Source organism: Oreochromis aureus, linkage group 7 (genome assembly GCF_013358895.1).
Source record: "Oreochromis aureus strain Israel breed Guangdong linkage group 7, ZZ_aureus, whole genome shotgun sequence".
Taxonomy (NCBI): domain Eukaryota; kingdom Metazoa; phylum Chordata; class Actinopteri; order Cichliformes; family Cichlidae; genus Oreochromis; species Oreochromis aureus.
Genome location: NC_052948.1, coordinates 46,749,938 through 46,808,087, shown reverse-complemented (window position 1 = coordinate 46,808,087; position 58,150 = coordinate 46,749,938). Strand labels below are relative to the sequence as shown.

The window sequence follows — 58,150 nt, the reverse complement described above, 5'->3', positions numbered from 1 at the left end:
GATCTTGGGGTGAATTTGCTGTCTAACATCCAATCCCGGAAAGACTGGCGGCTATCATGTGGAAACAATAAGAGTGTACTTAGTTTCCACACATTGGTTCTACATTTAGCTTACTTTTAGTTGACCTGATTTAATATAACGTAATATAATGTAGTTGATCTGAGTTTGTATTTACCTATTAAAGACCAAATTACTTTTCATTATGTCCTGATACATAAAACCTCAGAAATTAAAGAGGGTAGACTTTTTTCTGCCATGACTCTAGCTGGGTAATTTTAATAGCAAATGTAATCTACTACTAATTTAAGCAGTAATTATTATATTGCAGAATACTCAACAATAAATTCAATGCATATTAGTTTATGGAGCCCAGCTGTTACATCCGCATCTCACATATTTAAATACAAAATGGGTCATTATGATTATGATTTAGCATGCTGCTAGTCTACTATTTACTTAAATGTATTTATTGACTAACAGCAGACAACAAATAGACCCATTTCTGACCTTGGATTAGTGATGCTGTGTGCAGTGACTGTGACTAATGTTTAGATAACCCCTTTTGTTTATTGGGTTTTAAACACTGGTTTTACCCTGAGCAAACATTTTATCTCCTTTTCCCTTAAGAGTTACATACAGAGTACTCTGAGAGAGGTCATGGCAAAATACCAAGCATGAGGAGTCACTGGTGAAAAAAAAAACCACACAGTGGACAAGACAATATAAAGAGAAGCCTAGACAGTATATAGAAGGCCCCACTGGGTAACGTCCTCATCATTATGCTGGTTTTTGAAACCCTATTTTGATTTTGTGATTTCACCTGTGGCTTTCCTTAACAAAGTTTTGCATTTAAGGCACACACACACACACACACACACATGGACACACACACCACACACCTAACTTTCATTTTGCACATGCACAGGTCATGCAGTCAAACTCATGTCATTTGAGCTGCGGTGATCTAAAGGAAACAGAAATTAGAACAACTAAACTGAGGCTGTACAGAAGTCAACTAAATTTGTGTGTGAGAGTTACAAACAGGAAGTTATGTACTGCAACCCTATGATGAATTTAACAGAAGCCTCTTGACTTTCATGTTTTCTGATGTGCAACAGCATAAAGCCCCAAGTTTGGCAGCGAGTTTAGTTTTATCCCCGGCGTAACATTCCTGTCCTCACTGTGAGGTTACACTCTCTGCTGATACCTAATGTTAGCAAGCCAGGTGACAATATACTAACTATAACCAGCTTCTAGCTAACCAGAGGCTTCCCTTCTATGGCCTGTGTGATAGTGGATACTAGGCTAACCTGACACTGATCTCATGTTGAGACAGCAAACATAATTGCATTAGCGAACATTATACATCACTGATGTTTAATATCACTGACATGAGCAGTCCAACCAGTTCTGAAAGAATAACATCTTCTGGCACACCTTGCTGCAACAAGTAGCGACAATACCACAAACCTCGAAATAAAGTGGCTGTCAAACAGTCTCAGGTCTAAGGAGTCACAAATTCTTCCACCTTGGACGATCGTTAAAACCGAATGAATAAATGTAACCTTTGATGATGATTTACTTTCCTTTTTTTTTGGCTTTTTGTTTTTGCTCAAAATTATTCTATAATCGCTTCTCACATGCTCCCTGCTCCTCCAGGCTCTCTGATGTCTGAGCAGCTGAAATACTTAACTTACAATGTGACATACTTTCTGTTTCTCATACACTCATACATGTTTACAGGCTCAGATGAATTAACACCCTCTAGTGCAACTGCTATCTTTTTCACACATTGGCCACATTTCCTCACTAGTAGATCACCTGAAACAACATGCAGTCGCAGTTGCATTTCCTGAAGGGGTTACGAGGTCAGAATTTCTTCTAGAAGTCTAAAAACTCCAGCAAATTAATTCAAACGTATGAACCGTATTTAGATGCATATAACAAACTTGTAAATAGATAACAACTCCTTTATGCTACTATCAAAACCAGGGAAAGCAGACAGGTTTCTTTTTTAAACCGCAGGTTTCTGCTGTAGTCATCCACATGCAAATGAAGTTTCAGCTATAGACTGTATATAAAAGATGGACACAGGCATTGTTGCAGAGTCCTGCTGTCAAGATTGGTGTTTTTGTGGCCTCCCACCTTATTGTTTTAAAAATAGGAATGAGAGGTGAGTTTGATTTAGAAATGGAGGGACACTGCACTTGTGACTTACAATAAAGCCCATCATTCTTTATGCTCCATTTTCACTGTAATTGTCATAATAATATATAAACTGTTATTGTATTCCTAAACACTTAAATCAGGTGACTGAGACCCTAAACCCATCAGGCAAGCATTGAGATCATAGAGCAGAGGGTCATTTTCCAGTAGACTTCTACACAATCTGACTCTCTCTCTCTCTATATAGATAAATTCAGTTCAATTTCATTTATATATAGTGCTATTTATATAGCACCAAATCACACAACAGTTGCCCCAAGATGCTTTATATTATAAGGTAAACAGCCTAAATTAATAAACAGATTCACCCTCTGATGGCCATTTGAAATAATCCTGGTTTATGGCACTACTGCCTCAAATATTCAATATTTCTAATGCATGATGCAACTTTCATGTTTCGCCACATCCTAAAGGTGCCCTATTGGATTGGGATCTGGTGACTATAGAGGTCATTTGAGTACAGTGAACACTTGTTAAAGAAACCAGTTAATGTGTCATCCTGCTGGAAGCAGCCATCAGAGAATGAGTGCACTGTTATCATAAAGGGATTGACATGGTCAGCAACAACACTCAGGTGGGCTGTGGTGTTGCAGTGAGTGGTTATTTGAGTTACTATGGCTTTACTAGCAGCTGGAAGCATTCTGGCCATTCCCCTTTAACATCTGGCATCAACTAAACATTTTCATCCAGAGAACTTCCCTGCGGTTGTCGGGGAAAATCCCAGTAGACGAGCCCATCTGGCACCAAAAACCATGCCACGTTCACTCACCTAAATCACCTTTCTAATGTTCAATCTTAACTTCCTTATCTATATAAATGCACTGAGGTGCTGCCATGTGATTGACACCTGTTTCATAGATGGCTGATTTTTCTTCCCACACAGCTCATCCCAGCCCTTCTCAACTAGGCTTAGGTCAGGTGATTGTGGAGGAGGCTCCCATAATCTGATGCAGCAAACCATCAGTCTCTTTCTTGGTGAAATAGGCCTTTCAGAGCCTGAGGGTCTGTTCTGGGCCATTGTCCTGTGCAAAGACAAATGGTGACAATATGCAGGTGAGAATGTGTGTCGCTGCAGAATATTATGGCAGCATTGTCTCGAATTTAAAATAAACTGCCAACAGTGCTACTAGCAAAGCCCCCAGACACTCACAGCTCCTCCTACACACTTCATGGTGGGACAAACACATGTAGATACCATCCGTTCGGAGCTGTGCGTTTGTTGTGTGTCATAGTTTTCACAAAGACAACAGAGTGAGAAAAGGCAGGGTTTCAGCCAGACAAAAAAAAATGTGGTTAATCTCAGTTAGTTTACGATCTAACAAGTGGGAGCAATTGCTTTTCACACCAGGCCATGAAGTTTTTTCCCCTTAATATATAATAATCGGTGGGAGAGGACTTCCTTCAGCAGTTAAAAGACCATTGAGGAAGTTTTTGTAGTTTCAGTTGTGCTCTGTTTTGCCACCAGTGCACAAAGTGGACATCTGAAGCAACTAGTAAAGAACCAGTATCCATTTCTTTGCGCCGTCTGTCAACTGCAGCACAGCACTGTGCCAATCCTGCATAAAGCTGAGCTGGACCTGATTCACGGCGTTTAATGTTTAAACGCTAGCTGTTTCCTCGAACCAATTCGACCATGAAGGCCAGGTTTGTGCTGTCTCATCAGAGAAGTTAATGATCACATCTCCAATTTGAACTCTGTGGCAGTTCTTAGGAGGGCAACTTCAACTATGGTGCATAAAAGTGAAAAAGATGTTGTACCAAATATCACAGTGGTGATGTAGTTCTTACAACATCATGTTACTGTTGCTCCGGGACCATTGGTGCACCTGGCCCATGTTGTTGTTGTGATTTTGGAGCACTGTGACTCTGGGAATGGGGACTTTTTGTTTTCAGGATCACTGGTAATGATTTTGTAAGAACTACATGGTAACCCTGCATGTTAAGCAGTTGGTTAAGCAGTTTCTGCCACTATGTAACAGCACTTTTATCGTGCTCTTTGCTATCTAGCACCAATGCAACATCTGCACAATATAATATATGTGAACACCCGTTGATTAAAAAACACTGTCAGGTAAAATACTGAATGAGCCATTATCAAGGAAGCTATCAAACAGGTGCTGCTTTGTTTACATTTTTATCTTAGAAGATAACTCCAGTCAGGCTGGTTCCTTGTTTCCAGTGCTGTTATTATACACACAGAAAACAAGTGCAAAAACCTCTTGAATGAACATCTGTCTGTGGACTTTTATATAATTAAACACATACATTCTGCTACTTATCAGTTATTCAGTGCTGGAAATTACATTATAAAGACTCATAGATGCCATTATGGTGTTTAGGGCCTGAACGCCAAACAGATAAGGTTTAAACAAAGAATTACCTTTGTGTGTTTTTTGTGTGTGTTATTGCTATTACTATAACTACTTCACGTGGGAACTAAAACATTTCCCCTCTTTTTTGCTGGGCATTAGTCTTCATCACACTTCAGTGTATCAGCTTAACACCACTGACCTTCTCCTAGTTAATGACCCTTGTTATCACAGCGGCGTCACATCAGAACTTTACACAAGGGTGACAGTACAAACAGCAGCTCTGGTTGACCGGCCCTCAATCACTGCCCCATAATGGCGGTTACCTTGGTACGGCGATATCTGTCATCATCACCTGGCGTTAATTTGTCATAAGGGATAAAGAGTTAGAAGCTTTAGGGGGACAAAAGAGAGCGCTGCAGTGACAGGGGCTCCCTCTGGTGTGATGACAAAAACACAGGGAGCTCCGTGCTGTGGTGGACAAAATAATGTGCATGCCACAGATGTAAAGGATTACATCCGGAGAAACTGAGGAGGGCTTCAAAAAAGACTTTGTCAGCGTGGCCATAAATGTGTTGGCACTTGGAAAGATATTTCTATTTGTTTTTCTTTCTGTCTTCACATGTATCTCTGTAGTTTCAGGTTTCTGCAGAACACATCTGCTCAGCAGGAGTGGTGCAAAAGCTGTGCAGAATATTAAAAAAAAGCAATCTGGATTGTATCTACAAATGAAGACACTATAGTCAGGGCCTTAGTGTTTCAGGACACATTTCAGAGTATAAAGTGAAGTGCTGTTAGAACAAAAAAAAAAAAGATAGCCATGTTGACTAGAGTTAATCATATTTAGGTTTATAAGCAGCAGCAGATGGATTGGCATCTAAGCTGGATTTCCTCAGTTAATCTAATAAATAAAGTTTTAAAAAGCAACTAACCAAAGAACATTTAGACTTTTGATTTGATGAAGCCTGTTTGATTGCGGTGGTGGGCGATACACAAAAACCCCTCGCTTTTCGGCACAGTTAGTAAAGCCGTGTTGCAGCCATGGATTTCTGGAATCTCCAATGTGAAGAAAAAGTCCAACTGAATAGGACAAAATCCAAATAAAGCAAAACTTTGAACGCACTGCCGAAGCTTTTCACTGCAGCATTTGGAAAACAGGCTTCAGTTTGCAGTAAGTAGCGTGTTAACAGTTACACAAGTGGGTTTGCAGACAGTTACAGAGGGGGGGTGTGGGTGGGGGGTGGCTGTGAAGAGGAGGCTCTGTCTCTCACAGGAAGAGTTTCAGAGCAGATGGTTGCCTGGGTGTGCAGGCTCTGTGGTGATGTCTCCTGCCCTTTTTTGTCACCCTGGCATCATGCAGCTCCTTCGTGGAGGGCAGCTGACAGCCATTCACCCACTCATCAGTGCACACATCATGTAGGAGCTTGTCCTTGGTGTAGGAGGAGGGAGATTAGAACCAGATTGTGGTGGAGGATTTGAGGATGTTTTCAGTCCCTGATTTACAAAAAAAAAAAAAAATGGAACAGGACTGTTCAGGGATAATGTTGGACTTTCACTCGTGCGCTGTGATACTTATTTGTTTTTTTACATTTCTTTTCACTTGGCAACAGAATTTGCTTAGGGTTTGGGAGGCCTGTCATCTAATAAGAATATAGATCAAATAATTTTACAAAAGCTTTCTGCGGTGTGGAGACTACATCAGGATTGAAATGTGGTATATAGCTTTGTCATAGATATAGGTACAGATGGGGTCACACAACTGCACACATTCACAAACACTTTAAGGTTTAGGACGTAAAAGCATTAAAAGAAGTCAGCATCAACTTCCTTTACTTAATATCATTATTTACAGTAAGTTTAAATAGATAGTTGCTCCCTAGGGTGTCAAACATGTAATTAACATTAGAGGATAGCCAGGATTACAGTTGATACATTATTATTTGCAGGTCTGTGAATGCAAGAAAAAGCTTCACTTCTGCTGTGCTACATGCAAAAAACATACCCTGCAAGGATAGATTTGTGAGATCCAAAGTTCTCCAATACTGCATTTTTATAGAGTATGGAGGAGAGAAACAAGGGCTGAATCTTAACAAGAAAACTGAAAATCAATTGAGGCCATTCATCTTCCTCAGGGTTCAGTAAATGAAGAGTCAGGTGGAGAAGCCCAGACTGCTGGATTGAGAAGATAATACTATAGTAATTTAAGTCATGTTGATACTGGAAGCATAATTCCTCAGAGCCCGATCTCCACGTGTTGATCATCCTCCATCACATGGCGCTGCCACCTGTTTCCCGTCCTCTCCAGGCATTTCCTCCACTGTCATGAGGTACTTCCTCTTCCTGTTCTCAAAAATCTAATCCTCATTCTTCATCGCTGTCCATTTCCTCCCTCAGCAAATCTCTTCCCTTTGAAGACACGCATGCTAGTTTACAATCAGCTCGGCCTATGCTGCAATTACAGAGCTCATCCTGAATGGCTTTGTAAAAAGCATTAGCTCAGCCAGTATTTGCTGATGTTTGCTGTTACTACATGAAAAGCACTGGCTCTCTGTACTTCTGCCTCACTCAGTTTTTCCTTTTCTCTTTCTGCCTTCTGATTTATTCTACCCCTTTGGTGGCCTCTAGCCAGCCTCACTCTTATGTTCCTTAACAATGGAGAGGGAGGAGGTCACTTGATGCCTCTCCTGAGCTCGACTCGGCTCTCTTTTGCTCTCCTCATATTCCCTAATATGCTGTGTTCCAATGTCTCCTTTCTTCTGCTTTCCTTTCCATTTTTTTTGGTTTACTCCCCTCCCCAGCCCTCTGGGTGATGTTGTCCTCTCTCTCTCTCTCTCTCAGGAGAAAAGAAAGAGCTGATATGAAGCACATAGCAGCAGGCAGGTTCTGCTGAGGACGATGTGATTCATGAACACGCTGAAAGACTTCCATATTGTGCTGTAAATTATTGACGTCAGGCTGATGTTTCAAATATCGACAGATAATATGCAAGAACGCCCAAAACTACACTACACTGCCAAAAGAGATTTGAGATCTCATTTTAGCTCCATGACGAGCTTGTCATGGAGATGATACGGAAATACAATGGTAAGTGAAAGTTTGTGAATCTACTTTTGTATTTCTGCTCAAAGTATAATCAGATTTTAGGTCAAGACAACCTAATTAACAATTAAGACCAAAATATTTATTATGGAAACAAATCAGTATTGCATATCTGTGATGGGCAAAATTATGTAAACTTTTTAGAAAGCTTTTGGTAACTCGTGTGACCCTGTGTGCAGCGAAAAGTGCAATTAAATATTTCTGATAACTGTTATCTTGCATACTTTTCATTCACTGGGATCTGGGAGACATTGCTCCCTGTAGGACTTTCAGTTTATCAGGTCAGGACTTTGAACTGGCCACATTATTACAAATATCCATCCATTTCCCTACGGTTCTCCAGTCCAAGGTCATCTGCAAGCTGGAGCGTATCTCAGCTGCCACATAAACACAGGGAGATGTGCAAACTGCTCACAGAAAGGCCCGGTCCAGATGGTGGAATCGAACCCAGGACCTTCTTGCTGTGCTAACCACCCTATCACAAATATCTTTCTGTCTTACTGCGATACAGTGTCTCTTGGGAGTCAGGTGAAGGACAGATGTCTTGACATTTACCTTTAAAATTCAGAAATCATTGTTTAATCAGTGAATTATTGCAAGTTGTCCTCTCCCCAATAAAGCAAATAGATCAAAACCATGATACTACCGCCGCCATGTTTCACCTACAGAATAGGGTATGTCAAAATGTAGGGGTTTTTTTTAAAGCTTCTTGTGTTGACCAAATAATTGTATTTTGCTCTAATCTGTCAATAAAATATTATTCTGAGAATCTTCTAGCTTGTTCATATGAGCTTGAACAACCTGCAGTTTCAAAAATAGACATGTTTTTTTTTTTAATTAACATTGAGTCTAGAGTCAAAAACAAAATGAACTTTTCTGTTATTTGATATGTAAAAAGTAGATTTTACAGTTTATCTACAGTAAATAAAAAATGTTTTGTTAATATTATTCCTAAAGCAATACAAATGTTTACTTTTAGGCTAACTACAGCGATAAGAAATAATATTTAAATGTATACTGTGTGATAGAAACAGATTAATTTAATATCAACTGGTAGATCTTTTACAATTTAGTAAGCAAACTGAACTGAAACACCTGCCACGTACACCAGTGTTGCTCTTGGATTGGACTTGGATTTTGGGAATTTTGGATGTGGATTCATCTTTTCAGACCCATAAGCATTTCCAGCACTTTAAAGATGTTCTTTTTCCATGCAATGACACACTTTCATAAGCACATTGTGATGGTCAGATGTCAATTGATCCATGTAATAAAATAAAAATAAAAAAACTCAAAAAACACTTATTTAACCAAAATGCTAATCATAATGGTTCAATAAGTAAATAACTAAGTTTAGCTTAGTTAATTAAACTTAGCTACACAGTAACCAATCTGATCCAATCTCATATTTATGTAGAAATGTAGAAAAGGATTGACAAACTTTCAAGCATTACTGTAGCCTCTGGTCAGATGTGATGACTTGCAATCGACCTACAGTCAGAGTTTCATTGGTGAGTTGATGTCAGGTGATAATTTAGATTTTTAAAGCCTGGATTGTTCCCATTCATCATAAAAATGTTAAAGGAGATTAAGGTTTCAGGCTCTGTGCATGCCACTCCAGTTACACAGTCTAAAGAGAGTAGTAATAGGGGCTCGAAAGAAAGATCATACTTCTCCCATTTTTGCTTCGGTTCATTTGCTCCTTTAATTTTAAAATTGAATTAAAATCCTTTGCTTCAGATAGGAAGTCTTGAGGTCTTAATCAGGCCCTGTCACATCTCAGAGACCTCGTAGTGCCTTATTATTCTAATAGAGTTACTCTCAGATTGTATGCTTGTTTGTGGTTGAGCTTTTAGCTATCAGGTCTCTCTCCCCTACAACCAGCTCCTAGTTTGGATTCAGGAGACATTTCTATTTTTAAAATTAGACTCAAAACTTTCCTTTTTGATAAAGCTTATATTTAGGCTTACATCAGTCGAAACTTTCCTTAGTTATCCTGCTATAGGCTCAGTTGACTGAGGGGGGCGTTCCATTATGCTCGAAGCATTTCTTCTACACTTCTGTCTTTTCATCCCCCATGTGTTTGGGTTTTTTGTGCCATTTTCTCTTCTCTCTTCCATAGTTTGCCTTTTGTCCTGGTCTCTCTTTCCTGTCCTTTTTTCCTTTTCTTTTTCCCATCATCCTCTCACTGGTCACTGCCGGAGCCTGCTTCAGCTGGAGGTCGTCAGAGGTCTTCCCGTCTCTCTTCATCAAGGGTTTGCTCATTTGCAGATTGTCTCTTTGTTGTTTTTTCCTCAAATATGGTTTTCACCTTACCCAAAGCACCTTGAGGCAACTGTTGCTGTGAATTGGCGCTAAAAAAACTGAAGTTAAAATTCTAATATTCCTGTAAATCATTGCTCATATTGAATATTTATGCGATGACTTACATCCCCTGCAAAGGTTTTAGTGCCAAATAAGGACGCAGTACGACCTCAGAATAGCAAGATGAAAAGTGTGTGCTGGTCTGGATGATGGATGAGCATCTGATCCATTTAAATTTCATGCAGGAGATCAGAAATTAATTTTCCTAAATTTCCTCAAGGCTACTGGTGCCTGATCCTCATCATCAGAGGTGGAATTAGCTAATTTCCCAAGATTGAAATATTTTATTTTAGTAATTATTAATTAGATTTTTTTTCTATAAATCAAGAGTATGTCTGCACAGTGGTAAGTCGAAAAACATTTACCTTTGCTCATAAAACCGGGGGGGAAAAATGCTCAAATACCAAAAGCTATGAAAAAAAACAACCTCAATCTTGGATTCAGCTTCCTTCTTTATCACTGAACCATCCAGAGCTGCTGCATTCAGGAGCCATCAGTTATTGCTACCATCCTCAAAGGCTGCATGTAGAGTCAGCAGATGAACTTGCCATCAGGTCCTCCCTTCAACCCCCCGCCCACCCCACCGACCCTCCATCCCAGTCCTGGACCGTGCTGGCGGCCATGATGAATGATTCATTCCTCCAGCAAGAAAACAGCTGACTCATCGCTGCATTCCAGCTCCATATTTCCAAAGCGTGCAGAAGCTAAATGGCTTTACCAATAGCCCCGTCCTCTCACCGGCTATAGCTGCCGTCTGCTGTTCCATATGCAAAATTAGGAAAATGAGTATCGAAATGCATCGCTACACTGTGTGAGAAGAAGCTGTACTGGCAGAGTCATCTCTTTACGCTGCAGTTAATTCTGTCCAAGCAGCCTGACCCGATCGTTTATTAAAATGTCATCTTAAAAGCTCCGGCCGCTAAAATGGTCAAAAATCTGACAGTAGTGAAGGTCTGTGTCTTTGAAGATACAGTTTTTGAGGCCTCGGTGAAGCACAAATATTCGCATACTCACAGTCACAGTGTGACATTCTGAAATGAAGGACATTTTAGTTCTGCTCTGCTGCAGTGGGCTAATGGTCAATAACACATTTATTTTCATCACAGTACGTGTGTGTGCGTGTGTGTCTGTGTGTCTACGTCCCTCACTTCCTTCTCCGGCAGTTATTATGGACATTTGAAATTCTGTGCCAGCTTCTAGATTGAGCGGGGGGATTACTCATCTGCCTCAGATATTGTGCTCCTTGGTGGTGCTTGGCTTTGCCGCTGACTTAATGAGAGTGGAAGGCTTTGTTGTTGTGAATTTCTCTTTTCATCCAAAAAGAGGAGGAAAAGGTGCTCCGCTGAGGAGAAAAGGGGGGGAGAAAAATAAGGTAGCTACTCTCAGCTCCTTTTCCTGGTGAAAAGGAATGACAACTAATACCTGAGGGCACTTCCTTATCTGCACCCTGTCAACACAGACAGGCCGTATCATTCACCGGGAGCTTTACTCGGTGGGAGAAAGCCATCCACCAATGGGAATAAGCCCTTTCTTGAAAAACAGTGATGCTCTATCTCTTACTGTGACTCTGTAACCTTTATCATACAGTGTTTATGGAAGAATGGTTCCTCACTCTGCCAAATACTGAGACTTTCTTTCATTTCCTGATTTCAAAGCAAGCCTGAGATGTTCTCGGCTTAAAGGAAACAGGATGAGGTGAAGAGGCAGGAAGAGTATTGTGGGACAAAGATGAGATTATGGGGTGAGAAGAGAAAATCGGGCTCAAAATCAAAAGATGTGCTGACCGCAGGTGGTGTTATTAAGGAGCGCGCGTGTGCATCTCTATTTGTGAGAAGGTTGCTCTGGCAGACATTTTTTTCTGAAGCCATCGCCGAAGAATCCTAGTTTGAATTGTGATGCAAAGGAAAGCACTGCTCTTCTTTGCTGGGACGCAGACAAAACAGGGCGTGAAAAATGCAAACTAGACTTCCCTAAGTAAAAGTTTTCATTTATCTATTAAAGTAGAAGTCAGAGTATTTGCATACCCAAGCCGTATCTGCAAACATGCCCACTGGCCTGAAACGCGCTCTGCCTTTTCCAAGCACTTGTACACCTGTCTGCCACCTGCACTATCACCTTTGAAAATTAAACAAATGTCTGCTAGAGCTACGTACAGCCATGTTTACACAGCCTGGGAAGGGGTGTAAAATGCAAACAAAAAACAAAAAACAAAAAGAGACCAGTGATTTGCAAATAATTTCAACGTCAAATATTTAATTGGCATTAGAACACAATAAATCAAATACTGAAACCGATAAAGACAAAGAAAAGGGCATTTTAATATCCACACCCAGCAGCCACTTCATTAGTTACACCTTTCAGGGCTGGCACCCTTTTTGCCTTCAGACCTGCTTCAATTCTTTGTGATATAGATTCAAAAAGGTGCTGAAGACATTCCTCAGAGATTTTGATCCATATTGACATGACAGCATCGCACAGTTGCTGCAGATTCGTCAGCTGCACACCTATGATGTGAATCTCCCGTTCTACCACATCCCAAGGGTGCTCTATTGGATTGAGATCTGCTGACTATGGAAGCTATCTGAGTACAATGGGCTCACTGTCATGTTCAAAAAAACAGTGAGATGAACAGTGCATTATCCTGCTGGATCATAAAGGGTCAGCAACAACAGTCAGGTAAGCCTAATAAAGTGACCCATGAGTGTACTGTATACATGCAGCACCTGTCAGCATTTCTGAACGCATCATACTTATTTGTATAGTGCTTCATATATATCAAAATAATTTACTGAAGACATAATCTGACAACTGCATCAACAACAAGTACAGTAAACACATTAAACTGAAAAGGCTGTATAATATAGATGTTTCAGAGTAGCTTTGCTCACTCTTCATTCTGTCAAGCAGCTTGAGGTCATTCCCTGGAATGCTCTCCTTGAGGCAGTTCCCGGCACTTGTTGGCTGCTTTTCCTTCACTCTGCAGTATAAGTCATTCCAAACCATCTCAACTGGATATAGGTCTTTAGTGACTGCGGAGGCCAGGTTATCTGATGCAGCACTTCATTACTCTGCTTCTTGGTCATACAGCCCTTCCACAGCCCGGAGGTGTGTTTTAAATGGTGCTTCAAACCTCTTGAATTGCTAACAAAACTAGCTGGTTTACAGCCAAAATGCCAAAATCATAGCTCCATAATGTACCTCACAGCATATATATGAGTTCAGTCATGACCTTATTAATCCTCTCTCCACCAAGCAGTTGCAGAGAAGGTGAACAATACCAGATAAAACTTAAATTGCCTCATCATTAGCTAATTTAGAAAAGAAAATAACAACCAAATCATGATTTTCACTGGGGAAGGCATGCAAAGCTTTGCGTTTAGAGAAAGAAATCTGAAAGTCAAAAAGAAATTCTTTGCATTCTGTCCCTAAACACAGCCACCAAACCACATCCTGTAGGTACCCACAGAAACCATATCCGTTTAAGCAAAGTGTAGTAGTTCTTTACGTCTTGGGTATCCTCATACATAGAAAACACGCGCAAAATAGCAGCATTATGTTGTCCACCTGTAAGAGAAAAAAACAAAAAACAGCACTGCACACTGCTGCACCCTGGCAATTTCCTGATGAAACTGTGTGCCCCCACCCCCACATAGATACACACATACACACTCACTCAAGAACTATTTCCCAAGAAGAAATCAATGACCTTCTGTGGGAGGTGGAGATATGCCACAATCCACTTCACAGCCCACTAAATAAGGAGCCACTGGCAGATGATGTTAAACGAGGTAGGGAGGAGATATAACATTTGCTCTGGTCCCACGATAATGCAGGAAATGTTTCAAAGACACGAGGTCAAGAGCCAAAGAAGTGTTTTTTCACTAGTAGACAGAACTATGTTCAAAATAAAAGGTGGATTAGTACAGCTGAACTGTCCTGTGGCAATGTGCAAAGTTATAAATCACAAGAAGACATGTCAAAATGCTGAAACAGACATGCAAATAGAATAAATAAATAGATCCATCACATTAAAAACAAATTCAATGGGATACACTGAATCTCCTAAATCTCAATAGGAAAAAAAGTCATGCAGCATATCTACACTGATATGAACTGGGTAAATTCATATGGAATGAAAGGATGCCACGTCGTTTGATGGAAATGAAGATTATCAACCTAAGGAAGGCTGAATTCAAAGAGACCCTGAAAATCAAAGTGAAAAAATGATCTGGATGGTCCCAGCGGACCTCCTCCCAGATCTGGACCAAGGCATTACTGAGCACCTGGACAGTCTCAGGTGCAAGCTCTCAGATGGACTGAATCATCCCAGAGGATTCAGGTCAGGTGAGCGTGGAGGCCAGTCAATGCAGGAATTCCCTCCATACTCTCGCCACATGAGGCTGTACATAGTTGGATTATTGTGCACCAGGAACAACCCTGGACCCCCAACAGAGGGTCTGACAGTGGGTCCAAGGATTTAATCCCCAAACTTAATGTTGCCACAGCCTAGCGTGTAGAGGTCTGTACATCCCTCCATGGATATGCCTCCCCGTATCACCATATCATCCCTGACCTACCACCAAACCAGTCATGCTGAATGATGTTACAGACAGTATAACCTTTTCCACAACTTTTCCAGACCTTTTCACATCTGTCACATGTGCTCAGGGTGAACCTGCTTTCATCTGTGAAAAGCACAGGGTGCCAGTGGTGGACCTGACAAATCTGGTATGCCATGGGCTTCGTGGTGTCAGGCAATGAGCACAGACCCACTAGAGGACGTCAGGCCCTCAGGTCAGAGGCATTCACACCAGTGGTCTGCAGGAGGTCTTACTGTAGGACTCTGTCAGCGTTCATCCTGTTCCTCCTTACACAAAGGACAAGCAATCTGGCAGTGACGCATATTGATGTGCCAACCTAGAGCAGTCGGACTACCGTTGCAACCTCTTTAGAGTCCAGGTATCGCCTCAGTATCCACCTCCTTCAGACCACTGACCCAGTTACACTGACCGTAGCCAAACACAAAACCAGTAAAAATAGTCAAAAAAGTTGAGCAGGGAAAATAATGCACATGTAAAACCATTCCTAATTTGGGGGGAGGTTGTCATATTGTTGCTCTTGTAGTGCACCTGTTAACAAAGCACCTAAAACTGATTAACAACGCCTTCTGCTACTTAACTGACCAGACACTATACTCTGATTAAAAAGTGTTTCTTAATTTAATTTAACTTATTTTAATTTAATCAAATATTTTATTGTATTTCATTTTATTGTACTTTATTTTATTTTAGTCTTATTTTATTTTATTTTTTGAGCAGTGTAGTTGGCTGAAATTGCAGGATTAACCGGTCCTGAACAAACTGTCAACAGGATGCAGCATCCGCTGTGCTGTCAGTGTTCAAGGGGGCCACAGAGGATAGCAAAATAAGAAGAGTTTTGAAACCTTCGAGCAGGATGTCAGTCAGCCTCTTTGTTTGTCAGCTTCTTTTTTCTAATTTCCCTAAGCTATGTGACCCCAGCCAAGCAGCCAGAGCCTGATCTTCAACAGGTAGCAAAAATAGTCTCCATTTCTACCCTTCCTTTTTTCTGAAGTAGGATTCTTTTGGCAGTTGTTGTGAAGTGCTCCTTGGGCTGTGGGCTTTCTGTTAAACACTCAGAAGGAAGACGTTGCGTGTGTCCTCATAAGGATCTGTCTCAGTGTGTGGAATTGTAGCATAAATCATGGGACAGTCCACCTCAGCTTATGTGTAATACTTTCCTCTTTCTGAATAAAAACACCAGCAGTGATTTATATATTATCTAATATTTGTCACAGATATTTCATTAAAAATAGTGTCACGAGTAACATAAATCAAGAGATGATCAAAACCAGTATGAGGCTTATAAGAGTAGATAAAAAATATCAATCCTTCCACACCAACACAGCTTCACTGCTGTCATAATATAAAGGGAAAATGAAGAAATATTTGACTTTTCTTTCAGGTCTCATGGTGGATAATTAATGCAGCACTACAATGCAGGATCCACGTGACTGCTGATGATAGCATCAATATAATAATAATAATAATTCAAATGAAGACGTAATGTGAAGAAACCCCTTTTTTTCTCCTCTAATACTTTAAGCGTCAGTTCTACCCAGTAACACCGAGTGTTGAAGTCTATGTCTGATAATGACAGTGATGATAAAGTATTAAAGGCCCACAGTCTCAAGAGTTCTGAATGGCTCACATCCACTTCCATCACTCTCTAATATGATTGGTCGCTGAGTTAATTGTGGAGGTCACAGATGGATGGGGAATTGAACTTCTTCCTTGGAGACCTCAAAAACTAGATCACTGAAAAGGAGACTGTATTGTCTGAAATAAAATATTGCTGTAATAATAAGGATTGATGGTGACCATGTCTTCGTCCTTTGTAGAAGATCATGTGGTGATTTGCAAATTGGGATTAAATGAATGAGTTCCATTATTGCAAATGTAAGACGAGCAAGCAACTAACAGAGATGAGCAGTTATTCCTAGTATACATAATATACGGTTGTTACCTTACAATCGTAATTAACATGACAGCTGTGAAAAGGTCCAATATAATTACATCAGTTTGAATTAATTTAACCAATTTTCTTTAAATGAGGCTTTTCAATTAAACTTATTTTTATCCTTTTCTAATTTGGAAATGTACAACTGTAATATTTACTTATATCTTATATCTGATTGTTTGAAATATGTATTTAATTATTGCGTATTGTGGGCTTGTCACCTGATCAGCAGTTTTTTCAACATTTTTGCAATATGGACCAGAAAATTAACGCACCCACATAGAAATGGAAGGAATTCTGTGTTCCCTCTCAAACGAATCTAGCGGGTGGGAAAGGGATCGCTTAAAAATTCCACAGTAACAAAATTATCAGATTCTATCAAGGCTTTATTTTTATAAAACCTCTACCCCAGTTGACAACAACATTTAGTAAAAATAAAATTCCTGTCGTTTATATCTTTACAGTGATATTTTTTTTATTTCATGTGACCTTTGAAGCACACCTTTCAATTAACATTTTATGCATCAGAATATAATTTAAAAAACGTTAAATATTGTTATTTATTTAAGACCTGGCGAGGTCTTAAATAAATAACACATAACATATTGTGTTGCACTGTGTCGTTATTTATTTAGCAAAAACTGAGCCAAAATGCAGAAGAAGTGAAAATTTAGTGCACTCTTACTGTTTCCACAGGACTTATGAGTGTATGTAACAGCTAAGTGCTGGCAAGTAAATACAATTGATTATTCCTAATTGAACAATTGTGACCATCTCTGTTAAAGTAGACGTTTTGGCAGTTTGCTGTCCAAGGGTGTTCAGCTGTGTGTTAACACAATGCCAAAGATGAAAGACATGAGCAGTGATCTTAAAAAAGCAAAACAAAAAAAACAAAACGTTGCTGCCCATCAATCTGGGAAGCTTTAAATGGCCATTTCCAAACAATTTGTAGTCCATCTTTGTACAGTATTGCCAATCTTCCAAGGAGCGGATGTCCTAGCAAATTCACACCAAGGCCAGACCGTGCATTGCTCACAGAACCAGCAAAAACCCAAGAGCTACAGATTCTACAGGCCTCAGTTAACATGTATAACACATGAAAACACGTGACAGTCCAATTGCACAAAACCAGTCCAATCAGCACAAACACATCATACCAACTGTCAAACACAGTGGTGGAGGGGTAATGATTTTGGACTTGATTTGGAGCCAGGAGACCTGGCAACCTGGCAGTGATTAGGCTGACCATCAACTCCTCTGTAAACCAAAGCATACTGGATTCAAATGTGAGGCCATCTGTCTGGCAGCCAAACGTGGGCTTAACCAGCAGAATGGTGATAACAAAGAGTCAACGTGTTGCAATGACCCAGTCAAAGTCCGGACCAACAACCTTCAGAAAAATCCTTTTGTTTTTCTCTGCTTGTTTTCCCCATGATGGATTTCCAACCTATGTGGATTAGAATTAACATTTAGGTTGAAATAAAGTTTCTATTCTCTTGTGTTTTATTATTATGTTCATCAGAGGTTGTATTTAAATCATTTTAAATAAAACCATAGAGTAAAAAAGGGTGTACTTCTTTTTCATTTTTCACAGCCAGTGGCATTTTGACTTTTAGTTGAACAGATCACAATTTTTCAGATCATTTCTTTTCAAGAACTCTTGTTTATTTTTCCCTACATAGGAAACTGAACTGAAGACGGATATATGCCTGCTACAACACTACATTAGACAACATATTTTATTTAATAAAATTCAGAATTATAAAAAGAAATAAACACAATTCTGACAGATAATTCTGATTGATAAAGCTGATTTAAAATTATATTTCACTAAAATGAAAGATGTCCATGTAAACTCATTCTGTCTTGTGAGATACTACTGGGTATGCTTTTTTCTTAAAGCGTGTAATCATCATCATTTTTACTTGATCTTATTCAGATCAAGTTGGTATTTACATGCATAAGCTGTCTGGCTCTATATTGATACTGGGGAGAGCAACAAAATGAAGTGACTCATGAGCAAAAATCTGTTCCCAAGATAGTCAGGATTAATGATTGAAAACAAGTGGGAGAAAGTGAGAAATATACCACTGGGAAATACACGACTATAAATACAGGAGCTTGGAAGAACTGAAATCACGCTGGAGTTTCTGCGCTCTAACATTACCACTCATCTTCTTTGAAGTTAAAAGAAAAGTGAAGGTTTTTTGTGCCGCTTTAAGAATATTAATGTAAGTCATCCTTGAGGTGAAATTAAAGGGTTACAGCACTTGACATTTGTCTAGGTAGTAACTTTTAATTCAAGGCACATCAGATATTTATTGAGTGCTTAATGACTTAAAAAGAAGCGCTGACCTCTATTCCTTTATGGGCATGGCAAGGAGACACTGCAGATCCATTTGGCAGTCACAACACTAGTTATAACTAGCAGTTCATCTTTTTTTGAAAAGGAAGCTCTTCTTCTTTAGACTTACAAAGACGTAGAATGGAGCAGTCACATTAAATTTAGTCTTTTCAGTATTTTCTGTTTATTTGGATGTAAAACTTTGTCCTGTTTCCACATCCAAGCACCTACTGCACTGACTGGGGCAATTGTCTTTTTAACCTGTTCTAATACTTCTCTCTTGTTTTATTTAATAAAAACAAGTGTTTCCTACAAGTTTCCCTCTAAAAATAAATAGTTTGATTACATTCTCACATTGTGTGAGTTTATTTGCTAAGGGGTGGGATCTTTTTGGACTTTCTCTTGAAGTTTGATCTGTTTTGAGATGGCGTTTGTCTTTTCCCATCATAGAGTCTCAACATGAACTTTTTAGGAACAATTTTGTTTTTATTCTATACCTTCCCTATGCTAATGTGTTTATATTAGACTAACCATAGCTCGATAGCTAGCCATTAGAGAGCAAACCATTATATGTCATCAATCCCAAATTTAGTAACCCTCCAAACATCATTGCTGTTCAGTTTTCTGTGGCAGCAGAGCTGTATATTTTAGTATTTTTGAAATAGTTAAGACAGAACTTGGTACATCATCTTTAGTTGGAAGCTAGCACGATAAAGTTCTTTATAATACTGCTAAACATTGTAAATTCTCTTTTTTATGGATGCCTGGATGTTAAACTTTATTTTAATACCTGGGACACCTGGAAAGTATTAATAGTATCAGACTTAAGAAGCAGATTAAGATTCACAAAAGACAAGTACCTTAAGTGTATGAGGATTTTATTTGGTAAAAAATAGGGGCCCAATCATTATTAGCATCTAGATGTTATCACCATTTTTTCCAAGCAATAAGAGTATAGGCCTTTGGTAGATTTCTCAAGAAGAAGAAGAAGAAGAAGAAGAAGAAGAAGCTGTCATACTATCTTTATTCTCGACAATCTTTATTAGTAAGCACAAGCCGCTCAAGAGAGTCTGTGGTGTTGATGCCACATAGGGGTCATATCTAGTACTAATGCAGCAGCTGCATGCTTGAGCACCAAAGACATGTTGCTTATTAGCACCTTCTTATGCACTTTTCATTGAGACATAGCATGTGGGTGTAGTACTTTATCACAAGTTCATGAAACTAAGAGGTGTCAAAATAATTTTCTTATTAGCATCAGATGTGTGCACGTTGGTTGATGCTGCTGTTCTCAAAACTTCTTCCAGCCATAGAGGAACTCTCTTTAACATTATAAAACTAGGGCCACAAAATGTAACAAAAACTTCTCTTTCAGTGTCACCAGCCTGTTTTCATTCCAAAATACTAAAACAAATGACCCGAGAGAGGCATCTGGCCCTGAGCTGATTCATCTGTTTGCCAAAGTGTCGACAGAAATGGTCTCAGTGGAAGGGTGGTTGTCAAGAAGATATTCCTAAGGAAAAACAAACTGCGGGAAAAGGCCGAGATATACCAAACCACAGACGATCTGAACTGAACATGAGTGGCAACAGGTCCTATGGAGTGATGAATCTTTATCAGTAAAAACAAGCCGTTCAGAGAGTGTGATGTCTTGATGCCACATTGGGCCCATATCTACTAGCTCTGGAGCTTAAGCATCCAGCAGCTGCAGACCAAAAGCCCTTTATGCAGGAAACACATGTGGCTTATTAGCACCTTATTATGCACTTTTCATCGTAACATAGCATGTTTTTGTGATGCCAAATAATACAAATTCCTTTTGTCAATGCTGTTGCTCAATGATTGAAAAAAACAGCAAAATTGCAAAAAAGGAAAAAGCCTCCATCTTCAGTAAAATGATAAAACTTTCAGAGGGAAAATATTTTAGTACAGATACAGACTGTTCTTCCTCTGAAGCACTTATGTTCTAACATGTTCTGTGAAAATGCTTGAAGAACAAAAAAAATTTAAAAAAGAAAGTTATCTTTGTTAATTCATACATAAAAGAATACTCCCACATCGTGCTGCGCTTTTTTTTGTTGCTCCAGCCGTTCTCATGGTTGGACTTCTACATTCCTTTCCAGAGGCAGGTTGGTCTCGGTGCCAGCGTAAGCTGGAGTAACAGATGGTTGCTGGAGCAAGTCTGGCCTTTCCCCGTCTCTCTTGCTCTCTCTCTCTCTCTTTCACTTCCTCCTTCTCTCTCTCTCTTCACAATAACCCCACTGCTGTTCTCATGGTAACACTATCTGCCAAGTCTGAAGGATTGGATTTTTACAGGACACATGAGCTCAGCACTGTACCAATGGTGGACACTCTGCTCCCACTATTTCTCTCCTTTCCTCCTGCACCTTCATCTTTCTTTCTGCCTCTATTGAATGTTTCATTGCTTTCTCCTCGCTGGCCCAGGATCCCTTTGTCTCCTTTATCTGGCTCCTCCTCTCCTCAGCTCATCTGTCAGCACTGCTTGTTGAGTCAACAGTCCCTTCTCTTCCTCCGCCTAGTTTTGTTCTATCATCCGGAAATCCCAACCATGACTGGGTTTTATCAGTTAGCATGTATAAATCTAACTTCAATCTAATCTCCTGCATCTGCTGTTGTATTGTTCCTCTCTGCTCTGTTTCACTGTATCTTCACTGGCTGGCCTTTCTTCAATCATATTCTCAAGGCTGTGCTGATAGTCTTATCACATGACTTGCAGCTTCAACTGTGAATATGAACTTTCACCTTTAAAAAAAAGGTGACAGCCTGTTTGGGTGTAAGGCCACTCAGTGTGGCTGAGTTGGCCACTGGTGCTTTTTTCTGAGCACACACACACGCACACAGGGACTCATACAAACACACTTATTAAGGATATTAGATTTAAAGAGGCACAGCATGGTGTAGGATAGAAAGCCAGCTGTTCTTTGGACCAACTTAGATTTCTGAAACTGTGACCATCTGCGGCACACCGATCGAGGGGGTGACCCATTCTGAATTCAAAACATTCATGAATCAAATGCAAGACCACACACACACACACACTGCCACATTTGTCCAGCCCCTTCCCCATCAAAGAGGAAATTCAAATCGCGAGAGTTGAGTAGGGACACTGGCTGACTGTGTGTCTTGCCATCTTTCCATCCACAAGGTGAGCATGCCTATAGCCTTTCTACCTCCTCTTTCCCTCTTTCTTCCACTGACGGCATTGTAAATGGAATGAGTCTGGTTGCATTGCTGTATTACGGTGGGATAAAGTATCAGTCCTGGTAATCTTCCGTGGATTAATGGCTTCTTCTTTATCTGCTGCGGCTGCTCTGCTCAGATGTCTGGCCGGGCCAGGAGCCTCCTGCTGGAATACTAATGACAGACAGACAGACAGCTCCAGCTCTCCCTGTCCCCAGCCCCAACACAGCCCAGCCCACAGGAGATGTGTGCGTCCATGTGCGTGTGCTGGTGTGTGTGAAAGTGTAAGTGAAAGAAAAGGAGCTCATATGTGTGAAGTGCATATGCATGTAGACCTAGAGCGAGCAAAGTAGAGACAGAGAAGGAGAATGCACACGTTAGGAGTGTGCATGGGTGTGTATTTTTGCCCCCAAGACCCTGTCGCCTTCTTTGTGAGGTAGTCGCTGTCCTCCTTGTCCTGGTTGACACCTGCTTTGCATACAGGAGGGACCAAATGGTGAGCAGGGGAGGGGCAATGATGTTGAAATGAGGATCCCCCAGGATGTGAGAGAGGGGTTGAGGGAGAGAGAAGATGGGAAGGAGGGAGGAGGACTAACAGCAGATTAGAAGAAGAAAATAATACACAATGTTGAAGCAAAAGGAGAAACCAGAGAAATGTTTGGGGTTTGTTTGTTTTAATATAAAGGAACAATGGGAGACATGAACATATCCCGTTATCCTTTTCTTGTGAGGTGACACTCTTATGGAGATCTGTGCTGCAGTAACAAAAACAAAAAACACTGCTCCAGGTTGTACTTGTCCAATGGTAACTCTAATTTCATTTTCTTAGCAAGGTCACGTTTACCCCACACAGACCCTGAGCTAAGAATATCTAGTAGGTCCTTTATGAAAGGGAAAATAACCAACAGTAAACGCCATCTGCTTCCTCGGTGAAAGAAGAAAAGAAGAGGAGGAGGTAAGACAGAGGAGGGGGAGTGACTGAAGCACACCATGTACCAACTACTGGCCGTGCTTATGTGAACAGAAATACAGAGGAGAACAAAAGAAGACTGTATACCCCGAGCTCACCTCGTTGCCAAACAGGAACAGGAACCAATATGGGAGCAAAGGCTCCAACAGAACAACCAAGTTGGAAATGAAATACCAGTCAGAGCAGGTACTTTAACTTCACATCAAACTGTCCTCCAGAACATGGCCATACTCCTTTATCACAAGTTCATTAAACAAAGTTGGCACAAGCCAAAATAATTTTCTCAGAAGCATCATATGTGTGCACATTGGTTGGTGCGGCTGTAAAAGTCCTACTTTTCTCAAAACTTCTTCCAGCCATAGAGGAACTCTCTTTAACATTATAAAACTAGGGCCACAAAATGTAACAAAAACTTCTCTTTCAGTGTCACCAGTCTGTTTCCATTCCAAAATACTAAAACAAATGACCCGAGAGAAGCATCTGGCCCTGAGTTGATCCATCTGTTTGCCAAAGTGTCGACAGAAATGGTCTCAGTGGAAGGGCGGCTGTCAAGAAGATATTCCTGAGGAAAAAACAAGCAGGGAGAAAAGGCAGAGATATGACAACAGGTCTTATGGAGCGATGAATGCTAATGATAATTTAAATCTTTTTGTTCAAAGTGCCATCAACATGTATGGAGGAAGTCAGGAGAGAGGCACAACAGTGAGTGTCTGGAGTTATGTGTAAAACACAGTGGAGACTGTCATGGTTTGGGTCTGCATGTCGGCCACTGGAGTTAAATGTCTTGTCAGACTTGAGTTAACTATGAATGAAGAAAAGTAGAGTCAGATTTTGATCCATGATGCAATAGCATTTGGAAAGCATCTAACTGGCAATAGCTTCATTTTTCAGCGTGACAGTGATCCCAAACACACTGCCAATCCAGCACACCTGGACATAAAAACACACATTTAAACACTATCAGTCATGTACTTGCCTATCCAGAGCCCAGACCTTAATGTTATTTTAGCAGTGTTGGATTATCTTGACAAAGCAGCCAACATCCAAAGAAAAGCTTCTGTCCTTCAAGAAGCCTGGAGAGCTACTCCTGAAGAATATTTAAAGAAATTACAAGAAAGCTTGCCTCAGAGTTCAAACTGTGATGAAAAATAAAGGTGGTCACACCAAATATTACCAACTATACCAATTATATAAAGCACAAAATCTGGAGTCTTGAGAATATGCTTTGGACTATGCATCAATATTCTATAGAAAAAATGTTAATACTGTTTGTTGATGTTCATTGGAATAAATTGAAATGCTAAAACAGAAGGGGGCAAATGAGGTTAGTGCAGCACAAATAGGATGTAAACTTTAAACTAAAATGCTAATCTCATCATTGCTTTCATCTTACTTATATACCAAAAATAAACGATCAGCTTAATAAAGTAACCCTGTCTCAGATATTTCTCTTTTTCACTGTGTTACACACAAACACACGCACAGAAAGAGAGAGAGGGAGACAGCATGCTAGTCACATTACAGTAGCTTCATTTTTTGGCATTCTCCTTGCAGCTGTTCTTTACAAGTCAGATCTTGAATAGCTGTAGACATAGGCCGTTTGGCGTTCATTGAGAGCGCCATGAAGAGACTTCTCTGTTTGCTTGTGAGTGTGTCCGTGTGAGAGAGGGAGACCAGAAAAAAAAGGAGATCTCATGATGTGACGCCTCATTTCTATACAGTCCACACATCTTCCTCCTTCTTTACTTCAGCTATGTCCCTCTCTGTTCATTTTATTTATTTATTTCTTGCCTTCTATATGCCTTTCTCTTTCCTTCCCTAACTGAGTCTTTTCCTGTGTGGTCCCAAGCACTTCTCTCACTACTTTCATCTCATCTCATCTGAAGAGATAATGAGTTTGATTGCATCACCCGCCGAGTAATTTGTCTTTAAAACTTTGGTTTTAAGAACTCTGACTTTGATTGCTTAAGAAGGAAAATCCCAAGAGAAAGAAGATGTCAGTGAAAACTAATTAATGTCTTTGCTGCTATGAAGCACCTATATAAATGCACGAACACAATCATATCAGTACGAGACTGAGAGGCCAAACAATCTGCAGCGTGTAACAACAGATTAAGGCACCACTGAGTCGGAGCAGGTGCACAGCCATAAGCCAAAAGGCTGGCACAAGTTTAGCACTTTCACACCTATTTTCATGGAGTATAGAATGTGGTAGGGCACAATACCCATTAATTGCTATGTCAGCAAATCTAGAACACCTCTTAACCTATTAAATTGTTTAACTGTCAAATCACCCAATGACTTAAACCAAACAAACAAAAGAAAACCTCCAGTTCTGCAGAAGGAAATACTTGTTTGATGAGAGGAGTCACAGGAGAATGGCCGGCGCTAACAGCTAACAGAAAGCCTCTAGATAACTACTTTTTTGAACTCTGGTGAACAGGACAGCGGCGCAGCTGCAACAGCAAAAGACAAGACTGGGTTCCTCTGCGGTCAGCCAAAAACAGAAATCTGAGGCTGCAGTGGGAATAAGCTCAACCTTACTGGACAGTTAAAGATGAAAAAAATAAAAAAAAGGTAGCTTGGGCTGAGGAATCTTTCTACTCAGGCATGTAGATGGTAGCCTAAGAATTTGACATGAACAACATAAATCCATGGACCCAGCGAACCTTGTGTCAATAGTCCAGGCTGGTATGTTTTCTCTGCATACTTTGGACCACCCAGTGATCAAATGCTACAGGCTAACATTGTTGCTGACTGTGGTATGGCCTGCAGTTCTGGTTACTTCCACTGTGAAAATGCACCGAATGCAAAGCAAGTCTCAGTTTAATGAGCACAACAACGCATTCAGTGTGCTTCAGGAACTTCTCCACTCACCAGATCTGAATCCAATAGCACACCTGTGGAATGTGCAGGAACAGGAGATTCATTGCATGAACATGCAGCCAACCAATCTGCAGGAACTCTGTCATGCTTTCGTTTTAGTGTGGGTGACTGTCTCTTTGGAATACATGCCATGAAGAGATGTTTGAGAGCTAAAGAAGGCCCTGCCCAGTATTTAGGCCCTATAACAAAGTGACTAAAATTTGGACTATGCACTTGCACTGACAGCAGAGTTGTGAATGTGTATGTGTGTCTATGGGTTATGTTATTTTCTGTGGAGAAAGAAAGAAAAACAAAGCATCCTGGACATTGGAGGGGTTTGGTAAGTGTGTGTTTCTGTGTGGGTGGGTGCTTGTGTGTGTGTGTTTTTAGGTATGCACGTGTGTGTGTGTGTGTGTGTGTGTGTGTGTGTGTGTGTGTGTGTGTGTGTGTGTGTTTGTGCCCTAAAGCTCTTTGTGCCTGTTTTTTTGATGGACTCAGCCTTTGTTGCCACTCCACATGTCACACTCACCAGCACACACACACACACACGCTGTGAATGCAAGTCAGCTGGTTTGTTACACATGAGAGGACATTTCTCTGAAAATCTCATTTGACCTTAAAAACACCGAGAAAATAAATCTGAAGACTTGGGTCATCCAACAGACGATGTCTTTGGATTCAGTGTTTCTGTCAATCCACAATGTCCCCAGCATACAAAATGTCCCCAAAAGATTAGTGAACCATCTACTCACGTTCCTCACAAGCACGGCTAAACCAGACCACACACCCTCACATGCAAGCAGCCACCATTGGCTCTGCAAAGAGGGTTCCCTCCTGTCCCTATCCTTTCTTGCCTGCAGCTGCTGGCCAACCTGTCAGTTCCCAGGCATCAAGCCATCAGAGATGACGCCTCCTCACGCCACCAAGTGTTCACTACCTCGTCCTGCACCTTTCATCCACAAGGCTGTAATGTAATGTTGAGTGCTTATAAAGCCACCATGGGGGTTGGAGACACGTGCTACAAATAAAAAGGTCATTATAATGTTAATTACAGTTGTACCATTACACTTTTTATAAATCCACTATTGTGTGAGTAACTATAAGTTAGGATGGAGGTTAGATCCATAAAAAAAGAAAAAAGCAAAGAATAAATTCTAAAGAGGGGAGTCCAGCAAATACAAGAGTGAAGAGTTATTTAAAGGTGCCAAGTAACCTAAAAACTAAAAATCTCAGCATGCTATATGTTTTATATCAAAATGAAATAATAGAAAGACATTTAGGTGTTTATATGTGCCCCGTGGCCTTGGACTGTCCCTCAAAATCAAATGTGTATAGGAATGTTTGGGCTCACAGTATCCTCGCATTGGGTCTTGTTACATAATTGTGTTTCTGTAGCAAATTTAGAAAGAGAATATTCCGAGGTATAGTGCGCTGAATCCTTATCGCATTCAGGTTCAAAGTCATGAAGGTGAATGTGTGCACAATGGCAGTGTGTGTGTATTTGGAAGACAGCCTTTGGGAAACCATTTAAGGATTAATTTCCTGCACCTGACACATTAAATACAGGCAGAATGGAGGCAGGTGGAGAGCACGGTGCGAAGGGTCGTGGAGAAATAAGTCGGGGCTCGGGAGTAGAGGAGGGCCTGCTCAGTTCAGTGAGTAAATGTGGTGGGTGGGGGGAGGGTCATACAGGTTTGGACCTCATTAAGAGAATTGTCTGGGACCATTCAGGCTCTGAGCTGTTGCCGTGTCACCTGCCTTCTTACCATAACAGCCATCACAGGGAATAACAGCGGCTTATTAACATGTCTTTCCATTTTCCAGGTCACGCAGTTCACCATTAGAGTCAGAAAGCAACACAAAGCAGTTTTTTTGCAGCAAACACCGCAAGCTACGAGCCCGTAATTGACACGCACACGTCTGACATCTGTGGACTTGAGGCGTTTTTTTAAAGGCAGGTACATCATCTCAACCAGTATCGCTTTTGATCGCCTTTGAACAGCTTCTCTTTTCTCTTTGACACCCACCCTCTGTTTTTAATTTGTATTCACAGGGGGGTTCTTCGCTGTCTGAGGTTACATAGATGAGAACTTTGGGAGGCGGGGGGAGGAGGGGATTTCGGAGGGTGGGGATCTCTCTCCAGCAGCTTTTTAAAGAGGCTGAGGTATCAATCAGGTGCTGATGATAAACTGATGCAATCTTTCAGCCTATAGTGGAGGTTACTTCTAGACGTTGCGCTGCTTTGTATCAACTTACAAGAAGCTAAAAGTAGTCATTAATTTTTTTTTCCTTTGACACATGAAGCTGAACAAATGTAGCTAAGAGAGCTGCATTAATAAGGAGAAGATTCTTTCAAGGATAGACGCATTTTAAAATTTAACTACTGATATGTTTGGCAATTTAAACCCAAGTGCACTCATGTTCACTGAGCAGTACAATAACACCATAGGCAGGAAATCACATGCATTCAAACCTGTTTATTCTCATGCTTTCAATCATCATTCAAAGCATTCGCCAGAGTGACTGAATAAGACTGTGCTCCATTTCAAAATGTTACACATTCAAGAGTGAAATCATTATGTATAAATAAAATAAAATCTCTGGATGTCATAGAATAGAATTTCTTTTTTTTTTCTTAAAAAATGTAACCACTTCAGAGTAAGAAATTTAGCATTTACACAAAGCAGAATATATACAGAGAGGAATGAAGTACATTCGTAGATCAGCAGGTGCACAGCACTGGTCCCCAAAACCCCTGAAATTGATTGTTCCCATTATAAATATATATTTCAAAAATTAAGCTACAGCCCAGAGATAGTTTGATCTTCATATCCAACAGCAGGAAAAGCATTAAAGTACTTTAAGGATGTGGTGATTATCCCAGAATATAAGGTGCAGGGCTTTGCTGGAGTTGGCTTTTATTGAAATTCCTTTTCAGCAGCCAGCTTGAAATCGCTTTCTAAGAAATGCAAAAGAAATCTTTTGGAGAAAAAAAAAACATGGCCTTTTAGCCTGTAGAACAATAAGCGTGTCCCTGCACAAAAGACAAAATGGAAAAATAAAGTTAAAGTGAACTCCTGACTTGAAATGTGTGAATCATAAATGACTCCAGCCCTGCTTAGAGGTGAAAAGGCGCTACAGGGTGAAGGCTGACTAGTTGGTCTTTTTGCAGTTTGTTGCCGCTGCGTTCGGTGACTCCTCTTTGGCTTCGAGCGAGCTGCTCTGTCCCGTGGCTGGAGAAGCTGGGGTTTGCTGCCCCGGTGATCCATTCTCACTGGACTCTTTGGTGGTGGTTGTCTTGTTCATGCTGCTATTATCGATACAAGCGCTCTTCACCTCACTGGTGAGGGCGGCATAAGGCGAGTAGCCGGCGAAGAGGGTCTTATAGAGGGCTGACTCAATGGTGGCGAAGGGTGAGGTGGAAGAGCCCGTCAGCATCATCCTTGACTACAGAGCAAAACATACATGCGTCAATATTTTTCTGAAAAATTTAGGATGACATTTAATGACATTTGGGAGAGAATAAATTGTCCTTCAACAGAGCAGACGTCCTGAAAGCAGCTATAATGAACATTTTTAAAAATAACGAATGGATCACATGGCTACTTCTATCACTTTCCTTGAAACCTTGCTCATATTGTTACCTCAGCCACAGCAGGCACCTCTATGCTCCCCGGCTAGCTTGGTACTTTCAGTTGCCTCCTGTATTTTCAGAGGTTGCCATAACGGATGGTTTGGCATATTCAGAGTTGCACAGGTTTTTCCCATCATTACGCAAACCTCCTATTTACAAATGCTTCCCCGTTACTGTCATGTGTCTCCACCTTGGTCTCAAATCAGGAAAGTGTTCATTTCTGCACCAACCAACAGGCACATGGTGTTACTAGTTGGCAAATATGGAGGTTAAAGGCCCACATGTATACACATTTGTAAACATATGAATGAATATTGATTTCTTTTGCTGTCAGAGACTGACTGCAAGTAGTAGCGGTGAGCAAAGCCTCTTTTCCACTAGTACCTACTTGGCTTAACTCAGTTTTTAGGGTTTTCCATTAGGTAGTAGTGCCTGGTACCAGGTACTTTTTTAATATCTACTCGGCCTGGTGTCCAAGTGACCTGACAACGAGGGAAATGCCCACACACAAACCAACATCGTGGTCCAATTAGACCGTACATTTACCATCGGTTTCGCAGTAGGTATACCATTGCCTTGATGCTCATTGTTGTCTTGTGTTTGTATCATACAAATAACGTCACAGGAAATTTGGGCTACCTTGTTCTAACAACTCCACCCACATTGAGGTGGCACTCAATTGTAATTGAAAACCATGTTGAGCCAAGCCGAGTGGGTGTTAGTGGGAAAGGTGGGAAACTTCTGAGTGATCAATTTTCAATGGCAAGCTGATTGCACATGTCTTCAAACTGTAGTCTGACTCATAGTGACTGCAATCACTCTCAGACAAGGTTTGCAAACAGCTGCCGTCTAATTTAGAAACGCAGAAATATTGCCACCATGTTGCAGTCAAGCTGAGTTAGTCCAGTTACGCTCAGCAGCACCGATGAGCATAACCTGTCTATGACCTGTCAACTCATTGCCAGCTGGTTATATTCATATATAAAACCAATGTTGCAGAGCACGTATATCATCATTTATGAAGGTGTTTTAACTTCTGTTTCAAAATTATGAGGTCTAGTAGTTAAGTATTTCAGATTTGCAATTTTCACACGTAATAGAGCGACTCCGCCATCTTGCCGCACCAAAGCCACTTTGAAGATGGCAACTGACTGCAAGTGGTCGCAGCAGAACTGATCCCCATCTTCAAAGTAACCATTTCAAAAGATAACAAGCTAGCAAGTTCATCACACAGTCACAACAATGCTGGTGTGGCCTCTTACCACTGTTTGTGACTGTAGCGTTACACCAATGAGGTCAAATCAAAAAGCAAATAAGATGACACAGAAAACATTTCAGCTTATTACAGACAACAAATTATCACTTTTCATAGAAAGCTGAACAACTGTAGTCCATCTCAAACAAATTTAATTTAAATGTATGAGCATTTACTTTTCATTTGGGAAAAAGAGCGAACATCCGCAACACCGAGAACCCAAAATAACAAACAGCAGGCCTGGACACAGCTCTTAAATGTGATGAAACTGTTTGCTGTTAATTTGACAGATCAGAGTCAGAGGGAGCTAACAGAATGAGAGTTGAAAGAAGACGTCTTAGATTTATCTGTGTCTCAGTCAAGAGCACAAGTTTCCCAGAGTAGAGAAAAGTGGATGATGCAAGCTGATGAAAATGATGCAAAAGCCCCAGCCCTACGGGTAATACCGTACTAATGTGAGTCACCACCGCGAAAACTTCAAAAAAGCAGAGCGAGAAAGGTCATTTAGAAGACACGATAGCACCGATTTGGGAGGAAGCTGTGGCACTAAAACCTTTGCTATACCAAAGTTTTAACTTAATAACAAGAGTGGCATTTATTCATTTCTTTTGCTGCAAGTAGTTAAGCTAAACTGATCAAAAATAGACCACCTTTTTAGAATTTTCCAAATTACTACAATTTTGAGTTATAGCCTGCTCATAGGTTCAGGTTTGGAGTCCAGATTTGGCATCAGACTGACCTTGTTGACAACAATAAAGACGGTGTAAATGAACATCAGGTGGTGCTTCTGGAGAGGCAGGTAGTGTGTCTGCTGCAGAGCGAACAGCACCGCCCCGATCAGGGTAATCTTTGTGGGACTAAAGAGAAAAGCAAAGAAAAAAGATAAATCCTAACAAAAACTGAAAAATAGAAGATAAACATATACATACAACTGAAATAAATCACATCTTGTATGCACAAATAAACCAGGGCATGTTGTTAACTCTAGATGTGTCAGGCTTCCAGTTGCATAAACTGCATCCTCAGCGTGGTTGAATAGTGTGGAAAGTTTGGAAAATACCCTCATCTTTATGTTATTACTGCGGGTAAAGTGAAAGGATTGATGCCACTTTAATTTCTGTATGACTTGTTGAAAAGCTACAACCAGGGACCATGAAAAAAATAGCTTGCCTGGTATATAGTATATCATTAATATAACAAATTACAGTCAAGATAGGACAATATACTTAATGTGCATTAAAAATTACATTTTATGACCACAAAAATATCATAAAATCAATATTAGAGAGTCCTGTGTGAGGCTTACTAAGACATTTTGAGGAGCTCATTTGTCTCTGGTTTCCACACTCCTCGAACAAGCTGCTCAAAATTACTTATCAGACCACCTCCAGCACCTGGTAGGGAGAGTAGGGAGATATATGGTTGCTACGCATTAATATGTAAAATATGTGTGTTAAATATTCAAATATTTTATGGTTACTTGAAAGCCCTAACATGCAAAAAAAACAAAAAAACAACAAAACCCTGTCACACTCATACCTACTGACCTCTAGCCCATCCGATGGCAATCATAACAAGAAGGCCGTCCTTGTATTTGCTGTGAGCCTGAGTCACCCCTCCAAGGACCTTCCACGTCCTCGTCACTTCCTTCATCCCTGACAGCACCAGTCTGAGGGGCAGCGGCGACGCACATGCGTACACCAGGTCCATGGGGCAGTAAAACACCAGGTACCTAATAGAGACACACAAGGCTCATTTAACACGTGGACACATGCACGTTTCAATGACATGGCCACTAAACAAGGCTCAAGGTGATTTTGACAGCATTACCCTCAGGTCTTTGTCAAGTACCTACATTCACCAGCAGGGGGTGTTGTAAATTATTTGTGAGACAGGTGTAATAATATAAGCCACCAGCAGAGGGGGCCATGGACTTATTTAGATACAGACACTCTTTGAAAACATCTCTATTTCTTCCACGTTTGGAAAACTTGGATAATTACTTTATTTATCTATTATTCACTAATTGAATCTACACACCTTATTTTTCAGCCTCAGATATTTCAACCATCAAATATTTACCATATGACTGAAGCAAGGAGAACACCGGTGCTGTTGGACAAAGGAGCGACTGGTGGCTCTGCCAGCATGATCCCCGACAGCACTGCTCCCCCAAAACAGAAGAGCATGGAGCTGAACCAGCAGGCTAAGGGGCTGACTCTGGACACCTCGAGAGCTCCTGCACAACAGCAAAAATGGATAATGAAGAACAATAAACATAAATGATCACTATTATTGGGCAGGTCCCTAGAATAAAGAGACTAGAGAGACTAGTTCTGTGAATGAGTAAGATGTCGTTTACACTCGGCTTAACTTGATACATAAACCAGTTCAATTTGAAGATAACAGATAACTGGAACATAATGGAGTTTGATACTTTGGCCTCTTTTCTATCTGAGGCACCTCCCTACTCTTTCATAGACATTGTTTGAGGTTCACAGATAGCTCCTTTTCTTTGTTCAGTCTATTTGTCAATCACAGCTGCAGTATGAGTGACTGGACTTGTGGTAAAAAAAACCCTGTTTATAGGAAAACTGCATTTCTTTTCCACTGAAACCATTTACACAATATCTACATGACAGGACGGGCCAAGACTCAAAGACAAAATGGGCTGTTGAGCATGAATTAGCAAGGAAGCTGCTTTCTATTAAGACCTTCAGGTTTAGATGTTGTTAGGCCTCTGTATACCAGTGGATTTTAAAATCAAACAATCAATATGATTCAAGTGCAGGATTTCAGCTTTAATTCAAGGGGTAGTGGCCTTGAGATGTGCCCGGCCTTTACTGCAGAGGCCTGTAGTTGCTGCTTGTTTGTGGTTCAATTATTAAATTTTGTATTTAATAATTGAAAAGCTGCTCTATTAGGCTGAGGTCAGGTGACTGGCTTGGCCTTGAAGAATCACATGTCTTTGCCTTGAAAAACTCTTGGGCTTCTTTTGCGGTATGCTTTGCCTCATTATCCATTTGCACTGTGAAGAGCTGATATTTGCAGCATTTGGCTAAATGTGAGCGGCGAGTATAGCCCTGTAGACTTCAGAATTTATCCTGCTATTTCTATCAGCCGTCATATCATCAACCACTGGTTGAAATACATGCCATAACTTTGACAGATGATGTGTATGCTTCGGATCAAGGGCTGTTTCTCCCCTTCTCCATCTTTTTCCTCCTCCTATCATTCTGGTACAAGTTCATCTTGGTTTCTGTCAAAACAATTCTTTGAGACATGTACAGCCTCTTTTAGATGTTTTCTAGCTAAGTCTAGAAAGCATCTAAAAGAACTTCCTGTTTCACGTTCTGTGCCAACCACAGTAACCAGTGTTTGGCATCTTGTTGTAAACCTTCTCCATTTACATTCATGAGGGCGTCTCTATACTGTAGAGTTAAATAACACTGATACGCCTGCTTCCTCGAGACTGCTATGGACTTGTCTAGATGCTGTGTGGGGAATCTTTTTAACTGAGGAAAGGAGGAGTCACAGATTACTGATTTGGCCACTCCTAATGTTATCTCTCTAATAGGTTTATTTTGGTCTTTCAGTCTAATAATGGGCTCCTTCACTTGTGTCACCATTTCTTGGGACCTATTATTGAGAGTTTCAGTGAAGCAATACCAAATGCAAGTTGAATACTTGGAATCCATTCGACTTCATTTATTACCTTAATTTGACATGAAATAATAAAGTGAACAGGCCTCACCTGGCCATGAAACGACTTTTCAGTCAACTGTCAAATTACTTTTGAGTTTCTGAAAATGGGAGGCTGTATAAAAAGGCTGTAATTCCTAAACAGTTAATACACTACTTTTGTTAAAACCCTTTGAATTAAAGCTGCAAGTCTGTACTTCAATCATATCTTGACTGTTTGTTTGTTTGTTTTTTTGTTTGTTTTAAATCCACTGTTGTGGCATGGAGAGCTTAGTGTAGTAATCAGTGTAGCTACTGATATCATTAGATCTCTCTTTAAAAAGGTGGACTTCATCATGGGTGGCCTGAGATACACATGCATTTCATGCAGTACTTTTTCTGACATACTCGAATATAATCTTGCATGCCTTGTCTGCCTCAACCAAAATTAATGCTTCCAACGTACACAAGGATATACATCTGTCTTGAACCTAAGACAGTTAGCTCTTAGTCAATCCCTGTGTTACCTGCCCTGAGTCAGTGACCACACACAGGACCAAAATGGTAATCTGAGGATTACGGAAAGATTAAAGACTCCTGGAGTGAGATTGGTAAACCAGGAGGATTTAAAACTGCTTCCTATGTAGCCTCCCTCGGCCTCACGTCTGAGTTGTTCACTGTTTAACTTTCTATAGAGTGGCAGTTCCTTAGAAAACATCTTTAAAATGAGTTCAAAGTTTCTACATGAGACCATTTGCAGTGGAGGAAAATGTGAAAGCTGATATGTCTGGTAGCAGACACTTGAACCTGTGAGTAAATGCAGGATAGCATCTCACTAATTGCTTGCAAGAGTCACGGGTAAACTCAACACTGAATACAGTAAGTTTTAAATTTCACCTGGACTTCCTCCTGCACTGAGATATCATATATACAAATGGAAATGCACCTGGCATAAAGATACAACAGGTAAGCAGCCAGTACTAAAGGAGCTTATTCATTGATATGCCTTTGTATAAAGCTGAAATTATACTCTGTTGCGGACACAGACCAGACAGCCGAGTGATCAATCCTATTATACTTATTTGAGGTCCGCTGCCTGGGCGCATGCATAGTTGGTGGATTGTCTCCTGTCACAAAAAACAAGCAGGTACACAGATGTATGACTTTAATGAATGACTTCATTTAAAATGGTTGTTTTCCTTGGCACAGACCCAGCTTTTTAGTATGGAAGGCCATTCAAGAATCTTTATGGACCATTTCTAAAAACCTACAGATTGCAGGATGGTCATCAGGTCGCTCAGATGCGTCACCAGTTTGCCAAGGTCTGAAAGAAGACCCAAACTGTCAGCCTCAGATGGGAGGAAATTAGTTAGGATGCTCGGGAACGATACATGAACACAGAGGCTCAAGCCTGCCATGAACTGGAAACTGCTGGAACACCAGCATCACTGCGAAGTGAGTTTTACATCACCATAAACTGAGAGGATGCTGATCAAGAAAGAAGCCCTGGCAACAAAACTGAAATCTTTAAGCTTGACTGAAATTTGCAGCTGCCCACATTGACAAGCCAAATGTGTTCTGGAGAAAGATTGAGCTTTTTGGCCACAATGACAAGATGTATGATTGGAGAAATAATTGTGAGTGAAAAGAACAATGTACCAGCTGTCAAGCATGGTGATAGTAGCATCATACTCTGGGCTGTGGTACTGGTAGTCAAGTGGTACTGGTACATTTCATAAAGTGGTTGGAATAATGAAACAGAAGGATAACCTTCACATTCTTGAACTTGTAACTTTGACACAATTGGGTGTTCCAACACAACAACGATTCGTGCCCACAATGAGTGGATGTAAACTTTTGACCACAGTTGTAATCTTATGCTTAAAGATGTTAAAGTCACATGCATTAGAAAACAAATGGAAAAAGGTATAACTTCGCTTTTCCTCACAACTAAGTGTGGGTTCCAGCATGCCACAGACAAATAAACAAACAGAGTGAGGAATACACTATAAAGTGGCTCCAGCTCAGTGTCAGCAGATTTCAGCCATCACTGTGTAATACTATGATTTTTTTCCATGACTGTGCTCAAGAAGTCTGATGTAACACACCTCATGTGGTTAAAACGATGCTGGGGAGGGTAAAAAAAAATTTCAGTGGGGAACAGCAATTTAAAAAATGTCTGACATCGTGACAGTTATTTACATCCTGTTCTCTGTGATAGCCCCCAGCCTAAACCCTCGACACTGCTTTTTGTTGTTGTGGTCGTTGTAGCGCAGAGTTTACCAATGCACCACACTGCTTACACAGTAAACACTGTTGCACTGTCATCACCTTTAGCTCCACAGCAAAGCAAACTGCTGTAGTCAGTGTGGGTTCCCGATGGGTCGCACAGAGATTAAAGATGGAGGGAGATCAATTCATAAAACATGATTACATCTACAAGTCGGTGAAGAAGCAAACAACAGAAGAAAAAAAATTACACTGTTTACCATTTCCGCTGAAATATAAAAGCACTGCTTAGAGTGCTCTGACATGCAAAATCCCTTCTTCTGGTTTTGCATGGGAAGGAAGTGGATTTACAAGTCAAATTTGAGAAATGCAGGTCAACTACACTGCAGATGTCTTCCTTCCTTCTTTTCTCTCTTGCAGTTCACCTGTTCCACAGCAGCAGTCTAACTAAAGTCTTTCCGTTTTAACCAGGATAACATCTAACAAATATACAGACCAAACACAGCATTATCTAACACGGAAACTCTGCCGTTTTTTTCATTCCTCCTAGTGTGCACATCTACAAGTCTTCTCTTCCTCCCACTAGCACTTTCTTCTTCTTCCTCTTCCTCCCTCTGTGGACAGCATAATTATAGCCAGCATTAAATATCCCCCCCCCCCCCCCCCCAAAAAAAAAAGACACCTCTGGTTATCTCTGGCTTAAAGAGAGGCCCACTGATTGACATATAACCACTGCTCTCCTTCCTTGTCCCCGTCCTTCCGTTTTCCACACACTCCACTCTCAGCAGTGTTTATAAATGTGCTTAAAATAACTCCGTAATGGCATAAACACAGGGGGTAGAACAGACAAGTGCCTTTAAAATACTCGTTTGTACAGTATGTGTGTCTAACGTGCAATTAAGCCTAACTGAAACTTGTTTTTCTTCTCGCTAACATTTGAGAACGTCTGGAGCCGCCCCACCGCTGCACAGCACGGAGGTGGATTTGACACAGAGGAAAGAGAAAAGAGGAAAGAGACTAGCGAAGGAGGGTTGAATGGTTTATGGCATTCCTTTCCTTTTTTGGGGGCTTCCTGAGTGTTTTGTGCCTTGACAGAGTTTACAGTTTCTTTTTAAACGACCCAGAGATTTAAATCTGCCCTCGGCCATTCTCTCAGTGGCCTTTTGTTTGTTTGTTAAGCAAGTCACTGATCTTCACCAAACTTGCTTAACATGAAGTGAGCGAACAAGCAACGACCAACATGAGAATTTTGCAAACGGTGTTGTCAACACTGTCGCTCCCTGTGATTCTTTCGTCCAGCCAGAGACAAACAGACCGGAGTAGAGGACACAGGGTTAAAAAGGTCACAGCAGCTCAGATGCTTTGCAAGGCAAGTTCAAAAATAGCCCATAGACTTACAGCAGGGGGACTACAATGGACTGTCCACGTGCTTGAGTCAACTCCCTGTGCAGTTAAAGTCCACCTGTCTCCATAGCTACTATCTTGGTGACATAACATGGCTCAGTGCACAACTTTGGTCTGAGCTCGTGCAATAGGCTCTAACACAGCTAAAGCATTGGGCTTTTAAACTTTTGTGACGATGATCTCCAACTACTGCTACAACGAAAGACTGCAGACAACAGAACTAAAAGGTTTATACTGAGGCTGTGGGGAGAGCTTAATTGCTTTTGCTTTCCTGAGATAAACAAGTAATGACTCATGAGGCTCCACCAAAATTGAGTTGCTACTTTTGCAAGTTCCTCAAAAAAAAATACCACACAGTATCAAAACAAGCCATTCACACCATCAAACAGAGTTGTTCTCACGGTGCAGAAGGTAATAAATAATTATGAATATAAAGGTGTCAAGGGTTAAATAAAAAGTACCATGGTGCACTGCAATAAATGTTTGATTTACAGCCGTGATTGTACTAGGATAAAAACTGTTCTGCCATTTGTTTACCCTTGTTTTGATGGCTCTGTAGTGTCTACCAGAGGGCAACGGGTCAAACAGCAAGGGTCCAGGGTGAAAAAGTGTCCTTATTCATTTTTAAGGCTTCTTGAAAGGTATCTCGCTTTTGCAATCTCTTTCAGGGAGGGAAAAGGAAAGCCAGTAATGTTTTGTGCTGTGTTTAAAATTCTCTGGATATGTACTGCAAAGCATCCAGTGTGCCACACTGACACAGAGCACACCAGTATGCTCTCTATGGTGAAGTGAGAGGTAACCAGCAGGTAAAGGGGTGGACGTACTTTGAAATTCTGAGTTGATACCAATATTTTTTATTGTTGATTTTTGACAGAGAAACTAAGAAATCTTCATTACCCAGAAAAACAAGTGTACTCATTAAAGCAAGTAGCTGAAAATCAATGAAAAGCTGATGTGACGCAGCATATAAACAGGCCTCTATTAGTGAACATTAGCTTTGTGCTGATAGGCTGATATTTGCCAGAAAGACTGATAATGGCTGTTGCTGATGTTCAGTCAGCATATGGGTCCATAGATTAAAAGACCACACAATATGAAGTAGCTCCACCCTTACTAACAGCAACAGCCACTGACAGTAAAGCTAGCTGATTGGACAGTCCCTTTGAATGCAGGACCTTGTTTATTTGAGTGGAATTCATCCATTAGTATTACTACTTAAACTTAACAGATCTGAATACTTAAACTGAACAAAGCTCTTCACATGCCTAACTCACACTGTTCTGAGTTTGATGATGCTTCTAGCTATAGTTTGCTTGAATTCATTAATCTGTGCATTTTCTGAACAAAATATCAGAATATGCTTCAAACTCATCACCTGGTCTGGCCCAAAACATTCACTCTATGTAAATAAGATGATAGTAAGGTCCAGTAATTCAGTCATGGCAACTTTTTAATGTATTTACTGCATAATTTATCAATTTAATGGGTTGCAGTGCACTTCTATATGTGGCAGCACTATTTATATGCAAACTTATCCAATTAAGGTTCAGACTATGCTGCGTGCCAATTAACCCACAAATTAACAGCTGTTATGTTTTACAATACTTATTAATAATTTATAATCTGTAAAAACGCTTGCAACTTTGCAGAAGCAAAGTGGATGCCTACAGCGTGTCTGATTTTGCATAACAAAATAATATGTAGTTTAAAGTGAAATATTACCAATAAAAACAGCAAAGGAGCACTTTAATTATTTTTTGACTAAGTGGCTCAGATCTCAAACCAGTGGCATATTAAGAACCACTTCAGCTAGGAAATATGCAAATAAGCACATGAAATCATAAATATTTTATGAGTCTTATGAAACGAGGCTATATAAACACATTTAAGCAGCACGTGCGGGCTATTTATGCGTTGTTTTCAATGTGAAGCAGCTGGAAAACTTTTCCTTTTTCTAAACAGCCCCATTCCCCACCGACGTGCCACGCAGTCAGGTAAACTTTCAACAGAATGGCTGGAGGTCTGATATTACAAACTTCAGCCAAACAAAGTTAACAGAAAGAAAAAAGCCGCTTCACAGTGTAAACTTAGCACGAACTATAATCCTCAACGTCTCGTAAAACACTCACCTGGCTGCTCCCTCAGAGCCATGACAGACACGATATAATGCGCCATGTCAAAGTAAGGAAACATGGACAAGTTTGCCAGTCCATGAGACAGTTCGTCGAAATGCAGCACACTGAGAAGATCCATCTTTCTAAAACAATTCGGCAGGAATGAGCTTCCAGACGAGGACTTGAAGCGGAGTAAAGGCACCGGTCCAGCTCAGAGCATCAGGGCACAAACTTGGCTTCATCCGCAGTCTTGTCAAGTCTGACAGAGAGGCTGCTGCTGCCGAGCCGATCGCACCAGGTTAGCTGACCCTTAGGGTAACTGGGGTTTTATGTTGCTGGGCAACAGACCTGTACTATCGTACAACAGTCATTACCGCTGTTATCTCTTCAGCGACGCTGTCATCGTCGCATAGGCGGAATTCCTGCTCTACGTGCCGCCATGCTAGTGATGTGGCGGGCGGAGCCAGAGAGGCTCGGTGATTGGCGGAAAGAGTGCACCGCGAGCCAATCGCTTGTCAGAGTGTGGCTTTCTGAGGTGATCGACCAGGGATGGGTAAAAGTAAACAAACCGCTTTACGTACCTTTTGTTTGCCTGTGCCTTTAATAGGTGGAGCTTACAGGTAGTCAGGACACATGCTGTAGTCAGTTTCAAATATATTCAACCACTGATATTGTTTTAATCAGTATATATTAACTTTAACTCTTTGTTGTCATTGTACAGTCATACTTACACAATAGTACAACGAAAGTGGAGTAGCTACTGTACCACATCTATACTACAAGAAACGCAAACAGTAATAGAATAGAATAGAATAGAATAGAATAATCCTTTAATTGTCCCACAAGGGGAAATTTGGTTGTAACAGCAGCCAGAACGACACATATACAAACAAACAGTACACAGGACACAGAACAGAAACATACACGATTTTTCTTACATATTTACATTAAGGACAATGGTTACTATAAACAGAGTACTGTACAGTTATTAAATTAAATATAAATAACTACAGATAAGAGGCAAACCAGGTTGTAGTGCGAATCGGTTGATTAACTTATTGCAGTTACAGCGCAGATGTAAACATCTATGATTGTTGGGAGCAGTTCTGATTGTACAGTCTGACAGCTGCAGGGAGGAAGGACCTGCGGAAGCGCTCCTTCATGCATCTAGGATGCAGCAGTCTGTCACTGAAGGAGCTCTGCAGTTCAGCAACATTTACATGCATGGGGTGGGAGAATCTGTCCATCAGAGATGTTATTTTGGCCAGAGTCCTTCTGTCTCCCACCACCTGCACTGGGTCCAGGGTGCATCCCAGAGCAGAGCTGGCCTTCCTGATGAGTTTATCCAACCTCTTCCTCTCAGCTGCCGATAAACTGCTGCTCCATCATACAACACTGTAAAAAATGACAGATGCCACCACAGAGTCATAGAAGGTCTTTAAAAGCTGTAGGTCTGTAGGTGGCAGCGTGGGGAGTTGATGGAGAAGTCTGCAGTGTAGAGGGTGAAGAGGAACGGTGCCAGCACAGTTCCCTGTGGGGCCCCCGTACTGCAGACCAGTGTGTCAGAGACACAGCCCTGTGTCCTCACATACTGTGGACGTTCTGTGAGATAGTCCAGTATCCACTGGGACATGTGGTGGTCCACTCCCGATAGCTCCAGCTTGTCTCTCAGAAGTCGTGGCTGGATGGTGTTAAAAGTACTGGAGAAATCAAAGAACATGATCCTCACAGTGCTTCCAGGCTTCTCCAGGTGAGTCAGAGCTCGGTGCAGGAGGTAGATGATGGCGTCCTCCACCCCAATGCCAGGCCGGTAAGCAAACTGTAGTGGATCCAACGAAGACCTTACCAGGGGGCGCAGATGGTTTAGAACCAACCTCTCGAGGGTCTTCATCAGATGCGATGTCAGGGCTATCGGCCTGTAGCTGCTGAGGTCCTTGGGATGGGAGGTCTTTGGTACCGGTACCACACAGGAGGTCTTGATAGAAAAATGAAACTATTGCGATAGACCTCATCTCTCTCTCTTCCTCTCTTATATAAAAAAAAGAAGAAGATCAGCCAATCCAAATTAAGTAGCGCAGAGCCGAACCAATCACAGCCGCAGCGTCACGTCACGTAACTTGTTATGTACAGCACAAGTGCCAAACCGCACATGTGTATTTGTTTGGGAAGCAGCCAGCCGCCGGGTAATGGAGGAAATGAGTGTGCCGACTAGAGAAAAATCAACCGAGAACTTGGGTGACCAGGTTACCGAAGAGAACAGATGACCGTTCCAGTGCCGGAGAGATTGTCGAAAGGAAAGGCCAGAGAAGTTCTGTAGTGTGGAGGTATTTCGGCTATTTGAAGTCTGACAAAAAACACTGAAAAAAGCGCGCACTGTAAATTGTGCCGAAAGCATGTTCCCACAAAGTCTGGAAATACAACAAACTTTTTTTTTTATCACCTGAAGCAGTGCCACCCACTGGAGCACGCTCAATCTCTGACTGAAAGCGCTAATTCGTCATCGAAAACAACCAGGGGAATCCCTGTGAAGCAGCAACAGTCAATTGAGTCGGCTTTCTCCAGCGTCTTACCATATGACAAAAAAGCTAAGAGACATAGCGACATAACGAATGCCATAGCCTACCGTCTTGCTAAAGACATGCTACCAATAAACACGGTCGAAAATGAAGGATTCAAGCAGCCAATTAGGGTAATGGATCCTCGTTACCAACTCCCTGGACATAAACATTTCTCTCAGACAGCGCTTCCAAAGCAATATTATACAAGTTAGTCAATTTTGTCTGTTCTTCTGTAAAACAAACTAAGATTTATTTTTAGAATTAATATTTTGTTTCTAAGTGGAACTGACAATTTAGTAGTCTGTTTTGTTTGTTCTATTTTAAAACTTAAACGTTTTAGCGGCTGCCTTTTGTGTAGTTTGCAATATTTGCCTTTATTTATCTGAAACTGAAGTCTCATGTTCCTTAAGTACATCTGCCCTGTTGAACGTATTATGGGAAATAAATATTTAAATCAAAACAAGCTGCTGATTATTTCACATTTTACTTGGGAGCAACGGCAAATTTGAATCTTACAAATATAGTTATTTGGCTTATATCGTGATATATATCGTTATCGCCTGTAATGAAAAAAACATATCGTGATATGAAAAAATCTTATATCGCCCAGCTCTACTTCCACAGCTGTGGTACTTTCCCCAGTGACAGGCTCAGGTTGAACAGATATCCTAGGATGCCACACAGTTCATTTGCGCAGCACCTCAGGAGCCTGGAGCTGATGCCATCTGGACCTGCAGCCTTCCGCACCTTGATCTTGCGAAGCTCCTTCCTCACTTGAAGTGCTGAGATAGAAAGAGTGGATTTTGGGGGGGGGGTGTATGTTGGAGTCCACAGAAGCCGGGGGTGGGTGTAATGACTGGGAGCTGGGAGGTGTGAAGCTGAGAGGTGTGAAGTCCTGAGATGAAGGACAGGCAGTCCCTGAAGATGAAGGAGATTGCAGCAGGGGGGACAATGCTGTGGGAGGGGTGGGTGGTTGATCAAACCTATTAAAATATTTATTTAGGTCATTCACCCACCCCAAGTCTCCTGCAGCCTGGGGGTTGGTTTTGTCCTGAGATTGTCTTCAGGCTGTTCCAAACCCCTGATGTTGTCCTGTTGCAGCTGCTCTTCCATCTTCCTCCTGTAGTTTTCCTTTCCTTGCCTTATCTTCCATTTCAGCTTCTTCTGGACAACTCTCAGCTCCTGTTTGTCTCCAGATCTAAAGACTCTCTTCTTCTCCTTGAGGAGAGCCTTACTTTCAGGATTTATCCATGGCTTGTTGTTAGAAAAACACCGTACCTTTTTGATGGGTACAGTGTTGTCCACACAGAAGTTCATGTAATCCGTAATGCAGTCTGTGATGCTGTTGAGGTCATCCTCCAGGGGGCTGCAGAGGTTGTCCCACACAGTAGAATGGAAACAGTCCCTCAGGGCCTCTTCAGTCTCTGCCGACCATTTCCTTACTGTGCGTTTCACAACTGGTTCTCTGTGTACTAGAGGTTTATACACAGGCTGGAGATGAACCAGATTGTGATCTGAGCCCCCCAGGGGAGGGAGAGGTGATGAGCTGTATGCCTCCTTCGTGTTGGCATACAATAAGTCCAATGTTTTATTGTCTCTGGTGTGGCAGGTATAATCAGAATAAATAGCAAAGCTAGCTGGATGGATAGAAAATTAACATATAATGAAAGGTCAGGCCAGGTGTAAATTACCGCTGTTGACTATTCCCCTCTTGTAAAAGCTGCCCCTGTGTCTCTTTGTGACCTCATTACTCAGTTGTTATTAATTATAATTAATATAATATCACACTTTTATTGTTGAAAGTTCGACATAATAGCCTACAAAACGTGATTTATTATCTGCTTGAGAAATTTGCAGGCTGCACTTCAAAAAAAAAAAAAAAGAGCCATATATAAATGTATCCAAATGTTTAGTATAGGTCTACTTTACCTCCTGGCACTCTAAAATCAATGATCAGAGAAACTATCTAAGTGAGAGGATACAGGCATGATACTAGAAATCCCTATATGCTGGTTTTTTTGCATGGGTTAACTTGGTTGGGCAATACACAGAAGCTTTAAAAATGTGTCGACATAACAGTTGTGAACCCTGTTGTCATGCAGCATGAGCCTCCACCCACCAGTTCTAAGAACTGTAGTATTCAGGTTTTACAATGAGCTGTAAAAACGCTTCAGTTAAACAGCGTTAGAATGTGTAGAGATTCACACTCTTTAAATGCGCACAATCTTCTGACACACATCTGTGGCAGTAACAAGAACAACAACGAAAAGGGGAAAAAGTAAATAAAGAAAAAACACATTTAAATCATGTGCTTAATAAAACATTAACCAACTTACAGTGGGTAATATAAAACGGAGAAATTTTAGGTTGGTGGGTAATTTGTGAACTTTTGCAAAGCTGCACCCCTCCCCTTTTGCCATAAGTTACTAATTGCTATTACAGTGTTCAGGCATGAGCATGACACCTGGTGGTGACTGCATGTTAATGTTTCCCAGTCTTATGTTTGTTTTTTTGCTTTCTTTCTTGCTTTTTTGTTTGACTGCTGAATCACATGTATTAATTTGGGGCTCACTGAGACACTGACAAGTGTCAGCTTGTCATTGTGCTACAGTCAAATCATATAAAACAGAAACAGTAACAGTTTTAGTCAAACAAGTTAAGGCGTGTTTATTAGAACCATGGTTAATCAATGGTAAATGTTTGCACTTTATTAGCTTCACAGTTAGCAAACAAAGAATGGCAATTAATACAACTTAATAAACTCATTAGTAATTGGTATGTAAACCACCTGCGAACACCTGAAACTGATTTTTATCAGTTCTTAAAGAGAGAACTAGTTTGTGTTCATTGATGTTTGGTTATGTTTAATTATCAAGACAATTTGGTTTGTTTTGAGAAATTATTATAGTTTGGGTAAAAGACACGTGTTTTCAACATAAATCCTGCATTTTGCATGATGATGATCAACGCAACTCAGTGTGACTTACTTATTAGTATTAAAATCTTTAACACAGGCCTCACTCGCCTCAGTATATGACCATAAGAAAGAGAGTGGGCAAAAATGGCCTGCATGGCATAGTTCCAAAATGAAAACCACTGCTGAGCAAAAGGAACATAAAGGCATGTCTAAGTTTTGCCAGAAAACATCTTGATGATCCCCAATTCTACAGGATGTTTTGGTAGACAGACTTCTGCTGTCTACCAAAACATCCTGAAGGAGAACGTCCAGCCATCTGTTTGTGACCTTGAGCTGAAGCGTACTTGGGTTCTGCAGCAGAACAATGATCTAAAACACCATCAAGTCCGCCTCTAAATGGCTTAAAACAAAATTAAGACTTTGGAGTGGCTTAGTCAAAGTCACTCCAATTGAGATGCTGTGGCATGACCTTAAAAAGGTGGTTCGTGCTCGAAAACCCTCCAATATGCCTAAATTACAACAATTCTGCAAAGATGAGTGGGCCAAAATTCCTCCACAGCGGTGTAAAAGACTCATTGCTGGTTATTCCAAATGCTTGATTGCAGGTGTTGCTGCTAAGGGTGGCCCAACCAGTTATTAGTTTTAGGGGGCAATCACTTTTTCACACAGGGCCATGTAGGTTTGGATTTTTCCTCTTAATAATAAAGGCCTTCATTTAGAAACTGCATTTTGTGTTTACTTGTGTTATCTTTGTATAATATTTAAATTTGTTCTATGAACTGAAATGTTTAAGTGTGAAAAAAATACTAAAAAATAGAAAATCAAGAAGGGGGCAAACACTTTTTCACACCACTGTATTTTGTGCCTTAATATGTTTTTGTGCATGTGAAGCCCTTTGAACCTCAGTATGTGATACTGAGCTATACAAATACAATTTATTTGAACTGAACTGAATTCATTCATTCAGTCATTACATAAATAAAAATAAAATGAGTGCATATAACAGTAAAAAAGTTTTAATTAAGTTAATATAGTTTATAATCGCTGGTATCACAGTGTTTCTCTCTAGCTCAAAAGTCTGTTCTTTGTTGCAAGAAATTATAATATTTACCTATTTTTTAATTTATTGGTCATTAATGTTATTGTGATACTAAATGATTGGTGACAAAGGTGAATAAAGGTAAAAAGGGGTTTTTTGCAAGAAGCTGTAATGTGAACTCTTGGCCAATAGGTGGCAGCAGTTAGACACCTAGTACCGTATCTCACTGCTGACATCTGCCCCCTAACCGACTGAAATACTCCCAGTCACCACCAGCAGCAGTGTAATGAGGTGTGGTTTCATGTTCTGTTATTAATATAAATAAAGAAGTGAATGATCACACTTCATGCAGAAAGGTGTTGGACTTCTAACACAGATGTGAGGCCTGTAAAAATATAGATATATTGGTTCGTGCATCACAAAAGCTTTTATGTCACTTTTTAAAGCCATGATGGGAGCTCCCACTGGAGCTGATGTGATCACAAAGCCCCAGTGAAGATGTTAAAGACAGTACTTGCCGTAACATGGCAAGGTGATTATGTAATCATACACTTGAAACCATCATTCACAGGCAAACTGCCTGAGACCACTCCTGTGTTTGTGATGGTATCAACAAACACAGATCTGTGCCATCTTGTAAGACCTCTGACTTTTACATTATGTCATCACTGGAAGCTGTGGGTGATTTCCACAGACAGCATTTAAGCCAGGACACTTCCCATTAATATGTTACAGGAGACTTTCAGGTTCAAGGCTCAGTGCTTGTCAATGCTTTTTACACACACACACACACACACACACACACACACACACACACACACACACACACACACACACACACACACACACACACACACACACGCCCTTCAACCCCCCTGCTGTTTGAGTTCTTCTGATCAGTATTCTCCCAGTGGTGTGGGATTAAGCTATGTCCTCAGCTCTTAGAGCCCTGGGACAGCCTCTCATTCCTCAGATTTCTGGGGCCCACCTCAAAGACCCAGAGGCTACATCCAGAGGTTTTTAGAACAACTGGAATTTTTATTCAATTATGTCTGTGGCCGACAAGCATGTCAGCAGCGGGTTACTCCTCAGTTCAAAGCCCCCCCTAATGAAGCCTTCGTTGAGCAAGTCAGGCGGGGGTGAAGGCAGATGGGTTTCTAATAGTTATACTGTATACATGCATGAGTCTTGCATTCATGTCAAACAACTGTTGAGGCTGAAGTGTGTAATATTTGTTTTTAATAGAAATAGTTGACTTAGTAGCTGGGTAAAGCTCTACTGGCAGCTGTGTGTGCAAAAGTTGTACTCTTGTAAACCATCGTTTCACTTTACAACAGTAACATTATTGTTCACTCATAATGAAATGTGTCCAATGTTTCCTTAACCATTCCTCTCACTTTGAAGCAATCTGCCTAACTCATTCTAGGAAAGGCTTTAGCTAAATTAAGTCACCTGTAATTCCCCATCCTACCAGAAGAACAAAAGAAAAAAATCAGCTTGTTTCACTTTACAAGGAGAAACATGTTCTTGTGTGGTCCACATTTTTTCCCTGTTTGCTATTATAGGTATAAAAAAAAATTCCTTTTATCAGTCTATGCTGTTTATAAAGAAAATGTACCCCACTGTCTTCTATCTTTACCAGCCATTACCTTCTTTCTGTCATTTCTTTGATCGCTTCTGCTTTTGCTTATTTATTTGTGCATCTGGAACTGATTGTGTCTGTAGCCAAACAGGAGCTAAAGATGTGAATCAAAGCAAAGAGAGGTAAACACACATCTGCGTTAAATATTTTAACTTCGGTGAAACATGATGCAGTGTCTCCAAGCCTATCAAGTGAGATTCTGCCATAGATTGTGGATTTTTGTGAAATCCTGGGAAGTGAAAACAACCTTACTGTCACTCTGTGTGCAGCTCAACTTAGCTTTTATATAGTGAGGGTGAAAAAGGGATGGGGCTTGGATAAATGTATAAGGACCCTGGTAAGTTCTTTCAGCTATTTGTTGTACATTGGAAGGGAGGATGTAGTTCTCCGACTGGTTTTGAGGGCTGAATATTTTTGAGTTGCGAAATGCTCCAACAACACTACAGTGACTGTAGTTACATCGGAACGCATGTGGAAACCTATTACGCATTTCATCTGTGATGGTCATCCTAGTGAAACCACTGAAGCCTGAGGGTAAACTAAAAGAGAAACTTTCTGAGCCTTAAAACCAAAACAATGAGCTGAAAGAAGCTAAAACGATGGCGAGAGCTGAGACAAAATTCAATGGAAAGCAGACGTAAAAATGTTGATTGCAGCCACTTAAAAGTCATTCTGGGATATTTTAGTAGCTGCTGTGTAGTTAAGGGTTTGCAGGTCTGTAAACTATAGCCTTAGTTTAATCCTTATTGAACAGATGAGCAGTGAAAGGTGTCTGACTTTTCTAAGATGTGTTGATTTGAAAGGGAGACAAACAATGGCTCATAATTAATGAAACAAGAAGCACGGATGTTTGGCTTATAGTTTTATCTGAAGAGGGAATTTCAGGAAGAAGAAGGTGAAAGCAGGTAAAAAGCCACACCTTAGGAAAGATGACATAAAGGAAGACTGAGTAATCCTGAAACATGTCTCGCAGCTGTTCTTAGACCGTGGGTCTTTTAAAATCCAAAGCACCTGAAAAATATAGCCATAAATACACAACTGGGAAACTGGCGCACAACATGTTTTTCAACAACACAGATCAAACTGCCACATGAACTCATGACGTGCTTTGCTGTAAACAACAAAACCAGTGGGCATGTTGTTGTCTATGAATGTAGCAACAGAGCAAATTCTTTGGTATGATGAGAAAGAAGCAGTGTATAAGTCCATTAATCACACTGAACTGCTGAGGATCTCTTGTGTGTGTGTGTGTGTGTGTGTGTGTGTGCGTGTGTGTGTGTGTGTGTGTGTGTGTGTGTGTGTGTGTGTGTGTGTGTGTGTGTGTGCGTAAATGATGCAAATTATTACGTAGAGACTTGTTTTAAGGTTAGGCCCAGGCAAGTTGTGGCTCGGGGGTAGGGAAAGTATATCTCTGCAGGAAATGACTTTAGGTCAGTCTGTCTTCCTGTAAAAACAAAATTTAAAAGAAAGAAACTGTGTGGTTTTTTTTGGTATACATAATGTATACATAATATACATTTTGTATATTATGTATAGCATGTAGGGGATGGGGTGGGCTGAAGTCATCACAGTCATGGTACACCCGGAAAGGTCACAACTCCGTCACATGGTTAGTGTCGTTGGCCCTGTGTTAAATGTGCGTTAGAAATAAACTCTGGCTTGAATTAGAGTAATGCAGTGAGGAATCATCACTGTGTGTTTTCCAATTTCACAGACAGAAGGCAGGTCACGGTTAAGGTCATAATGAAAGTACATTTAAGATAATGCTTAATTCATCTTGGGGAAGTTCTCTTTAGAAAGAAAAGCCGTGTTAAAAGTCCAAATATCCAATCTTCTGCCAGAGGACGACCAAAATTGTTTTAACCCCCACACACACACACACACACACACACACATACAAAGCAAAACAAAAACAAAAACAAGCCAAGCCATCTGATGCGTTATTCCAAGATTCCTTCCCAGCTGTGACAGATTTCTCCCCCCTTGCATTCTTGAACTCTCTGAATCATTCATTCACTTGGCTTTTAATTATGTCTTCAGACCCTAATCTTCCTAAAGTCTGGGCTTATATTTCTGAAAACAATTATTCTTCAAAGACATGCCCTATTGTCAGAGATTGATGGTGTTCTCTCTTGGATTTAAGTCAGGATCACTATAGTCACAAGGAATGTGTTATTTCTTATGTGTAGTACCATATATTTGGCAGTATAGCTCTGTTCTTGAAGAGCAGCAATAACATCTCCATGCAGAATAGACATGACACTAATTAAGTCAGACACGACATAAAACACAAACAAACTGGGGTGAAGGTGGGTTGTAAAGTGGCTTGCAGAAACTGTCCGCAGGCCAAGGCAAAACTATGTTTTACTGGGGATTAGCCAGTTGGATACGCAGCAGGTTGTCAGCTGATGTGGGCTGGAAATAAGATCATGTGATCTGCTAGGAATGCTGGCTAAGCTTGACTTCTTAACCTGCACCAAACAGACTAAAGCTACTTTCAGCTCATCCCTTTCCAAAAGGGGTTGCCACAGCAGGTAGCTCCACATGTTTGATGAGGTAGAATTTTATGCATGAATCGAGCCAGCAACCTTTCACTTCCTAAGCAAACATGTTTATCACCGCACCAATGGAGGTACAAACTAGAGTAGATGGGCAAAAGCACTGCAAGAGCTGCTTGGCCATGGACGCGAGGGCAGTGAAGCTCCTGGTGTAGAGTTTTTGAACTGAAGTTAATGCCAGAGGAGTTTTCGAGCTCAGCAGTTATTGAGTCAGCATCGGCCCCTTTTTACGCACAGTGTGCATCAGAACTCTGCAACCTGCTCTGCATCCTATCACAGTACCATAATTTGGTGGTCTCTTTAGAGTGAGCAATGCTTTCACAAATGTGTATAAAGGTAAATTGCATAGGTGCTTGATTTCATACGCCTGTAGCAATCAGATTGAAAAGACCTGAAGTCAAAGATTAACACGTTTTGTTTTAAAAGTTGGATGTGTTTTCTTTTTGTTTAATATTTGTTTGGGGGGTTTTTTGTCATTCATTTTTTCTGATAACACAATTTTGTCTTTTTCTCATTAGTCAACATGAGCACCCCATTTAATGTTACAGGAATCTATGGATGCACCTTGCTGGCTCCCCAGCTCTATCCTTACTGCAGCCGTCACAGTTGCTATGTCCATGTTCCATATTAAGCCCATGAATTTTGCTTGTCCTGTGATCCCTTCAAACAAGGTCTACTTTGGTCTTTTGTTAAATTCAAGGTGTTCATAAGCTGTAGACTTGGGAAGAAGTTATTGTAACTACTTAACTGTATTTAAAGTACAAAAAACATCTCGGCTTCACTTAACAACCTGTAAGATGGTGCCACCATGCTTGAATATTTGATAACGTCATAAATCAGTCATGGGGGTAAAACAGGTGCTGTTTGTTTTTGCAAGTTCACATAAGCATAAAACTGCTCTGAACACCAGCGCAAGGTAAACAATGTCAACGAGATTTGTTTACAGGAACTTCTATCTCAGGCCTGATGACTCAGGCGCTGTGAAGCGATGTCTTGACACATTAATCCCCAGCAACACAGCTTAAAACGGAAACTAACCCCAAAATGCCTCAGAATAACCAGTGGCATTTTGTGGTTAGCTAAATATGTCAAGTGACAGCAACATAAAACCAGTCGTGCAAGGTTACAGCTGTTTGAAGTTATGCACGTTTACCTGGCTGTGTTTGTTTCCAATGAATCTACTTCTCAAGAACACACAAACACAGTTCCTGCTGGGATCGTCTTCCCTGAAGAAGAAGAATGACCAAAATGTAACACAACTCCAATGAGAAACACAAAGCAGCAGCCCCAGCGCCACATGAGGATGCTTTATTTATTTCAGCCATGTCACAAACTGTGGAGCTCGCGTTCACTCCCATGAGTCTCATGATCAAGATTCCTCGGCGGACACAAAGAAGCTGATTACACAAAGACTGGCTTGTCTTCCTCCTTAACACCCTGTTTGTATAAAAACAGAAGGACTGAAAAGGTCAGGAGGTGTTCAGGATCTGTTCCAGCAAGTAATACCAAACCGTTCCTTCTCCTTCTCCTCCACTCTCCTCATCAGCTGAATAGAAACACTTTTTTGCAATTATATCCAATAATTGATCTAAATGACTTAGTTTACTATAAGCAAACACTGCTCCCGAGCCATGAGGCACTAACAGTGATTTAATCCTTTTGCTTGAACTGGTAAAACATATGTTTTGGACTTCTTTTGAAAGTTAAATGGCTTCAGATATTAGACATGTACTTTATCACTGAATGAGACATGATACAGTATGTTTAAAGACAGGATTTAAAACTAGCTTTTGTGCTTTACAGCTTACAGTAACAGATCTAAGGAAACATGATAAATATGTTTTTCTAAAATATGGTTGTGTTTTTAAATGTAGACTACTTTTTACTTCTAGCTTTGATTCACTGGAAACCCCGTGAGCTACAGCAATGCAGCATCCATTTTCCCCTGTATCGAATAAATTTCTCTTTTGGTCTTTTGTCGGAACAATCCAGAGGTGCACTGATTTACATATTCTTTGTTTTTATGTTAGGTATAGTTTGGGTCTTATGGAAACTTTTAGATTGCACTTTGTACATTTCATGGCAAATATTAACATTTTTTAACCCACAGGTCTTATTCTGTTATTCCTCTAAAAATAGTTCAGTACCTAATTTGTATTTTACACCGGCTTGTTCAGCAACTACACCTAGGTCTCTTTTTGTTTCCCTTCCTGTTAAGCTGCATGTCAAGTTATAATGTAAAGTGTGAGAGTGATTCGTGACAAACCCACAGACAATCACCATTTAACTCATCACTCTCAGCAGCACTGGTTTCAGGTGTTTTGGGAAAACCCAGTGTACTTTGTCTCTCAAACACCAAACAGCAAATAGACAAGTTAGTAAGCCGCAGCTTAAGAACACAACATAAAGTGAAGACATAATATGTGCAGCCTAAGCATCTCACTCCAATTTAGGTCCTTTACGATAAATCAGAGTTCTTCCAAAATACTGAAATGGTTTAAAGAAAGCAGGAATTTCTCCCACAAAACTACCCGTTTGTACATGTAGACACAACGGCCATTTCAACAAGGTGCTGGAAACATTTCTCTGAGATTTTGGTGCATAAATGATAGCATCAGGCGGTTGCAGCAGATTTCGACTGCACATCAGTGAAGTGAATCCTGCATTTCACATCCCAAAGGTGCTTGATTTGATTGAGATCTCTTGACTGTGGAGGCCATCTGAGAACAGCGAACTCATTGTCATGTTCAAGAAACCAGTTTGAGAGTTTTGTTTTTAACTGAAAAGTGCTTAAAATTATTCAGATAACCATGACAAAAGGAGTGTGTGGTCTCCAGCACACTGAATGCACATATAGGATCAGTGAGTCAGCTCGTTGCTTTCTGCCTTGGGGAACTAGATGTATGTGGGACATTGGCTGCCTCTGGGACTGGTTGGAAAAACCTCTCACCCTCAAGACCTTTCCACAGTGCTCTCCACTGCCAAATACACACACATGCACACACACACACACACACACACGATTGCACTGAATTCTATCTAAAGCATCCCCAAGCACGTGGGTGTGCTTGTGTGTGTGTGCATCTGTGTCAGCCTGACCACACAAGGATGCAGAGAGTCGTGTGGCTGGCGTCATTCTGTGGTAAATTAGTAGTCATGTTATAAACAGATGATTTTAGTCTCTGATTACGAGCGCACCAAATGATGGCTTAGCCTAAACACCAGAGACTCTGCCTAAAACGTTCCCTCTTTGATTACACAGAAGAGTTTTTGACAATAATTATTGTACTAAAGATAGTTGGAGAAAATTATTACTAAAGGGGAAAACTTACACCACTGGATCGCCTCAGAATACAATGGAAAGACTTGTCATGAGGCTGGAGGAGGGTGTTACATCTGCGACTGATGGACAGACATTGAAATAAAAGCCATGTCAGTCAACTGGATTTAGTCCATTAACACAATGTAATATCTGAATCATATCATGCTTAAGATATGATAGTTTCATAATAATTTCATTACAGAAACCCTTTTATCTTCTGTTTGACTGTCAAAAACACACTTGATCTGGACCAGTTCTTAAACACGCAATAATACAGTACATATAATATATTCTAGTATACACTATATCTGTGAAATGGGGCATTTGCTTGCCGAGTTACAATTTTAAGCACAATTTATGGACTGTTGGTTGTAGATGTATTAGTACTTTTACTTTTTAGTAAAGGATCTGACTGCTTAAACAGTGTAGCTAAGTCTTTCTCAATTTTCCTTCTCTTTCTCCCTCCAGATGTAGCCGTTCCATCTGCATACAGCCAGGAAGTGAAGTGAAGAGAAGATAATGCTCCTATCTTCCATACCATGCAGCACTTAGGATAACAGACCGTCCACTTTAGTTTTCTTTTCTTTTCTAGCTTGTCCACCAGTACAATTTGCCACTGCATACATCACAGGGAAAAGAGTGGAGGGTGAACTACAACCTCCTCTCTATCATAAACGTGCACATGCACAATTTTCTCTCTGCGGCCAGATTAAACCGTATCATTTCAGGAAAACCAACCAAGCTGGGTGTTGTCTCTTCTAGTTAAAAAAAAACATGCCACACAGCTGGTTAGAGAGGTGGCTGGAGAAATAGGTTAACAGAAACTATGACTATTTGTGTTAGTCAGAGACAATTAAGTAGGACAAGGCTTCTCCTAAATCTGCAAGTGTGTGTCTGTGTGTTCAGTTATCCACACCCACTCTTGCAGGTTTGGCAAAAAAAACAAAACAAAACAAACCATAAAATTTTGATAATAAATAAAATAGTGAAAGCAAAAGCAGACATGAAAGAGGCTGTGACATTAGACAGGCCAGGACTCTCATGCTGACCTCTCACATTGACCTTTAACTTGTTCAGGAGATGATCCACAACACTGCACCAGAGGAATGTAAGCCATGTTGTTCCCGTGACAGACAGATCCTTAAAGTAATCCCAGTGAATTTAGGATAACCTTAAGGATAACTATTTAAGGATAAAGTTGTCCTAAATGGTCTAGAAAGTCTCAATTTTCATGCCAGCTAATGTAGTGTCCACAAAGGATGCAGTTAATTGTAAAAACACGTCTTTTTGTCCAAGCTTCATTCTTGTTTGCTGACAGAATAAAGGAAAACAGGATTAGCAGACTGCATACTGAAGTTTCCTTAAATACCTTTTTAACCGCAACTTTCATTTTCAGTCCCTTTAAGGTATTTTTAAACATCGATAAGAGCCAGTTACTGGATACAGTTGTCATAATTAACTTTGACTTATCTTTAGTTACTGCTGGTTAACAGGTAGTGTTAATGATATGTAATGAAATTAACTATTTTATAAGTAGAAAATTATCTCAACAAATAAGAAACAAAAAAATCTGCATTTAGCTGCAAAGCCCACTTTATTAGTAACCAAAGAGAAAAAGAAAGGACACATTATGAGGACGGGATTAACTGTGTAACTGGGTTATCTTTGTGCCACTACTTACCAGATTTTGCACAGTGTTCTTGTGCTCCAACTGGAACATGTCCGGAGAGTAAGAAACTGATCTTAGTATGGACAGATGTTGTTTTCACACAAAATTGGAGTCAAATTTAGAAAACCTCACGTGTACCTTTGGTGGCTTAAGCCCTAGTGAACGCCAGCCCACTGGTCTCTAGGGGAAAACAAGTATTCTCTGACTGTGTTGATGCATGCTCAGTTATTCAGTCATTGTGCAAATGTACTGTTTATAAGGCTGGGGAAACCTGCAGTCAGCTGAGACTGAAGAAGTCACTTGGATAAGAGAAGAAACATTTCTCCCACTGAATATGCTACATCCAGATGAACAGAATCAACCTTTTGGGGTATTCTCTGACTGGTTGCTTGTGATTGGTGGTTGCTGGCAAATCAATTGCTAAGCCCCAGTCAAGCAGGCTTAGAGACTGGTCAGTGAGATGGCCCTAGTAACCACCAATTGCTGGGAAAAATGTGTTTCCCCCAACTAGTTGGCAGGTGGATGAAGGAAGTTCTGGGAAGTGTCACTAGGTGAAACTAGTTGCAAAGAGTTATACAGTTCTCCTCTAAGAAGTAGTGATTGCCCATAGATTTCATGGAACACGCTAAGGTCTCTGCAAACACTCTCCAACTACTTGCTAAGTGGTTACATCTAAATAGTTTCAAAGACATTTCCTATTATTGCTATGCAGACGTATCATCTGCATAACAATGACGTACACAGATGTGTTTTTCTGTTAAGACAAATAATCTCAACACTCTCTCCTACCTCGATGAATGCTTCAGTGCCATTAAAAAGTGGATTTCTTCAAATTTCATGCTTCTTAATTCTGGTGAAACTGAGGTTCTTGTCTTTGGCCATGAGAGTTTACTAATGAGGCCAGTCGGCTCCCTGGTTATCGGCTCCCTCCAATAAAATCAAAAAATCTGCAAACAACTTTGGAGTTATTTTTCACCAACATATTTATTTTAGAATTTCACATTTTGAAGCTGATCTAGTCTTGTTTCATTCATTTAAGAAACATTACAGACAACAAACTTTTATTGACAGCTAATAACAGAAGTACACAACTTTCATGTTTCACTGTTTTCTCTTGCCTTGATTGTTGAAACTCACTTCTCGTATGCATCTCTCAGTCCTTCTTACTCTGTCTTCAAACTGGTCCAGAACGCAGCTTAAGTAGCTAGCATGTGCACATCACACCCGTTCTTGTCTTCCTTTACTGGTTTCCAGTGAAATTCAGATCCATTTTAAAAATGTATTAATAACATATAAAGCCCAAGATGGACATGTAGCAGAGCTACTGAGACCTTATAACTGCAGCCGGCTTCTCCAATCTTTTGATTAGTGTCTCTTAATTATTCCACAATCAGACCTCTGAGGCTGTAGCTCCTAAACTTTGAAACAGCCTTCCCCAGCCTATCGAGTCAGCTGAATCTGTGGTTTGTTTTAAACAACTACTGGAAATTTATTTCTATAGGTTAGCTTTTCCTTGACCTTTTTCCCATTATCTGCTTCCTCATAATTTTACAGTTACAAAAAAAGAAGTCAAAACACTAATAACCGCAATTAATGGCATTTAACAGTGAGATGCACTGTTTGGTTGCCTTGAGGCCATCTCTCTGGCAGGATGATATGTTTATACTAGTCTCAGTGTCTGTCTTCCATTGCCCTGTCTGCCAAGCTCAACAGTTGATCAGCTCTCAGTGCAACACAAACACAACATGACTTAGCTACTAAGGTCAGTGCGGCCAAATGGGAATGTAAATGATATTTTGGGGAAAATTAGGAATAAGATGTTCAAGCACTCTGATTTAAGGAAAGGCCTTTAAAAAATTAAGTCAAACAATCTTGAAGTCAGTGTTATCTCTACACTTTTTTTTAGAGCTAGAACTTTTTTAGAGCAGTCAAATATAACTACATTAATTCTTGTTTGTCAAGTCACTGTCCTATCTGAAGCAAATCTAGTGGCCAAATTTATCATTAATAACAAAGATTTCCTGGAACTCTAGTAACAGCAATTCATTGTCACAACCATCACACTTTGAGGAATGCATGTCATAATCCAGTAATCAGTGTTCCCTTTCACTTCAGCAACCACGTTTTATCAGACCAAAGATTACCTCAAACAGCTTTAACTGCGCTGCTTTTGTGTCAGCGTGTGCGAGGATGCGCTGTGGGAAAATCACCAA

The 58,150-nt window shown here is 40.6% G+C and overlaps 1 protein-coding gene across 1 annotated transcript; it reads right to left on the bottom strand.

Annotated features, from left to right (window-relative positions):
- Positions 1-28,372: 28,372 nt before the first annotated feature.
- Positions 28,373-40,680, bottom strand: tmem38b (transmembrane protein 38B). Its single transcript, XM_031754548.2, has 6 exons — positions 40,248-40,680; positions 32,887-33,043; positions 32,352-32,536; positions 32,111-32,198; positions 31,544-31,661; positions 28,373-29,362 (listed from the first exon to the last, which is right to left on the bottom strand). Exons 1-6 carry the CDS (start codon positions 40,369-40,371, stop codon positions 29,069-29,071), a joined length of 966 nt encoding a protein of 321 aa, XP_031610408.1. The 5' UTR covers positions 40,372-40,680; the 3' UTR covers positions 28,373-29,068.
- Positions 40,681-58,150: the final 17,470 nt, after the last annotated feature.

Excerpts from the sequence above, each read along its gene's own strand:
- tmem38b (XM_031754548.2), bottom strand. The coding sequence starts at position 40,371 with ATGGATCTTCTCAGTGTGCTGCATTTCGACGAACTGTCTCATGGACTG. Across the intron at positions 32,199-32,351 it reads TGCCATCGGATGGGCTAGAG|GTGCTGGAGGTGGTCTGATA; the intron begins GTCAGTAGGTAT and ends TCTCCCTACCAG. Across the intron at positions 31,662-32,110 it reads GAGCTCCTCAAAATGTCTTA|TCCCACAAAGATTACCCTGA; the intron begins GTAAGCCTCACA and ends TTTTCTCTTTAG.